The sequence below is a fragment of the Poecile atricapillus genome, chromosome 6, assembly GCF_030490865.1.
Source record: "Poecile atricapillus isolate bPoeAtr1 chromosome 6, bPoeAtr1.hap1, whole genome shotgun sequence".
In the NCBI taxonomy this organism is placed as follows: domain Eukaryota; kingdom Metazoa; phylum Chordata; class Aves; order Passeriformes; family Paridae; genus Poecile; species Poecile atricapillus.
Window position 1 is genome coordinate 8,393,428 of NC_081254.1, and position 72,089 is coordinate 8,465,516.

At 43.1% G+C, this 72,089-nt stretch overlaps 1 long non-coding RNA gene across 1 annotated transcript; it reads left to right on the top strand.

The window, feature by feature from the left end:
* Nucleotides 1-30,135: 30,135 nt before the first annotated feature.
* LOC131580599 (uncharacterized) lies at nt 30,136-35,413 on the top strand. The gene is made up of 3 exons (XR_009277900.1): nt 30,136-30,269; nt 31,602-31,922; nt 32,197-35,413. It is a non-coding gene; the product is annotated as an uncharacterized LOC131580599 (long non-coding RNA).
* The last annotated feature ends 36,676 nt before the right edge of the window (nt 35,414-72,089 follow it).

The following is a 72,089-nucleotide window of genomic DNA, read 5'->3' on the forward strand; positions in this document are numbered from 1 at the left end:
TCACTGCCTGTTGGTAGTGGAGAGAGCCAGGACAATTAGCTAAGCCTAGGCATTAACTTTAGGCTAAAGGCGATATGCTTTTCTTGCTCATAGCCAGGGAAGTACGAGTTTGAGTTCCAGTTATCAGTATTTAAGTGCAGATGAGCATAAAAAGAGCCTGGAGTGCTGCATGTCTGCAAAAGCATCTGTTGCCCACAGACAGATTGATTTGCTGCAGATGCTTGAGCATGCTGCATGTGCCCAGAACTCCTCTTTGCCATGTCTACAGTGAGCATCTTTTGGATGATGATACACAGAGAAATGTTCCCTTTTGCTGACTCTGCAGGGGCAGTTGTAACTTATGGCAGGATGTGCATAGACAACTAGGTTGGAGATCTCCTAAAACATAGTAGAAGGTGCTAGTGGAGTTCATTGACCAGAAATCTCACTCCTAATATTCTTTTGCCAGCAGTATATCTAGGTCAGTTAGAGGTTGGAGAAGAGAGAAGTGTACTGGTGTGAAGATGCTCTGCACTGAAAGTTTGTTCCCCGTCCTGTGGGATACATCAACACCTCTTAGGTCAATGTTGCTTCATTCATTCACCAAGCAAAACAGGGGCTGCCTCAGAGACCTTTTATGTTGTTAGCATGGTGCAAAAAAGCATTTGTTATAATTGCACATTGGAATAAAGTTGTATCTTCACAGTTTCTGGAAGATCTCTCTTTGAGAAAAAGAGGGCTGCTGTGAGTCCTATTTCACTGTGATCAAGTTATTTCTACTGGACAGTATGAAAAACAAATCAGGGAGTCTTAGATACTATCTCTTGAAGAGAATGAATCTTTATTCAGTGGAGCTGGATGTAGAAGGCTGAGCCTAGCAACAACTGCAGGGTGCAGTTACTATTCCAGTTGTCCTTCTTTTTATAGGTATGTAAATATGGTCTTAGGTCTTAGGTTATCTGATTTATCTAGTTCAGGCATGTTTTAGTTTTAGGGTTGGTGTTAAAATCTAAGACTTCTTCTGGAGATATTCTGAATTATTTCATAATTATGAGAAATCCTGGGGAGGTATCTCAGTGTTTACAGAGGAATATTTTGCTGTACCACACTCCAGATATATCAACACAGCCAAATCTCCTTCTAGTATGTTATACTTTATTTAGCTCCACTTCTTGAGTCATAATCTATTTCTGTGGGGCTGAAGCACACACACACACATACAAGTGAAAAGGCAAAATGCAAAATGTGAAGAGGTAATTGTGATCTTTGCCACTTGGATTTGGTACCATTTGTTAACATGACTTCTTGGAAAGCAGTTTCCAATTTGTTTGTTGAATTGGAGTTTCATGCCATGGATAACATTTCCTTTCATTGTGAAGCTGTCAGATGTAGCTGCCCTGAGAAAACCATCCTACCAGTCTGAGGTCTGGGGTATTACCCTCTCCTGCTCAAAATTGTCCTGCTTCTAAAAAGCAGCAGCACAGTTTACTCTAGCTGAGAATCTAGCCCCTAAAATCCTTCAAGGGCAAATTCTAACTGGGCAGTAAGCCAAAATGTCATCCCGGAGGACCAGATGCCATGAAAACCTTGGCAAAGTTTTCCCAGATGTGCTAGATGCATCTCAACTTCTCAGCCACAGATTTTTCTTCGCCTTCTCAAGAATATTACTTTACTATTAACTTACTCTATTTACCCCTCTGTTAGAAGGGTTGATATTTCTGATTTTTCATCTTTTTTCACTACCTCTGTCTTCCAAAAACAAAGTGTTGGAGGGATTTCAAGAGTTGGTATTTCCAGAGCTGGCCAGCCTGTGCTTTGGAGATGTCGAGTGCTTCAAAGGTGCCTCTCACATTGGAACAACATCATGTACAGAGGTGTCTGTGCTCACCATTGGATAGCTTGGTCTCCTGGCTGGGAGAAAGTGATAGATTGCTACACCAGTCTAATTTCTGGGATTCCCAATTTCTGCTTTGGAAAAATAGGGTATGATCAGCCTCTCCTCCTATCAGTTCCTCCTGGACTTCCCCCACCTCATAGCTCACTGACATCAGTGGTACTTACTATTCTCAGTAGTGTGGTTTGTTAGGCTGGCTGCTCCAGGGCAGTCTCTCTGCTGCAGTGTTATTCCTCAATCTGTTCTTACAATCCTCCACTTTGATCCCTCTGCAATTAGCATCTTCTGATGCTTCACTATCAGCTTTTTGGAAGATTTTCCTTGAGTGTCCACTTTTCTACATGTTGGTTACCACTTCTCATGCTTTTCTAATTATTTTCATTGTTGTGCTGAGTCATGGCACCATGTATGATAGCTCTCTCCTCTGTCACTGTTAACCAGTAGTCACATCTCACTCATCTTGTCCTTAGAAGCAGCAGAAGGTAATGGCATCAGGCTAATGGCAGCATTCACTTGTCCCATTTTCTTTCTGGGCAATGTGGTGATCAAGAAAGAGCAGAGGCAGTATGAAGCAGTTAAATGAGATCGAAGTCTCTCTCATAACCTGCACAGAGAGTAACCACCATTCTCCTAAAAAAGGAACAGAAAATACAAGCTCATGTCACTTTGTGATTGCAAAAAGAATGGGAAATAGTACACTTCCCTCATGTCTTTTGCAGCTTCAGGAGTAGATGAATGACAATTTTCAGACTGAGGAGTGGATGACTAATATCATTGTGACTGATGCCATCTAATTGGCTCAAAAGAATTTTCTGGTGGTTCTCATGATTAGCATCACTTCCCATCATGTGGAAACCATTGGAGAGCAAAGACCTCAATTTGAACTGTCATGGTATGAAGAAGATGTAAAAGTACCAGGTTTCTGAAGCAATTCAATGTATAGAAAGTATGTATGAATCAGTATTCTGATCTTCCTGTGCAGCAAGTCATGATGACTGATCTATTTCTATAGTTGCTAATTATATGATGTTGAAAAATACTTGGTGTTCAAGTGACTTTTATGTAAAAATTCTGTGAGATTGAAATTTAAGGGGGACTTGCCGGGAGGGCATTACTGAAATACTCTCCTTTGAGTCAGTTTAATCCATTTCAAAAGTTTGCTGAGCTAGGTTGCTGTGTGTTACTTAATAGTGAGTCTGAGCCATTTGTGTGAACTGCTGTGATATTTTTGGGACAGGAAGCATTGTATCATGATTATTTCTTACAGCCACTCCCATCTCTGCATTATCTAACCAAGGATGTGTTGCAGTCTCTCCTCTTACCTACTGTAGTGCTGGATCATGGGAAAAAACTTGGACAGAGAGGCTCACTTTAGACAGATGATACAAACTGAAGTCAAACTGGGTCAGATCAAAATATTTTGCTTTAGTTCAGCTCATTGAAATTAAGTGTTTCAATTCACTTCATTTTTAAATCAAAAGTGTGGAAACAACATATTTGGCATTTGCTAATGTCATACTTCAAAGGCAGGGATGTGAATTTCTCTTAGATGATGAAGAAATAGGGTTCTATCACAGTGCAACCTTCACCAGCCTAGTGGAAAAAGAACTTTATGATCGGTTTGAAAGAGGTCAGTGCAAAGGTTTAAAAGAGTGAATATTACAGCAGCACCTTTGGAAGGGTAAGAAGGCAACATTAGTACAAATATGGGAAAAGGACCTGACATTGTAGCAATAGAGTCAAATTAAATATTTCTCAGATATGTTAGAAATTTGCTGAGATCAGTCACAGGACTGGAGCATTCATACAGCTCATTCTGTAAAGGACAGGCTTGGAGAAATGGAGAAGCGTCATCCATGCTTGTCCTGAAGTTGTGGAATAACGAAGTCCAGACTTGTCTGAGTGAGGATAGAAAGAGAAAGAACAGAGCCTCTTTGATAGGCAGGTGTAATTTAAGCCACCTGCCTGGGACAAGTAGAAAGATGCTTTTCAGCAGCTCTTGGAAGTACTTATTAGTGGCAAGGGACACTTTATGTGAATATTGCTTGGAAAGTCAATACAGCAAAACTCCCTTAATGTATCACTGTAGTAGGATATATTGAGGCAACTCTGTTTCACAAGGCAGAAGTTCTTGGGGAGATATTTTAACTGAGTTTTACCAAGGAAGATTAACTTGTCCGCAGAATCACAGAGTTCAGACAATTCAAAAACCAGAAAGTTTGGGTTGAAAGGGACCTTTAAAGGCCATCTAGTCCAAGCTTCCTGCAGTGAGCAGGGACATCTGCAACTAAATCAGGTCACTCAGAGCCCTGTCCAGCCTGACCATGAATGTTTCCAGTGATGGAGCATCCACCACCTCTCTGGGCAACCTGTATCATTGTTCCACCATCTTCACTGTAAAAAAATTACTTACTTATATGTAGTCAAATTCTGACTTCTTTTAGTTTAAAAATATCTTGCCTTGTCCTATCCTACAGTGTCGCAGTAGAGACAAAGACACCTGTTTCTTTTTCCCACCATAGCCAAACTTTATTCTACACAGCTTATATTTATAGGGTTATCAGAAGGCATCATGTTTAATTCTAACTGGTTAGCAATGTATTGTAACTTAGTTCATTGGTTAGAGTTTGCTAGTGTTTGTGTCAGTCAAAAATTTTCTTTCTAGGTATGTTTACATTCTTGTCTCCTGGCAAGTGGATGTTTCACACAGGTAGAATCTTTCTCCTCACTGGTGCAATCAGTTCCCACAGGAACAGATTGATATGCAAGCTGATTCTCATTGTTATAATTCTTTTCTCATGGGAATTTATCAGCTAGCTGTTAGCTATACTTAGCTGAAGTAACAAGGCTAGTCAAAGTAAAAAGGCCTGAACCATGATTTTACAAGACCTTTCTTTTGTAAGATTTTACCTATATGTGACACTACAGGCTTTGCTGAAAAGTTTGTCCCTATCTTTTTCAAAAGTCCCCTTTAATATTCTAAAGAATGAAGTGTTAATGAAGTTGGGAATTCACTCAAGAAAGAGATTTGGATTCCTGGACAGATAGTGGGACAGATTTGTCAGACAGTTTGTATGGACCTAAATTGTAAAATTATTTTAAAACATAATTTCCATGAATAATTAATGTTTAACTAATGTCATTTTTTAGTTTATAGGGCAACTAGTATGCAGTAGATATCATGTAGATATTCTGATCTTGGTATATCTCTTGATCTTGGCTTTCAACATCTTTCCTTCATTATATTCTCTGACTTCGCTACCAGTCAAAATCTGGGGGATAAAACTGGGTAATTTGACCCAGTCAAAGTTGCCTGGTTGGACAAATATGAGGTGATAAATGAAGAAACACGGCTCAAGTGTTAGGAAAATGTTCTCTAATTGCACGAGTAGTAAAATCATGGCACAGTTTACTTAGGGAGAAAGTGCCATATTCTTGTCTGAATTTTTGCAAGAAAAAGTGTGATGAATGTTTTTCAGAGATGGCCTAAGCTATTTATTCTGTTTTAGAGCAAGGAAAGAGATGAGATAATCCCTCCAGATTGCTTCTAGGTATGGGTTTTTAAGATTCTCATAAGTGGGCACTTTGGGGTCTTTTAAGATCACTGCTTCTTGGATGGGGTCAGGAAAAGGATAGACATTTTACTGTGGAAATTTTCCTTAGGGCAGGTGTTCATACAAGAATAAGTTTTGGGTTTTACTGAAAAGAGTTATTCTTTATCTGCTCTGCAGAACTTCAGACAAGAATGCCCAGCTTCCCAGGTTGAAATACTGTGCATCACACCAGTATAAGTGTTCCTGGAAGCTACAGCAGATTACGTGAAAGTGTTAAAATGTTTTTGCATGAACCTAATTTTTGTTGAAGAGTTGTGGTCCAATGATGAGGAACAAAGGAAGGGGATGTGATAGAAATATGCACTGTAGACAGCTCAGATTGCTTTTAGTAATTGCATGGTTTTAATTGGGTAACAGATCATGAATTGTATTTGTAAAGATTATTCAACAGTTTAAAAAGCCACAAATATTTAAGAAAAATATGCCTTTCTGGAGGCACCTGGAAACCAGGTAAAGAACCAAAGTTCATTAATAGATGAGTCATTGCTTCTATGTCCTTGCCTCAGATACCCACATAAACTCTTGCTGATGGTCACTTGGTGTGGTCAGACTAAAGGGGAGACTCTGGTCTCTTGGCCAGGTTCTGGCCTGACTTCAGGCTTACATTGATTTGTTGGTGATTTTAAACAAACAGAGAGGAAAGAGTGCCTCAACTGGCAAGGTTCATTAGCACTCCTCTTTCTCCCCTTCCTCTTCTCATCCCATCCTTCTCATTGCTTCTTCTGCTCCTTGTAGGGCCAGGGACTTGTTCTTTTTTCCGCGTGGTGACCACATGGCCAGTCTCTCAGCAAAGCCCTAACTTGCTGGTCATAACCACATAACTTCATGGCCATTGCAGGTTTCTTCCAGACTACCCTGTCTTTGCTACGTGGATGATTGTTGCACATGAATCAGGGTCTGATTTGCAAATTAAAAACTTTCAATAATTTTCTGTATTTTATATTGAGTTACAGAAGTACTGATCTAGTTGGATCAATAACTAACTTGGATGGATTTGCAACCAGCAGCTCAGCAGCTGCTTCATGAACCATCCTTCCAGGAGGGGAACATCACAAAGATGGGTGAGTTGGATGCTGAGGAGGGGGAATTGGTCTAGTCATCCCAAGAGAAATCCTCCCCATTTATGAGTCAGAGCCTGCTGTCTCTTGCCTGAGATGAAGGGAATCTCCCAAGGGCAGCTAATCTTGCACAACCTCATCACTTGAGATCTAACATCATGATATTGGGTCATTAGATACCTCTAAAAGTGCATGCAAACCTTACTCAAATTCCCATATAGCTCTAGCCAAAACACAAGCCAAATCATGATCCAAATAACCTCCTCCTCAGCCCACCTTTATTGCCATTCTCTTTCAGTGGCAAATGCAGCATAGAAAAGATGCCTGAATGCTTAATTCAGAAATTTACTGTTTAAGGCATTACTTGTATGAACACCAGCGTAACACATAGAATACCAATGCCCTAAATTTAGTAGTTTAGTCTGAGTCATTTTCACTATGTGGGAGGGCTGTGAAGACACTCCACGGAGTGGAGAAACTTGCTGGTGGTGTCTGTCCAATGAGATTTTTTTTTAAAAAGTCAGAACACAGCAGAACTACAGATATGTTTGTGAGTAAAATGCAGCTTAGTTGAAGGCTCCAGCACAGGAGAGGGGCGGTGTTGCTCTCCACCCACTTCAAAAGCTGAAGTCAGGTTTGACTGATATGTATCTCTGACACTGAAATAGGTACAGAACTTTTCATGACAGCAATGCACAGACAGAGGTAAACAGTCTGGCTGTGTGATTTGGAGGGACATGGTGTGGTGTAATCCCCAAATTTGTCTGTGCAATTACATCTTATTTTCAGATTTCCTAGTGACAGCAGCTGAGTTGATACAATCATACATGTAAGCAACCAGCAGGCAAAAGTTATCCCTGGGTTCATTCACTGAGCGTTGAAATGTCCCTCTGAAGACCAGGTGACTTTTGCCACATAAGTCATCCAGCAGGGCTAGAGGTATACACACAGTCTTTGAAATAGATGTGGGCATGAGTCATTAGGTATGGATGTGAAGGAGGCATTTAGACCTGGTATTCTGAACCAGTAACATGTTCCTGCCAGTCTGGGTTTTATTCTTGCTCCATTAGCCTTTCTGCATGAATGTAACTGATTTGAAGTTGATATGAATTTAGCAATTCCATTTTGGACATTCTTCCTGGGATTCCCTATGGAATGAAATTGCTCCTCTCTTCAAATGAAAACCTAACTTCAGTACCTTATTTTTGTCAGAATTGATAATGTTTTTATTCTGAATAAAAGTTAGTTCCAGCTCAACCCCTGCTCTCTGTGTTGAGAGATGAAGCAAGCAGAGATGAAGGATGTTTTCATGCACTGTATCCTGTCTGATATCAGCCACGGCAGATGTATAAACATACTCAGGCTTGACCCTATACCCTGATTGTCATAAATGGTGCCACAGAGGTCTGGGCTCTGCTCACACAGACTGGAGGATTGTTTGTGATGTGTTTAATGCCATTGGGATGAACTCTGTTCTAGAGAAACTCCAGTAAAATCAAAAGCTGGTTAATAAGAAAAGCAGTTAGCTGCTATCCTAAATGAAGCAAAATGCCAAACAAAGCCCTGTTCTGCTGTTTGTTCCCATGCCGCCGTTTAGCTGCCAGGAAAGACCAGTCTTATAAACGTGAAATCATATCCATGGCAACATGCAAGCCATGTTTAACTTTACAGCATGTTAAAAGGTACATTAAAAAATGTATTTTACTGTTAAGAATAGCAATTAGGACTTTTAAGTCAGCTGTTTTAACTCAGCCTGGGAATGTTGAGTGGTGAGGGTAAGGGCCAGAGGCATAGCTTGTTCCTCAGAGCACTTGTTGCTAGACATTCCCAGAAGGTATTATTGCTTAAATACAGCTTGTGTTTTCTTTACCCAGATTCCTTTAGCAAGGAAGATATGCCAGGTTGTGATATCAGACTGCCCTGAAGTTCCACGGGTGCTATTTTGCCCTTCATGAGCGAGCAGTGCTGGGCTGTGTTGCTGGCAAGTTCATGCACTTTTTGGATAAGTACTGGATTCAAGGAGCCTGTTTTGTGGTATGGCATCCTGGGGTTATAAGCACCCTGATCAGGTGCTGTTTAGTGACTCCTGCATCATGTTGAAAAGCAGACATTGCTCAGAGTTGGAGACCAGCTGAAGTAGGGAGTAGACTGAATTAGTGTCTGGGCTTGAAAATGTATTGGGAAAAGTAACAGAAAGATCCCAACTTGAAGCAAAAGCTGAAGCTGAAAACTGCAGATGGTTTTCTTGTCTGTACGATAATGTCAAACCCAAAAAAAGGGAGTTTTCACACTGTTGTCTGTTTAGCACAAAGTGAAAATTATGTACTGGAAAATGGAGCCCTGTGTTTGGAGAAAGCAGCTCTGACTGTGCCTGTATAATATCATACAGGGCTCTGTGGAAGTTGGGCTTGACTGCTTTTGCAGAGGTCTCTGAATCCTTGAGCTCTGAACCTTCTTTGCTGTGGAGTGAAGGGAGGAAAAAGAGCAATGGGATGTGTCCTCAGTAGTTTTTATCTATTAGTAGCTGCATTACAATGCCATTCAGAGTGAATTGTGCTAGGATTCTCTTCTGAAAACCAGAAGTTTCATCTCTAAGGGCAGCAGAACAGCCTGTACTGGTTTTGGGGGCAGTGCCAGAGGTCACAATGGCTACAGCTGGATTTCACAAGGCATGGTGGAAAAGAGGAACAGGATGTTCTGGTAGCTACTGTCGTGTGTCTTGAAGCAAAAAGCCTGGTAAATGCAGTAACCTGAGTGTCTGGCTCTGAAAAGACAGCATAATCTTGGAAGAACACACATGTATTTGTCTTCTATAGCTGTTTGTTATTGCTCTGGTTTCTCTCTTTTCTTTTTTAGCTGCACAGAAGTGAGGCAAAGATGATACAAGGTGCACTTCATATAGAAATTTAACAGCATATACATTAGCATGTACCTCACTTTACAGAAAAATGGAGGTATCAGTACAACCTGTCCCCTCACTTTTTAGGAAAACCTCAGACCTGTGTCTAGCTGGACAAGGAGAACTGGACTTTGCTGTACCTTTCCACTTTTGTAAAGTGGACACAGATAGTATGTTCCAGCAGGATGAATGATTTGACACTGTACCTCAGTTACTGGAGGTGCTGTGTTCAGTCTGGGGAGAAGTGTCTGAGATGCCTTGCTACTAAGCTGTCTGCATTCTGGTGTGAGGGGAGAGAGGTGAAGCACCAGGCAGTACCTGAACCCACAGTAACTCTTTACCTGGGACTTAATGAGAGTCACCTGTTCTATAGTCTATTGAAGTACCTTATCTTCAGGTGCCTAAAATGAGAGCCTAGGAGCCTGAAGGACCTAATTTAGACAAGAAAATTACTTCTGTTTGTAGGAGATTTCCTGAAAGGACTTCGGGAGTTATTCTGCAATGAACTTGGGATTCTGCCTTGGGTGGTGGTATCCCTTGTGGGATATGTTTTGCTCAGTCTGTAAAGTTGTCAATACAAGGTATATTGCTATATCAGCCCTGTGGGTGCTTTGGCCTTTGCTCTGGATATTAGCTCTAGTCATGCAACTCTTCTTTTGCAAGGTGTTAATATCTCTAGATCTGTCTGCTGGGTTCTTCCTGCTTTCATGCTGAAGTGTGTGTGGGAGAAGGTGGCCAGGAATACAGTGTTGAAATGACCTTTTATTGATGGAGGCACAGTGGTGGTGTGTGCTGCCAACACACTTTGGCAGTGGATGCATCTATTTCAGCAAAGCTTTGCCTTCTACTGTTCTACTGCTCAACCTTGTAGGAGAGAAATGGTACTTGCAGAAGCCTGTGTTGGAGGGCAGTGGGGTGTGTGACGGCTGTGCAGATGAACACCCCAAGTGGGGGTGCCATGTGAGCCATGGATTTTACCCTTCTCATTCTAGTGTGCATAGCCATGCCTGCTAAAGTCAGTTGTGTCCATGTAGCTGGGATGTCTTCTGCTGCTGTCACTTCTTGGAGAAAGTGGACTCCTTTAACAGGTCCATGAGCACTGGCTAGAACTGTGGCAACCATTGGGGACACACAAGGACTCAGCGACCCCATTAACTTGAGGACTTTCCCCTAACCTTAGCAGACCTCAGGGAAGACCTCCAGCACTTGGATCCTGACCTCAGACTAAATGCCTCTGTCAGGTATCTTTGAGGGGAATTTGATAGAATTTTCCTCATTTCATCATTAAGTGCCCACTGGTGGTCTCTTCTTTTGAAGAGACAGCAAGACCTGCTGAAAGGCTATTTTTCCACAATGGTGATTTCAGCATACTGGTGACAGCAATGGTGGGTGTCTACTGAACCAAGAGTGTCAAAACCAACATCTAAAATGACCTTTAGGTTGTTTACTCAAAGCAGTAACAGACTCGCCCCCGTCTTCCTGATAAGGCCATCACCTATCAAGAAATAAGAAGAATGAGTGGCTAGATATGGAAATCATTGTGGGAGTGCCTAATTGAAAGCATACAGCATCATACAGAAGTAATGCTATACACCAGTAACCTTTGCCTCTTTTGTGGAATATGTAGAAACCAGGAGAATTACCAGGTACTGGAAAAAAGTTCATCACAACACAAATAGAAAATCTTTTCTTGGAGAGACATATGTTTATAATTTAACTCAAGTGTCTCCTCATGCTCCATGATTCTGTTTCCTAGGTATTCAGTAAAGTATCAAAAATCAACAACTTTCATCTCACTTAAATGAAACAATTTAGATGAGGAATCTGAATTAAACCAAGAGATTAAGTAGACATTAAAAATTCAGTAAGCTCTAAATTTAACAGCTAGATATGTAGAAAGCTAAGTACCAAACAGAAGCTAATGATTTGGTTTCCACTCTACTTTAGAAAATCAAGTTCTTTCTTACAAAAAAGTTTCTGCATAATCATAAGACAAAAATATACTTCCTTATATACATATGAAATATACATGCCTTAGAAAGTATTGGTATTCTAATGGATTTACCTCATTAAGCTATATTGGAGTATTTCACCATCTCAAAATAAGCTTTGTTTTAGCTAACGTTCACCTGATTTAGCTGTTTTTCTTTTATTAATTTTTATTATTTAATTTATATTAATTTTTATTTCAGGTCAGAATAGCAGTACCATCTAATCCCACTTTTGTATTTGCTGGAGAATATCTAGACTGGCTAGTGTGAGGGTTTTCATCCTGGAAGGTTTTAGTAAGATCCCTCTCCACTTGATATATACGTCACATAAGTACTGAAACTGAAAGCTTTAGATGTGATACAACACCTAGTAATAAACTGTTTCAACTTTTTTTTTTTTTTTAAGGGGAAAGAGATACCACATTTTGGCAGTGTTTCCTCTCAAACCTCAGACACTTGCTGATCTGCTGTGTAGATCTGTGCTGTGGTTGCAAAGTATCAAGACAGAACTAAGGATTTTTATATCTACTCTTCCCACCCAACAACTCTTCCCCCTTTCCTGTCTGTCAGGTGGTTTCTGAAGGCATTGAGGAGATAGGAAGGAAAGGGAAAAAGAACTGACCATTGGACAGATAAATGGAGAATAATGCCAACGACTGAGCCTCATTTCTTTAGAAATACAGCCTGAAAATGCCTTGGTAATTAGAATGGATTGTGAATGGATTAGAATGTTGGTTTTTTTGGAGGGGGCAGGGGAAGCAAGGTAAAAGCAACTGGTTTCCATGTCTGATTAAGGAATTTGCGAGTGCTTGGGGCAAGGGGTGCATTCTCTTCCTTAAACTCTGAGCTTTTTTAACGAGAATGATGGTTTTCTCTTTTCTTGTGCTGTTGTGATACATCATGGGAACATTTGGCAATGATGCATGTTGGACATGGAGCCCTGTTGCAGCTAATGGGCCATGAGGGATAATAACATCCAAACCAGAACTCCAGTTAAGTCACTGGGATGTTCAATTTCTTATCAAATTTTGGAGTTTTCTTTGCAATTTTCTATGCAAAGCAGGCACTTGGAGTGGAAAAGGTCATTTTGATAAAAATCCAACTTTTCACTAAAATCAGTTCTCTTCAGCACCCTGTCCCAAAATCTGTTATGTTCACAGTGTTCCAGAACAGCCTTGCCATCTGTCAGAAGCATTTTTAGGTAACAAATTATTCAACCTAACTGTGCCCTGTCTTTACCACACCAGTTGCGTTGTCTTTGAACTTCCTTGGGATAGATAAGCCTGAGGCTCACCAAAGGCAGCAGGAATCTCCAGACACTGAAGCAGAATCTCTAGAGGCAGGAAATAGGAATGTCCTGAGGACGTGGGTGTTTCTGAAACACCAGACATATCCTGACTAGGGATGTCTTTACCTACTACTGCAAAAAGCGTGTTCCAGCACAGAGGTAGTGCTGTTCCAGAAAGGAGTGTATATCTTGCTCTCCCTTTAAAATGGATCCTCTTTTGCATATTTTGTATTCTGGTAGGAGGTGGGAGGTCACACTCAGACTCTTCCTTACAAGATCCAAATTCATATTACCCACCCCCAGTTACTGCCTAAAACATATGAAAAGTTCTCAGATAAAGGATTTTTCTCTTTCAGCCATGTGTCCTGATCACTAGGCTGAGAATTCAGTGCTCTTAGGATCAAAGCCTGAATTTTTGTTTAGAGGGGAGTCCCCCTATCCAAAACCCTGTGGTTAAGGCATTTTTTGAGGAGGTGAGAGACAAGGGTTTGAACTGATGAATACATATCTCATGCTTCTTTTCAAGAGCATACTAATTACTAGACTGTGATATGAGAAGCAGACGGTGTAGCCACTATCAAATTGGTTTCTCGGCCTGGGTTTCAAAAGCAAGTGGCCTCAGCCAAGTTTGAAGTCCTGGCAGCGCTGGGTCAGTGTGCTCACAGCTGTGCTGCTTCCACAGCTCTCTGGGATTGGCTCTCAGACTGGAAATAAGTTCTGTCAGCTGTCTGAAGCTGGGGAATATCCGGGCCAGGCGGGGTGATATGGGAAGCAGTGAAAGGGCACAGATGGCTCTGGTGGGGGTAGAGGAGAAGCCTTCTCTAGCCACAATTTTAGGGAATTAACTTTCTCCGTATGCTGAGTTGTACATGCAACGTGTCACTGAGAGCTGTTGAATATTTTGTTGTGAGACCACTAATAGAACTTGATAGACACATTCACCAGTTGGTGGAACAGATTTACCCATCATTTTTGAGTTTAAGTGAACGGGACTTTAGTTGTGGTTAAAGTTTTGGGGTTTGGTTTTTTTGTTTGGTTGTTGGTTTTGGGGTTTTTTTGTTTTGTTGTTGGTTTGGGTATTTTTTGTTTGTTTTTTAAATACACTTCAGTCTCTTGCTGGACTGGAACTTTAAACAGTGTTATTTTTTCTCCTCAAGTCTCCTCCAAGATAAGGTTTCCTTGTATTCTGAAATGATGTGGCAGAAGGCAAAAAATAATCTTGTGACTCATTAGAAAATAAACAGAGGCATAATTGCTGTCTGTGTTGCAGTCCATTTAATCTTTTCTCCCTCCAGTCATGGAAAAAAGTTCATAAAAAAAAGTTGAGGTCTAGTGTTGTGATATTTTTGAGAGAAGCCAGCATAAAAAAATTACAGAAAAGAGAGGGAAAAAAAGCCCTAATACGGGCACTATACATTATCTTGGACAAAATGGATTAAATTTCTGACACTCTACTCATCAAATTCTGACCTTGATTTGACCCCATTGGCTTTCTACTGTTTGATGTTCTCAAACGATTTGGTGCCACTTTTCCTTAGTAGTGCAGTTCATTTTGAGTATTAGATAGAGATCAATAGTCATAGCTTGAAATTGGCACTTTTGGACAAAAAATATGTTGTGTGGCAGTAACATAGATTTGATAGTAGTTCAGTTAAGAAAATGGTGTACTCTTTCATTATTGTTTCCAATGACAGTATCCAGAGTGTTACTTCATTCTTCTAGCAAGCTTCTGACAGTCTTGTGTAATATCTTATCTATCAAAGAGTTTTCATTCCTCTCCTTTCATGCTTGGCTTCTGGAGTGGAACTTTATTTAAAAGGTCCCTGAAATTAGGAAGAATGACCATGGCACTTCTGTTATCAGGAAGAAATAAAGCCCCTTACTTCTGGACTTGTGCCTGGCCTCCTGCTTGCCCACATTGAAATCTCATTTATTGTGCTGGCTGTATGGTGGGAGCTTGACTGCCAGGAGGAAATAAGTGGCCTGTTGGATAAGACTTAATCTTCTAACAGGTAGGTGGGTTTTGCATACTGACTTCCCCACCTTTGTCTGTGTGAAAGCAGCCCATTGCTGCAGTGAGAGGTGGGTCTTCATTCAAGGGGTGTTTATTCCTGAAATGCAGCTTGAAGTATGCCTTTGGAGCATACAGCTGCTTTGGAGTGCTGGGCTGGGGCTCAGGCAGTCTCTAAGACACAGGCTTTGCCAGGACTGCTCCTTTCTTTGGGGTCCCACTCTGGAACATTTGTTGCTGTTTAGGTGCAATGAAGCTCTTCTTCAAGCTTCCATCTGCAGGTCCTGAACATTTTGGGGAATTTTCAGCGTGCCACTCAAATCTGGCCTCTGGTGCAGGTGTGTCCTTCCTCCAGTACAACTTTGGATATCCTGACTAGTGTAATCCAAATTTGACAGGTAGCTGAAAATATCTTTTTGACTAAATTAAATTAAATTATGTATGGGGGGGAGGGGAAAAAAACACGTATGGGCCAAGGAGAGGTTGTGAGAGAGGCACTTGGGAGAGAGATATCATCATAGTCTCAGGTGCCGGGAAATGTCAACCATGGCTTGTGCCTTCTTCATACCAAGGAAGAGTCCAACCTTTGGACACAGATGAATAAGGAACCTGGCAGCAGTGTTCTTCTGCTCCTGGAATTATTTTATTAATTTTGACATATGTCCTAAGAAAATTGTGAGTGCCTCTGTTTCAACAACTACTTGAAAAGCATTCCCATAAGTCCCCCCAAATCTTGATGAAGTAATTTGTCAGGTGCCTTCTGAAGATCTTTCTTAAGTGCCAAGCACTAACAATTTCAGATCAGCAAAGTCCTTAGTTTCTTCTAGGCCGTTTATTTGAGAACCAAGTGCCCAAGCAGTTTTACACGTATAATTTTTTATTACTTGGAAGCCAAAGATGCCCAGTTTAAAACCATCTCAACTCCTACTGGCCATTCTTGCAGTCCTGATACATGACCTGACCTTGTTGGGGAAGAGAGTGCAGAACATATATGATGCATAATATGCAGAGCAGTGGTTTGGATGCTATGCAGAATATTTAGATAGTGTAAATAATTGATAATCCAAGAAAATCAACAGGTCACTGTCCGTTTAGAGTCATTGATGATCTACTCCATGCTGCTAGCAATAACGTCTGTTTGGATCAAAAGAGCACAGCAAGACTTCCAAAAGGCTGGAATGTCTTATTTTAAGAAACCTGTGGTATGTCATTATCAGCCTTTCCTAGCCAGCATTCAGAAATCACACCGTCTGAATGCAAATACAGGTTGCAGAAAAAACGGAAGGGCAACCAAGGCCTGTTTCCAAAGGATTCCTGCATCTGGAGTAGACACCTCAATAGAGATGGCTCTGAATAGAAGCAGTTGTGGTAGGTGCACCATGATGCTTTTCATGAAGAAGTGGGGACTTCTGTCCCAAGGACAGGCAAGTGGTTATATTTTCTTTTCTGTTTTCTTTAGAATTAAGTCTCTGGAAAGTACTTGCAGATAAAATGAGGACAAAATATTTCTCCATGACTTTCTGGCTGTTTAGTAGAGGAGCAATGGCAATGATGAATAAAGACTGCTGAGAAGGGATATTGTAGATATCCATGACTCATGCGCTTTACCTGACAGCACCTCTGGGGCCTGTAGATATGAAATGGTGTTAGACCTTGTACTAAGGATCTTCACACTTTTGTTCTCTGACTCAAGTCTGGAAATGCTTTATGTACTGCCTTCCTGACATTTGTCATGTCCTGAAGACAATTGCATGTATTATACTTTTTCATAGGCCTGTGTTCTTCCACCCATAAGCCCTAGCCTGCTATCAGGAGTGCTTGGAGACATACCAAAGAAAGTACCTCCTCTTGTGTGACCTGAGTTTAATTGCAGCTGTTTGAGGAGATTTTCCCTGATGAGGGCACAGCATGTGTGCCATGATACCGACTTCTCAGTTATGTGGCTGGAATTCAAACATCATCTTGTAGACAGAAGCCTATGGGTGCACAGCTACATGAGGGTTGGAAACTTCAATTCCTTTCAAGGGTGTGTCTTTGTAACAGTCTCCATCTGTAATCAATAAGCTCATGATAAATCACAAATTCCTCTCCTGTTGACCAAGTATCAGTGATGCTGAGTACTAGCAATTCTCATTAGCTTCAATAGCCACTGCAGGTACTGGGCATCTTGGTTATATCTGCTCACCTCAGAGGGAGCCACACTGTTCAGTTGTCTTTGGGAATATATGCTATACTCATTGGCTGGCATCTGTTACTGATAGAATAAAGTTACCACACTGCTTTAAATCCCATGTAAAACCAGGAACAGAGATTTAGTGAAAACAAACCTTTAATAAATCTTTGACTACAGTTTTCACCATCTTCTGAAAGTTTTTAGGTAGGCCAGCTTCTCACATATCTTCTGTCACTCATCTGCAACCCTAAGCAGCTGCCTTCCTTCTCAGGTTCAGTTTTAAACTTAAAATAAGGCTCAGCCGTGCTTTCCAACAGCCATTGAGTGTGTTTTGAGGAGCAGTGCCACTGTAGCTGTTCCTGCTCCTCTCTTGTTTATAGTTTTCCTGACTGATAAGTTTCAGTGCCTAAGTACTTGTGAGTTTTTCTAAAGCAGCTCAAAAGCTGTGCCAGCGGATTTTTCTCATTTATAGCATCAGCTATTCAGACGGGTGTGTAACTGTCACTAGAGGACACGGAATGATTCACACAAACACGTCTCAGTGGTGTGATAGAAAAAAAGAAGAGCTTAATTTTTCTGACTTCAGTATTTATAGATTCTTGACAATGACCAGGGATTGGATAATTAAGTTACCACCTTCCCAATCACACTGGTCATGCGAAATGTCCATCAAAAGACGTTTCTTAGAAGGAATGTATAAACATCTATGTTTATAGTTACTTTCCTGGGAAAGTGTCTAAAACTATGAAAAACAAAATCAAAAAGATTTTTCAGGGTGACATCTCACCCTTTCTTCTTTAAAAAAAATTAAAAAGAAAATGAACAGAGGAAATGAACAATATTCTAAACAATCAAAAGGAAAATAACAAAGAAAATAACCAATGTTCTAAACAAAGTCAGAAGGCTTTAGTTTCAGGGTGATATGTAACAACTTGATTGAATATACTTTTAGGTGATACCATTGATTACTAAAGCAACACATGCACTTATGGGTAAGATATGCTTAAAATGTCTTGATTAGTCAGGAGTGGAGCCCTTAATCTGCTCTGCATCCTGTAGTTCACCAGGAAGGCTGGATGCTCTCTGGGAGCAGACACAAACTCCAGAACACTGGAGGTGAACTGAAGAGAATAAACACTGAAGGACTTGGCATATGAGATTTGATCACCTTGCTGAATTTTGGGGATTCTTCAGGGATAGAATCTGTGAGAAATCCCTGGCATGCTGCTAATTACATAAAATTGATATTAATAGTAAATTGTTTTTAGAACGAAAGCTGGCATATTGTAAAAATATCAAATGATAATGCTATGGTAGTTGATATACAGAATGTGCATTTGCAGCCTCGATTGTTACGTGCTTCTAGGTTTGCCAGAAATTTTAGGTACACACTTACTACAACTTTTAGTGTAGACAAAATACCCAGCAATATTTAAGTAAATTATTTAGAACAGGAATTGCAAAGTCAAAATAAATTGCTTATTTGCTTTATTATCAGGGACTACACAGGTGCTACAATTAGGTTGGTTTGTCAGAACCAGATGTAAAAATGCTGCCTTCAGATAGCTCCATCCCTTGCACACTGTCTTACTATGATATCTTCTGTGTATACCTGTGTTGGTGTGGCATGGTTGCCCTCTGCTTGACTGTACAGAAGGGAGTGCGTGAGTTTGGGGGTCTGGAAAGAAGCATTTTTGTGGGCACCCAACTGGTATGTGGGGCATGAGTAAACATAGCTATGCAGCTTTATAGATTGAGAGTGGTCTTCTTGGAGGCTCAATGGTGCCTGTGCTGTTTTGGCTCAGCTGTTTTGGTGTGTGGCTGAGTTTGTCTGAATTGTGGTTATAGCTATGTTGAACAATGGATTGCAATAACATCCTGGGGCTGATTGTAGCAATGTGATAAGATAATGGATTGTGATTTGTAAAGGAAATACTGGACTTTGGTGCTTTTAGGAGTGATACAATGTCTGCTCTGCAATATGTTTAGCAATACATACAGAAACAAATAATCTTTGGGGTTGCTTAGTGTTTTTCCAAGCTTTTATTAGGTTGTTAAATGTAAAATCTGGGCCATCTTGAATACAGTGGAAAACTGCCTTTGCCTCTTTTGGATCAGGATTCCTCCCTTGTATCCTCCTACAGTGCCTACTGTACTTGGTAAATGACCAGAACCCCATCACAGCTAACCTAGGAAAGCAGAGAGCATCTGAGCTGTACTTTTGAAATTCAATGCAGTGCCTCCAGGTAGTGCTCAAGGGCAGATGTTGTACCTGGGCACTCTCATTGCTGGTCTCCATGCTGAGGGTCTTCTGAGCAAAGAGGTAGGAAGAGGCAGCAGGAAACATAGCTGCTTGACAACAAGGCTCAGAGATGGCAAGGGACTGATGGCAAACCAGAGGCACAGCTGGGGAGAGATGCTGTTGGCCTGACTACCTCTGATCAGGTAGCAGTCTGTGTGTGCAAGGAATTTAGACAGGATCACAACTAAGTAAAGTTGCATTGCATTAAATGTATCCCAGAAGAAAGCAACTTCTGCTTCAAAATCCTGACAAACAAACTAACTAACTAACTAACCAACCAGAAAACAAACTCTCAATTGCCCAGAAGTTTTGCTTGTAATGGGTATTATCAGCATATGGATATTCTCCAAATGTAGGTGACAAATATTTGGAGTTGGAGTGTGTGAAATGGTGCCATACCTCATTTCTCAGCAATGCAAACCTGCATCAGTTTGGCCATGGACACATCTCCTCTCATGCCTTAATTCTAAGTAGACAGATGATAGTGACTATTCACACTTTAAATGCTGCTATTCCTCTTTCGACCTCAGAACACTTTAAAAAGGTGGGATATTGCTTCAGGTCAACTGCGGGCTGAGAATTTCTATACTGTATTTTAACCTAAAGAACAGTTTATAAAAAGCCCAGTTTATAAATCTCTCAGAGATCTTAGACCAGTACTGATCTCCAAATGATAGCCTCTTGGATATTATTGCTGAAACTTTCTGGAAGTAGTGCAAACCAGGAGGGAATAATTAATCCTCAGAGTAACCCCATTTACTCTAGCAGTTTGGCCTTGAGGGAGTAGGAGCACTTGATGTCTGACAGCAGCCCCAAATGTCAGTATTTCTCCACTTGTTCATTTGCCTGCTTGCTGTGGTAGATTTCATGCCGTTATAAGCTGTTTATGTACAGCCTGATCAAAGTACTTAATGACAGGGTTAATTTCTATGTATAATGAGGAAGTCAAGACAGGAGACAGGTACTGTGTAATCGAATTTTTCATTTTGGAATTTGTTTCTCTTCATGTAGAGCTTAGCTTTTATTTTTATTACCATTAATGTTTGCATTTACTGTTCTTTCTAGTTTCTCAGATGAGCTAAACCTACTGCAAAAATAGTGGAAGCACTGAATTGTTCCAACAGCTTCCATGAAAGTATGAGGATAAAATAAAAAGAGTCTATAATTTCTCTGCAACAAGACCTCAAAGTGCAGTTTGGTTTGGGGAACCAATAAAATTGCACTTCTTGAACAGTCTACTGAGACATCTAATCCTCTTTTTCTGACTCAGTAGGTATAGACACAGACATGGATGCTTAGATATCTCTGTACACAGCCAGAGAGACAAAGACTTATGTTAAAATCTGGAAATCTTACAGTTCATGAAACGTGTCTTCAGCAAGACTTTGCAGGCATAAATTAATCCCTTTGAAAGAGCTGATATTGAAAAGGAATGGTTCTCCTTTTTTGAAAGATGGAAATGGAGCATTAGATCTGCATTTGCCCTACTTATTTTGGTTTTCATTTTTAGATGCAGTGTGCGCTGTAAATATTTCTGTACATTCAGAAGTCTAGGGGTACAGAAGGGATAGAGGCCTTAAAAATCATGTCTCTCTGAGGTAGCTAGATTCAGGAATCAAGCTGGAAGTGGGAATGAATGGGCAGATCCACACTACACTGCATCCACTGTTTTTCTATTTTTCTAGCATTCTATATATTTCAGAAAAAATAGGGGTTTAAAAATTCATGCTAAATTATGTGGACTGCTGTTACACTATATATATATATATATATATATATATATATATAAGTTTCCTTATAAGGTTTCTACCTTATGGAGGTATAAATCCTTCATTGTGAGCTAAGTGTGCGCCTCTACTAGGACCACTGTGCAAGCTGTAGTTTGCAAATGCAGTGGGAGGCTTTGCTCATGTTAATTTGGGCTCAGTCATGCACCTCTTTTCCTCTTTTACATGCAAATAGCATCTGTGTCAATCTCTGGGATGCCTGCTTGTTCCTTTAATAGTGAGAATCCAGTTCATACCTTCAACCAGTGCATTGAACCAGTGCATTTGTGTGTGGGCAGAGGTATAGTGCAGTTGTACAGTTGCTCTCAAGGGAAGAGCTGTGACGGAGGTTGGAACGAGTTAGTGAAATAGAGAAGTCTTGAAAGAAGACACTGAGCTTTTCTGTATGTTTTCATTTATTTAAAAAAAAAAAAAAGTGTGGGAGTGGAAAAGAGCAGAGATCTACACAAAATGATAATCCATTATCCTGCCCCCATAAAAAGGGATCTCTTGACTGCCAGAGAGATCCATTTCTTTCTACTGACCCCAAGGGCTCTGGCAGCAGCTGTGAGGCTGGGGCACATCAGCCACCAGCCTGTGTAGCTGGGATGACTGTGGGCTGAGTTCAAGTGCTTGGATTCCTCATCGTGGTGCCCTAGTGCTGAGGGAGCTGGGCTGGTGAGCTGTTCTGGTGGGATATGCTGCAGGCATCATGCTCCAGAGGGTCCCTGGCCTTGCCAAGCCACTGGCTGTCCCGTGCTCTGCTCTCCCATGGTTTTACATGGTGGAGCACAGCTGCCCTGCTGTGAAGACAAGGAAGTTCAGGGTACTTGCTTGGACCAGCAGGCAAATTGAGTACAAAGCATATTAGTATGATGTTATTTCTTCTGTCTTCAGCTTTCTCCTCTGCTTTATGGTTACGGCTACCTGAAGCAAGCCACCACCTTCCTTTTCCTCTCCTGCTCTTGTCACAGAAGTCAATGCAAAATTATTCAGGTGAAACAATTTCTATGACATCACTTCACATGCTGTTTACTGAAGAAAGTTGGTATTAGTACCATGCAGGCCACAGAATATGTTGTACAAGGACTAGTTTAAAAGGGTATTTGATTTAAGGTGCAAGGATTTCCAGAAGTTTGGAGTACAAAGTTTTCTAAGAAGGTCAGCTCAAAAGAATATGATATCCCTGTGAAGTTCTTAGCTAAATCTCAGTAGGCAGCTTGTCACAAGGGTTTTCAGAAGATGACAACTCACCTTTTGGAATGCCCTGGCCCATGTTTGTTTTCTTCCCCAAAAAGACTGCCCTGATATCAATGCCACAGCAAGACTCAGTGTATAGCCAGGATTCAGCTTACATTCTCTTGTGTGTGTGTGTCCATGGACATCCTTGGGGGCTGCAAAATGATAACTGTGAAATATCTCTGCCTTTGATGTGCTTTATAATCTACTTGATCATATCCTGTCTGTGTGTGTGCAGGTGGCAGAGGTGGGGTCAGGGATAAAAACACATGTACATACATGCTTTAGTCACAATAATGGCATCAAAGTCATGCCACCTTTATAGATAGGGGAGGCCCTTAAACCTATCTCTAGTCTCCCACTGATCCAAGGGGAAACGAGGCTGTGACCTGTAGAGTCTCCACTGACTTCAGGTTTGACAATGCTACGCATTATGTGGGTAATATGTTGTGACACAGTAGGATAAAATTCTGGCCCTATTAATGACTGTGGATTTTGGTATTGATTTTGAAAGTATTATACAATTTCAGCTGTAGAAATTAGTGGTAAATTCCATGATGAAATAATCTAATTATTTCCTATCAAACAGGCTATTCAGCAACATGGCTATTCCAGAAAATGTTTTCAAATGGAACATGTTGAGCTCTTGACCCCACAAAGAATTACTTTCTGTCTATTTAACACTTGTGTGTAACAATGTGGGTTTGGTTATGTTGTTCTCCACCATAATGACAATTTATCCAAACCAATTTGTTGTCTGGCCTAAATTTTGCAAAAATACCTGGCCTTTAAAACCGTTTGAGAAAGGGTGATATTTGCTGCTGACATGTCTACAAGTAACTTAGATCAAGTTATTGATCAGTCCTGTATATGTTGCTTTCCAGTGGGAGGATGAGATAGAGAGGCCAATCCATTACTGCAGCCATCTACCACTGGAAAGCAATAGCATTAATGATACAGGTTTTCAATAGCTGATTTATATTATCCTGCAGTCAACAAGAACTCATGATTTTGTCACTGTACAGTTTAAAGGAGCGCTCCCAATGCTGCCAGGCCCCAAATCTGACCTTTGTAATACAGCTGCTGTGTTATGAGCTGGAGAAAACTGAACAAAACCCACTAGTCCTGCAGAGTATGGTCTGGACAAGCTCTTTGCTCACTGAGCAATGGATCTTGTGAGCCTCCAGTTCACATGAGGCTCTTTCTAGGGAGTTATGGTAGTTTGGCATTTAGGGAAAGAAGTGGGAAACACCCACAGAAGTGATTTCTCTGAGAGAGGCTGCTGGAAGTTTCTTCTCTGCTTGAGATCAAGCCAGTAGCTGGCCAGTTCTGAGAACTGACAGCATTTTGCACCACTGAAAAGTAGGTTCACCTTTGTGAATACCACCTTTTAAAAACCCAAGCTTGGGAACTTATTTTCTCTTTCTTTCTGGCCTTGAAAGGTAGCAGAACTCTGGTGGGGCTCGCCCAGCTCCCCCGTGGCCTGTGGCGGGAGGGGGTAGGCGGTGGGCTGACTCCATCAGTTCCCAGGTGGGGGATGGAGACTGTGGGAGCCCGGCCCCAGGCCGGGCCAGGCTGTGCTGTGGCGCTGACCCTTCTAGGAAGCCCTCCAGGGTTCCGGTCCATTCCGGCAGGGTGGCAGAAGCCCTTTCCCAGGGGGGCTGAGCCTTCCCGGGGAGCCCGCCGAGCCTTTTCCAGCAGTGCTGCTGCGCTAGGCCAGTCCCCGGCTCGGCTGAAATTCTGCCGCCACTGAGTTTTACCAGAAGCTGCCGGGCAGGGGGAGGGGAAGCCGTCAGCCCTCAGCATGCTGCCTCTGAATGCTAGCCTGGCTGCTGAAATGCTGGCCACCCTCCCCCAGCACAGCCACGAAAAATCATCCATCGTAAACAGCTCTGGCCACTGGCCCCAGCAGAGATCACCTGACCATCCATAAGACCTGGGCCAGGTTTAACCTTTTCACTACACAGATGAAACCTGCAGACTTTAATCTTCTCTCCAGGGAGAGAAAAAGACAGGAGCGATCAACACGTAGAGACAACATGAAACATCAAGGTCAGTAAAGAAAGAGTCTCGCCTCAGATGAAAAGAGAATGAGGAGATGCTCTAATAAGCTGAAATATTCTTTTGGTAGAACCATGGAAATGGACAATAATGTTCTGAAAAATAACTCCTTTTATTCTTGAAAGATTATTAGGGGAATGAAGTATTCAAGCTGTAGATCTGAGCAAAGGTATCCATTGATAAAGCTATGCAAATGGTGGAGTATCCCATGAGACACTTAAACAGAGAGAGGGAGAGAGAGATGGGAGCTGATAAAGACCCTTTGCCCCCAGGGAGAGAAGAAGAAAACCTCTGTTCCCAGAGATGATCACAAAAAGAGATGGAGAAAACCTTTGCCTTTGAATAACTCTTCCTTAAAATAATACCCTTCAGTTCATGGTCCATGAACACACCTTTAGAAAGGCTGTAAAAATGGGAGAAAAGCGTGATGGCAGAGTTTGTGCCCAGGCGGCTGCCAGTCGTAGAAATGAAAAGCCACGAGAAAACACTTAACTGTGAAGTGCTCTCCATGGAATGACACGATAAAACTCCTCTCCCTACAAAGGCTGATGAAAAGACTATTGTACAGTTAGTACTGCTTTAACATCCCAGGTTTTGTCTTTATGTTGTCAGTTGGGAAAAGAAAGTTTGGGTAGGGGGAGAAAAGGTTTCAGGAGGTTTTATTCTAGTTTCTTATTCTTGTAGTCCTGTTAAAGTTTCTTTATTCCTTTTAAGTTTTAAGCCTGTTTTGCTCTTCTACTAATCCATATCTCATAGCAAGAAATGAGTAAGTACCCTGGTGATTTTAGCTAGAGCTAGAACTCACCACAGGAGTGATTCGTGTTAAGATTCACTTTAGTTCCACCAGCTGCTCCCCAGCATTGTGCTACCCAGAGGGGAAGATGGAGTTCTTTCTCTGGGCAAATATTGCACTTAGAATCTCAGTGACCAACTGCTAGTTTGGTGGTGATTAATGAGAAATATGTATCAGTGGCTATAAATGAGAGGCTAGTTCCCCCTCTTCTTCGTTCTAGTGATATGAGTACTTTGGGCAGCACAGAGGAAGTGTGTGCAGAATGCAGCATGGAGTAGAGCTCCTGAGGGAGATGGCAGCACCAGTGAGGAGCTGAGTTTGCTGGAGAAAAGTTTTTGATGAGCTATGCAAGACCTGGCCTGGGCAGTCAGTGGGCACAACCCCATCCTCTCTTTGGATCATGTTTGAACATGGCAACAGTCACATGAGCTCAATGAGGCTGGGGTCTTGTTTTGGGAGTTCCTAGCAACACAGGCATGAGGGCAAGGCTGTGTGCAGAGCAGCCAGGCACTAAGGGGAGTGGAGATGTCATGTGGAGCGGAGATGTCATGTGGAGCTCTGCATGCTCAGATGGGCTGACCTGCAAGGACAACACTGTGTTTTTGGAGTTGTACACACCCTGTTTTCACACAAACATTTAATGTAGATTTGTAAAATGCAATAGCTGCCAAGCATATTTTACAGTCACAGTCTAGTGACTGAAGGATCCACTAATTAAGAAGCCTCTAATTAAGCTTTTAAATGATAAACTGTAATGGCTCTAGTGCAGCTGTTGTAAACTATAGAGTAAATTATATCCAGTTGAAAGAGGCCTTAATTACATAATTATATAATATACTCTAAAGACTTTGAAAGATAAAAGAATTTTTAGTATTTGCAATTAAAAAAAACAAGGGGGTAACAATAGAGCTCTTAAACCAATGAAAGCAAGGAAATTCAAAGTTAATCTAAAAAGCTGTGCTGGTACTTTCTTTTGTTCTTATGTTCTAATTTTTGGAGGGTTTTTGTTCTTTTCTGTTTTCATGATGGATGAGATAAAGAAGTATTGTCAAACATGAGTTTATGTCCCCTGCTTTCTTTTTTCTTGCTTTAGTAGGTCCATGTACAGTATTAATGATAGCAAACTTTCTTGGGCTTCATTTTTGCAGAAATTCCTAGCAAGAACACATTTGTCAGCCAGCTTGTCTCCTGATTTACAGAATGGTTGGTTGTTACACATGCATTTTTGAAGTCAACAGGACCTCAAAAGTTGGTGACATTTGGCCCTTTGAGACCATGTTTAGGCCACATCTACCCAGCATGTTGTTGGTGCAATGTTAGCAGCCATTCTCCATGCTGGACTTGCCAAGTTGAGAAGAGGGTTGGATATATCTAGGGCAATTCAGCTAAGTGGAGATTGCACTCTGGGCTTCTTTTTTACAAGGTTTAGTTCTGCTGCACTGAAACTGAGGAGAGTTTAGCCCTTGCCCACACTGGGCAAGCCTAGCCTTTAGACATCAGCACTCTTTCCCTCACCCCAGCTCTGCCTGATAGTGCCTCCTTGAGAACCTCATCAGCTCTGTCTCCAAACCTGCATCTGCTCTCAGCCTCCCTTGCTTACCCAGCCCCATCTGCTGCCCTTCCTTGCCATCTCCAATCACAACTGACACTGGTGTGCTGCAGTGAGCAAATCCCCCTTTATAGAGAAAAGGAAAGATGTGTCTGTTGTGAGCCTAGTGGCTCTGCTCTGCTCATCTGTTGCCAGTTCTTTTTGTTTCTTCAATTACTGCTTCTCAGGACAAGGGCTGTGGTTTTTCTGTCTGTGAGCTGCAACCACACAGAAGATACAGACAGTAGGCTGTGGAGAGAGCTTAATTCCTACAGCTGTTCTTAGGGACTGGCCTTCAGTGTTGTTAGGACCAAGCACCCCATGACAGCCAAACGAGTAGTGCTTTTTGTTGCTTATTCCAGCCACATTCAAGTATTTTTATCTGGAAATGTCATAATGAGGGAAATAAGGAATACAGATCTCACAGTAAATTTTTATGGCTGATTAATTAACCCAAAGAGTATTAAATTGTGCTAATGTAGTTTGCCTCTTCGATGCTGTCTTTAGACTTCAATAGAACTAAATACATGCTTAAAGTTAACTACATGCCTAAGTGCTGTGGTGAATCGGGGCCTAGGGCATTAATTAGAACTTGGCTCAGATTTACTTTCAACGCTTTTCCCTCTTTTTTTTTTTTTTTCCTTTTTTTTTTTACTCTTTAGCGCTCAGCAGTTTAATTGGTATGCAGATGTTCCCCTTTATTGCTGGCAGAGGCCTCTGTCACTGTTCTGAAGGTACTCAGACTTCAAGGCTGGTAGAGTGGGCAGGAAGAAGCCCCCCCTGAGTGCTTTCAAGCTTTGTGGGAAATAATGATATATGAGACAGGGATTCCTTTGGAACCTGAAGGGAACATGACAGACAGAATAATATGGGAGGAAAACATTGTCTTCACAATTAAGACTGATGGTCTCATCTTGTCTTCTTGTTATTGTTACCAGCCAAGACTGAGATGAGCTGTTATGAAGAACTTCATTTTGTGGCAGGTTCTGTATGTTGGGCACACTGCGCTCAGTGGTAGCTTTCCATCCAAAGTACAGGTATTGACAGGCTCTGAGGAACTCTTTGAGGTGGTGGTTTAGCTTAAAACCTAAAATTCCTTCCAGCATTGAGATGCATTTTGTCAGGAATGACAGTTGCAATTTGATAATCTTTTGCCACTTTGCCTGCCTATATGAAGAGTTGTTGGGCACAGGAGTGTCAGCTTTATGAATCAGATTTTCTCACACTTTATTAATTTTACTTTCCAGTGGTTAGTGCATGTTTGCAAGAGACAATTGATTTGTACAGATATGTGTAGGATGGAGCAAAGCTGGAACTAAAGCAGGAATGCAAGTTGACAGCAATGCAATAATTCTAATTGACAGACACCAAAGGCACTATTTAAAACAACATCTCCTCTGATGTTTAGGTTAAAAATGGCCCTCAATTTGTCTTCAGGTTTCCATGTCCAAAACCAAATGTTTTTATGTATACTCATTTCAAATGGATTAGCCAAAATATCAAGTGCTCATTTTCTATATTTTTGTTTTCAAGTTAGATGATTCAAACTGCTCTTGTGCAAGGTACTGGAAGATGGCTGTTTCTTAACTCCTCCAGAGTAAAAGCTGTCTTTCTGGGGATGCTTTGCACATGTGAGATTTATGTTAGTATTTTTTGGCACCCAGAGTTTGCATTCTAGCTAATGGGAGGTGGAAGGACTAATAAACATAGTGTATGTTGTGGGTGCAAAAATGCAAATAGAAATTACACCCAATGTGGAAAGGGCTAGGAAAATGTACCTTCTTGGATGTGAGCAGGGCAAGTTAGGAAACATCATCTTCCTTTTACAATTGTCTGTTACTCTTTACATTCCTGGAGAACTGGGATCTTGCTGTTAATCTTACAAAAATAGATGCTGTGGTGAAGCCTCAGGCATGAATAAAATTGGATGTTAATCTTAAAGCATATTTTTTACAGCTATGCACTCAGAGCAGTGAATCTAAATGATTTTGGAAACTCTACGGTTTTTACTTATTTAGATGAAAATGCTGTGGGGAAAAAGGTCAGTGGCACAGGTACATATTGTAACATTTGGGACTCCTGAAAGTTGAACAGATAAGCACAGCAAACATTAGACATCTCTGATTTAACACAAATAATAGGCAAAGCTGAAAAAAGCCTGCTGACAAGAGGAGTGGGTGTTGGTGGGTGACTTGCTGCAGTTTTAGATCTGTTAAGTGTAGGTTTTTTAGCATTTTCATTATTTAAAAGTGGAGTGGTAGTTTCTTCACTCCTTCTGAAAAGTTACTAATTTACTCTGAAATATAGGGTAAGCCACAGTGATTTAACAGATCTGTAATGTGCTTTAAAATAACTTTAAGTAAGTCACCTTCCTTCTCTCTCAGCTTCCCACTGTCTCAGCTCTGCCCTCACTCCTTTCTCTATGTACATCTGTACCAAAATGCAAAGCAAGGCTGCCCCATACATGACTTTCATCTATTTTCTGTGTCAGCTGGAGCACCTGGATGGATGTGACCACTGGTGCTCATGCAGGTTCACCTCATTGCCAGGGTTCAGAAAGAGTTGACAGTAACAGGCTGAGCTAGCTGTGTTTGGATATTGGGAATGGCAGCTTAGACTGTGGAGTGGTTCAAAAGCTGCTGCTCTGCAGGTTCTGCTGCAGGTGGACAGCCCTTTCTTGGCAGAGCCCTGACATACAGAGCCTGCCTTTTGCCTAATGCATGGGAAGTACCTAGTGGAGTATAGCCAAGGACTGTGATTATGGTCTCCAGGATATTCCTGGGATGCAGGCAGCATTAATTAATCTGTGGTACTCTGGGTCTGATTCAGAGAAAGCAGCTGATTTGTGTTCCTGAGGGTCTGTCCAAGGAGGCAGGCAGCCTGCAGGGATGGAAGATGCTCAGGACATTTTCTTCTGTTGTCAAGCTGAAAGGGTCTCAGCTGTGTCATGCCCACAGCTGTGCTGAGTAGCCATGCCTATGGCAGGATGCTTCAGCTGCAGGCCTTTTGTATGGATGATATTTAAATCTGATGGAGCTTCTCTGAGAAGGAGCTGGTCATGTATTTACTCTCAGAGATCTCTAGTGGTTTGTGATAAGGAATTGGGACCTGGGGCTGAAGCCACAACCTCCAGGACCAAACTACAGAATTTACACAGCTGCCAAGGCCTGCCCGTTTGCCTTCCCTGATGAACATCTGTCATCACACAACTTTCACACTTCTGTCTGCTCTAGCCATTATTGGTGGAGGGAAGAATGTGTTTTGTTCAATATAGCAACGATGTCTAGCTCAGTTTAATTTTATTAGCTGCTGCTGATTTGTTGCTATTCAGTGCATCCATGGATTTGTTTACTATCAATAATCAAGGGTAGATATACTTGACTAGAAAGCTAGGTGGAAATGCTGAGTGTCTGGAGGACTCAAGGACTTCTCTTGCTCCTCTTTGTTTCCCTGTTCTACGAGGTGTGAAGAACACTTGTCCATTTGTAATTGAAACTATTCAAGATGCATGGGCCTGAAAGGGCATTATAAGTTTCTCTTGCTCTCTGGTGTAGTAAAGATCTTGTCTTCTAGCAAACATTATGAATGAAAGATTTTCTTACAAGGAGAGATGGTAAGTTTGTGTACTAACTTCTATTTTGAAGAATATTTTGATGTGAAACCTTTCTTTTTCCAGAAAAATAATAATTTTCCATCAGGAGAGTTATTAACTATTTTCTAGTTGCATGGTCCTTTGTTGTAGCATTGAAAATATCTAGCTTCCTCCATGTGTTTTTAGATGAGATATTTACAGGAAGCCTTTTCTGTGATTATAGAAGAGCAGATTAAATCTGGAAGTCATTGAGAGAAACCAATAAAGAACTTCCTTGATGTATTTTTTTGAGTTACTTGCTGGAATTGAATTGCATGTTTTTGGGTATAAGGGCACTTGAAAGCTTAAAGAAGCTTAAATGTAGATGATAATGAACATGTTATTGGTATTTATAGGTCAGTTGATAATGTCAGCATATTCAAGTGATATGAAATATCTCCGTGTTTTCATGGACAGTGCCTTACTCTGTATAGTTTATTGTAATAACATGATCCTTGATATACACTGATGATAAATGTAGCTTTATAAATTTTTTTTTTAGTAATCCAATTGTCCTGAAATGCCATATCAAAAATATACAGTTACTGTCTGCCAGTGTTACCTCTATGAAAGCAACCTAAGCTAAGAAAGCACATTTGGAAAAAAAAGTGCCAAGCAGAGGTGGTTGTTTTGGGTTTTTTTTTCTTCTTTTAGACTTTCTGGGAACATTCATTAATAGTTGGAGATGTGGTCTTTCAACTAAATTTCTTTCACCCAGATTATATGCAAATTGCAGGATTCTTCAAGCATAAAGTCATATGCCACGAGTATGATATTAGCATTTCTTTTAATAAAAATAACTTTGGAATAGGTACCTTGTTTGGTGAATTGCCTTCCTTGTCATTCATCACTGTTTAACATCTTTGTAGATTGACAGTAACTGGAAGGAAAATACTGGACAGCGTTTCTTGGAACTGGGGTTGGCAGAGGTCTGCCTTTCTGGAAAAGAAATGCTGATTTTGGTTCTTTATTTTGTCCTGGCCTTTTTATGATGTTGTCTATTGCAAGAAAAGAATTAAAGTGAGCACTAGATGAGCTGTGAGCTCCCTTTAGACCAGAGTTTGGGAGTCTCTGCTCTGACATGTATTTTGTGGTTACTTTATCCCGAAGGACTTTCACAAAATCCCAGAATATATTCTTCCAATAAGATTTCACCTAGTGTGATAAATATTTGGATAAATTTCATACCATCTTATCGAAGCAGACAATAGTTCTTTGTTAACGATCTGAGCTTAAGTGAAATGCTCATTTATGTTAGTGAAATCATAATTAAGAGTACAGGATCCAAATCAATGCTTTGTTACTCTGTTGCAGGAGTAGACTGAATCAAGCCTCTGTCAAGAACCACTTCTGCAATACTGAATTAACATACCCAAGACCAGCACATCAGGAAGATAGCCTTCTACCAAGAATAGTGTGGAGATACACCTTGTTCACAGAAGCTCTGGAAACATCATGAGACTCAGACAGATACAGTGCATCCTCCGATTGTAGAGGTGTTGCTGCTCTCTGAGCACTGCACACTCTGTGTTCATGACTGATGGAAATAATGCCCAGTTTTGGGGGAGCTTTGTGTTATGGGAGACCGTAACAGCTGCTCTAATAGGGTGGCTTACCACTTTCTTGTGGAGACAGGTACAGCTTCTGTTCTCTTTTGCACTCTCAAATCTGGTATAACATTAATTAGATTGTTACTAGGTTTCATTAATGAAGCTTCATAAAACAAAAAAGGTTCTATAGTCATGCTAAAACTTGGTATGTCATTTATACAAAGGGGGTGAACAGAGATCAGTAGCCATGAAACACTGCTTTTCCAGAAGTCTGAAATATTTAGGTAAAATATCTAGGTGAAATCTAAGAGAAATTTGATTACTGCCTTATAAAATGTTGTCTCTTCCCTTCTAAATAGGTTCTATCATCTCATTAATGCAAGCCCTGCCCCTTCACCTAGATTCCTTCCCAGGCAGCTACAGTGGATCTGCTCACCAAGGGAATTTGTCCCACTGGATTCCATTTTTTTCTGTGCAGTTGAATGAAAAGTGTGTGTCTTTTGAAGAACAGCAACTGAAAGAAATATTGATGACTGCCAGGGTATCTACAGAAAAAGATATGAAAATCACTCTACTACAACAGTGAAGAAAAATGGGCTTTGTTAACTCTTTCTTGTAGGTTGTATATATTAATAGGAACAAGTAAAGTTTTGTATTTTTTCAGAGAAATACACAAGGCCTTGAATTGTATTGTTTTAACTGCAGCTAACTGAATGAATTAAGTGGAAAAACGCACACAGTACTTTGATTGTCTAATTCTCTGTATGTGAGGCTTTGGGAACAATTTGGTACTATAAAAGAACAGCACTAACCAGAAATCAGCCGACATTTAATTGCTAGGCAGAGGGGCAGTTTGGGGAAAGCTGATACTTATTTATAAATTATTAAATAAAAGCACATAATATGAGGATCATCTCTCACTTCCTCCACACTTCATACATTACTCATCTTCCTAAATTTCATGGTTTTGTACTCCCTTAGTACATTGCTGCTTATAACCAGTGCAGGCATCAAAACCACCCACATCCAGGAAAGGAGATGCCTGTGCATTTGTAATGCCGGCAGTTTTGGTTATGGGACTCATCAAAGATTATGAACCTTCATTTCAAGGAAAGGAATCTTGACTCAAGTTTTAAACATTGTTTTCAGTACCTAAAATACACCTGAGCACCTGGGACTGTTCAAGTGGCTGAAACTCTGGCTGGTGTTTCCACTTGACTATGTACCTTTAGAGATTTACAGCTAGCCAGTACCCTAAATAGAAGACTTAAGAGCAATTTTGGCATTACATCTGACAGAGTTCTCCAAAAAAATTGGTTATGTAATTCACATCAGTTTTGGTAAGAATTGGGTAACTTCTGGTTATCTTGAGTGGTTCTCACTGCTCACTTGTGCCTTACTACCATAGGAAACAGCCATTTGCATAGGAAACAGAGAGGAGGTAGGTGGTGATTGGACTCATCAAGAAGGTCAAGCAGTGTTTTAATTCTCAATGTTTTTGGCCATTTCAGCTCTCCTGTAGGATGGAGCTGCCATTAGTTCCTTTAGCACAAATTTGAGGGCTTTCTTCTAGGAAAACAAGATCTATTTCAGAGCACACAGTAGCAGTTCCTTGTGCCATGTAACAAGAGGTTGGGTAATGTCTGGGCTCACAAGTGAGAAGCATGTCTTACAGACCAAGAGGCCCTTCATGATCTGCAGAAGAGAGTCTGTGGATGGGAAGGTGTGCCAGCACCTGGGGAGCTGGCACTGCTGGACACATCTTTGGACTTGCTGAGCTGCTGCTATTTATAATGACATTTGTGCCATACAAACAAATCCCACCATTAGACCACTTAAACACTGTTTATGCAACTTCAAAATGGTAGAGGCTTAATTTTATGACCTCATCTGCAGGTTTGTTATATGTCCACGCTGAAGTGAAGATTAAATTGCTAATCCTAGTTACCAGTGTAGACTGTTGCACAGAAGGTGCCTGAGGTGGAACTGGGCAGAGTTCAGCTTTGCGCAGTTCTTGCCAAGAGTTATTTGGTATCCCTGTCACTGTTTTTTGATGTCAAAGAATATTTTCCCCCAAATAACCTATTTTTATGCAAAAGAACACAGCTGCATTTATGAAAGGTCTTGGATTTTACAGTAAGTCTGGTTTGTGTATATTGTCTGCATAAGTACCAATAGTCATAATGAAAAACATAGTTTTGTTACAGGGATTTTTAACAGTGGTTTTCAGTAGTTTAGAAAGCATTGGAGCTCATTCCAACAAATGAAAAAAATCAAAACAAAGCAGCTTTGAAAATGTTGATACAATTTGGCAAATAAATCTTTGGTTTTAACTCTGTTTTATTATTTCTCTGATACTAAAACCAATATAAAGCATTGTGGATTTCAACCAGCTCAACAGAAGATACAGTATGGCTTTCAGCCCACTATCCCCTGCACTGGGGGGCTAAATCTTGGCTGTGCTCTTGTGAAGCCTTTGGCTGCATGTTCTGAGACAGCCTCTATTCAGTGCTTGTGTGCAGTGTTAAAGCTGTCTTCACTGCACCTCTTTTTCCAGCACAACATGGAAGTTTCCTGGATTGAATTCTCAGTCACAAAACTCATATGGGAGCCACTTAAAATGTAAGACCTTTCAAACCCTTGTGAGTTCACAGCATTTAAAGATAAGAGCACAGTATTGCCAGGAAATGTGTCTTGTTGAGGCCCACAATTAACTTTATCAAAAGAAGGAATCTTATTTTTGCCTGCTGCAGATAGAGGTTGCATCTCAAAGCAGCCTAAAGTTAGAGATAGCATCTGGTTCAGATCACGATATGATGAAAGATTCAGGTTAATTAGTATTTATTCTTAGTTGATAGTTATTCCTTTTGGCTTGAGCTAACAAGCAGGAGTTGGAGTCCAACAAAGTTGCATCTCCTGGGATGAGAGATGAGTGAGGGAGACAGTCTCCATGGTGAAAATGTATTTAGGGATGGGGATGTCAGTAGGAAAGACTAGCCATTGCCTTGGATTTTGATGGCCTGAAGGGAGGATGCTCTGAGGGATGGCTAAGTGCCAGCAGCGGGGGTTGGATGTAGGCATGGGCTGAGGCATCCCACGGGGCCATGGACAGGGGGAGGTGCCCTGGTTCTCTGCTCAATCCAGTGCCCTCACATGCTCACACAACTCCTTTCTGCCACCAGTTGCCCTAACTGGGTGGTTTTGGCCACAGGGAGCAGTCAAGGAGAAGCTGTGAAGGTGGGTTCTCAGAGCACTTCCAAGGCTTTCAATTCCCGTATCTTGCCACTGTTTCCTGTAGCACCACACAGGCTCTACCAGCAAAAACACCACACCACAGTATAAGGGCAGTTGTTCATCTTGGGATTGTTTTTTTTCCTGAGGTCTCCTAATTGCTTATACATCCAGGAGGAGCCTACTAGGTGGAGAGCAGCTTTCCATGCTTTTTCAGTTCCCATATTTATACTTTTTTTAAAAATCACTGTTAGCATTTAGTTGGAGCTGAGACATTTCTAGCAGGATCTCCTGTGTATCTGGGCAGAGTTGCTCTTTTCCAGTAACCTCATGGACTGTTTTGTTCCCTCAGGTACTCACCAAGAAGATAATTTCTACATTGGTAGGAATTCTCTGACTTCACGGGTTCTAGTGGCCTGGGCAAGGCAGTCCCATAGTGGCAGGCACTGGGCCTCCTGCCCTACAGCCATACGGCTCCACTTTCCTGCTCTCTCACATGACAGTCTGGGTTCCCCCAGCAGGTGAGGCTGTTGGTGTAGAGGGCTATGGGGATGCCTGTCCTGAAGGGCTGAGACAATGGCAGGAAGGCTGTGGGCGCCACTGGGCTGTCATGGCTCGGAGTATGGTGTGGGTGCAGTTGGGCAGCTTTTGCCTTGTGGACATGGCTGCACAGGCTGGCCAGTGTACATTTGTGACACTCCCCTGCATTCCTTTCTGGAGATGTTTATTTTAAAGTCTCAACAAGACCTAAATTAATTCCCTTAACGTGCGTTTAACTGTCCCCTTTTCCCCAGCCCTCTGGAGGAGCTGGGGAGGTGCTGGCCCCTGCACCTGTGTCAGGAAGGTTCTGAGATGAGGCTGAACTTGCAAACACCCTCCCCATGCTTCTCTTTGCAGGGGCATTGCTGAGGAGCTGTGGGGTTGAACAGCGATAGAATAGCACAAACTAGGGTTTTGGATGGAAGAAGCGGTGCAAAAGTACTCCAAAACTTGCACATAAGTAAAAGAGGTGGTAATTCTGCCTTGGAAGCACCGTGGTAGTCTCTGGAGAGATTGCTGAGCAGCAAGGTCCCACCTTGGAGCACAGTGCTGGGCTTTGCAAATCCCTAGTGTCTCTGCTTTGCAGCCTGTGGCAGCCAAATAGGAACTGCAGTGGACAAAGCTTGTTGCTTTTAGCACAGAAAAATTCCAAACTTAAACCAAAACATGTATCATAAATGTTAAGAGCACCAACTTCAGTGCTTATTCTATCATAAAGAAACTACAAAAAGAAAGAAAACAGGAAAATAGTTTTGTTGTTCACTTAATTGTGGAAGCTTTATTATGTCCTCTTGTGCTGATAATTGTCGTGGTTTTAAAGCAGTAACTAAAAAAATTACTTATTTCTTGCTGTGAGATTAGAACAAGAGCAAAACAGGCTTAAAACTTAAAAGGAAAAAAAGAAAGTTTGTTAACAAAACTGCAAGAATAAGAACACCAGAATAAACTTACAGAAAACCATTTTATCCCCCACTACCCACCATTCCTTTGTTCACATGACAACATAGAGACAAAAAACTTTGGAACTTTGGTGTTTAAAACAGTCCCAATTCCTGCTACAGTCTTTTCATCAGCCTTTGTAGAGAAACAGAAGTCTTATTCTGCTAATCTGCAGTGTTTCTCACAAGAAAGCTACTTCTGTTATAGCTTTCTATGTTTCTGATGCCAGCTGCCCAGAAATCCTGTCATCAGTTCACTCTTCCCATTTCACATCACTCTGAGGCAATGAGTCTAGGGATATCATTTTAAGGATGAGTTATTCAAAGGCAAAAGTTCTCTTCATCTGTATCTGTGAGCTTCCCTGGAAAACAGAAGTTTTCTCTTTGCCTCAAGTGACCCCAAATCTTCAACTATTACTTCTCTCCTTCTGTTCCAGCACCTCACTGTATCATAATTACTCCACCTTTTGCTCAAAATCCAAACTTTGAACACTCCATTCCTCCCAATATACTCTGTCATGAATTAAAGGAGTTTTTTCAGGACACTATTGTCCATCTCCATAGCTTTAACAGAAAGATATTTCAGCTTATAAAGCATCTCCTTATTCTCTACCTTTTCTGAAACTTAATTCTTTTCTTTACCGTCTCTGATAGTTTATAAAGTCTCTTTACATGTTGATTACTCTCTTTTTCTCTCTCTGGATAAAAGGATTAATCTGCAAGTCTCATCTGGATAATGAAAGGGTTAAAATCTTGCCCAGGCTTTGTAGATGGTTCTGTGATCTCTGCTGGAGCAGGAGCTGGAGCTTTCAGTGAAAGATTCTTCATGGCTGCTCTGCAGAGTGTGGTCGCTGTCTCAGCACGCCGTAGGTCAAAAGCTTTTTTTCCTTTCTTTACTTGGCAGTCTCTGGTGAATTCAGTCAAGGCAAAAACTGCAGCCAAGCCAGGGACCGGCCTGGCCCGGCCAGAGCCCAGGGCAAACCCCGCAGGCCCCATCTCCCGGCCGGGAGCCGCTGGGCCCAGCCCAGCCCCTGCCCGGGCCGCATGGGCTGGGCAGGGAACGGGAGGCCAGTTAAAGCTCTGTTACTTTTCACAGACAGGAAAACAAAGAGAACAAGAGAGCTCTGGCTTTACATCTTAAGGGGGTGTTCACAAGTTGATCTCACTTTTCAATGGTCAAAACTACTGTCAATTCTTAGAAATGACCGATAATTGGTCAGGAGAAAAGACTCCCATCAGCCACCAGCAGCTTCAGCTTCCTTAGCTCCCAAAGCTATCTTAAAGGTAAAGTCACCCCATGACAATGATAAAGCCCTATTATCAAGGCTGAATCCCAGTTAGATCAGGTGTGTTCTATGTGATTATAATCTTGAACATCAGCTGTGTCAGTGCAACAAACTATTTGTTTGCATCCCAGTTCTTTGAGAGTTTGCCCATATAGAGGCATAGACTGTTAATTTGGCCACCACTTATGGTCAGCATGGCACACTTATATGGCTGTTGTGTATGTAAAGGTGTGGACAGATGGCTTGGAGATTATTAAAGTGAGTTAAAACTGGCTCTATTTTTCCTTTTCCTGTTTCCTTCCCCTGGGCATTACTTAAATGACTGGAATGTGGGTTAAATAAATACCCACAAACCACCTGTGTCTTTCTTTCGCTTCCTAGAAAGAAGAGAACACTCCTTCCTGTTACATATGTGATGAAAATGGCAAGACAGGTGTGGATCTGTAGTAAACTCCAAGCTATGTGGCAGCTACACGTAAGCTCAGAAATTAAGCTGTTACTATGAAAAGCACAAAGCTTAGAAGTAATTTATTCCTTGTGTTTGTTCCTCATGTTAACTGCTGGAAAGTAAATTCAGTTTTGTGCTGTGCTCAGATGCAGTCTTTTCCATAGACTAAGTGTTCTTCAGGTTCACTGGATGGAATAGGCTCTGTTTTGAAGGTATAAGGAAGCTGGATGAGCAGGTGTGGGAGATGAAGTCAGGAGGTTTGGCCACCCTGGAAAGCACTGGAGCTGGGTTACAGTTATGAGATGCTAGATTTGAAAGAAGTTCTCAGTGTGCCTTTTCCTTTCCCTTTCTTTCCCCTTTCCCTTCCCTTGAAGTCTAAGACCTTGGATTATTAATTCCTGCTCTTTGTTGTTCCAAAGAGATGGTGGTCCTCCTGCAGCTTTTGCAGTGTCTCACAGCTCTGAAAGAGCACAGACCAGGTCAGAACATGGATATAGTCATCGAATATTAATGTCTAATTATTATACGTGGTTTTCAGAGGGAGACTTTCTTTTAACATGAAATGTGTATTTATATGCCTTTCTAAAATGTCACAGACTTTGTGTAGATTCAGGAAGACTGTAGGAATGTTGATAAGTGCATACTAAAGAGGATGTGGTTATTTCAAAAGTCACATTTTGAAATAACTTTTCCACCATAAGGATTATTATCTACTGCCTTCCTTTTAATTGATGACTTTTATTCTTATGTATCAACTTTTGTCAGCATCTCTGGAATGTATTTGTAAATATATTTGCCAAAGTTATATATTGGATAATTTCTATGTTTCTAGCATGTCTGAAATTATACAAACAGTAATTAAAAATAAGCATGATACATGAATTGCATGTTCCTATCAGCTTTCAAACATCTTACTAGAAAATACTTTTTCAGTTTTATTATGTATTTTATTTAAATTACTTTTTAATAAATTACTAGTCAGAAGTTTGTTTAAATTGACCTGAGGAAAATAAGCATATGTACTAAAGGGAACTGGCTTAAACTATTAGTTTGTGTTAGATTATTATGAAGGATTTTCACACTAGCAGCCATTACGAAACTCAACCAATCCAATAGCATGGGGAAGCCTGTGGTTTTCAAGTAGTTGGGGTGTGTTGAAAGGAAAAGATTATAGAAAAGGCTTGGGGGAAATAAATGAGGGGGGAAAAGAGGTTGATTTTTTTGTTTGGTGTATTAACTAGTTGACAATTTAGACTATATATTTCACTGTCTTCCTGTGACTGGTCAGGATTAAATTAAAGATGTCTTGGAAAAGAATGAGATGTCTTAGATTCTCAGATATGATGGGTTTCCACCTGGTGATTATCATAGACCTTGCTCTGTAGAGTGCTAAGTCTTTAATCTAGTTTCCTCTACAGAGAAATGGAACATGACTGAAGCAGACATTTACACTGTGGCAGATTTCAGGAGGTCTGTGGGCTTTCAGCAGTGTCTCACAAACACAGTGCAAATGCCAAAGTGTTTCTTGAGATAACACTTCACCTATGTTAATTTCTGAACTCGTTAAGGTTAAATTCTGAACTTGTATAATTACTAAAAGCACTTGGAAAAAAGAACTTTTCCCATGATTTTTCTGCTGATGATTTTGGTTGACTACCTTACTATACAAGTATGTTCTTATTGCACATACTGTGTAAGTAGAACACTCCATAATAATAAAAAACAGCAGGACACAAGGGGTTATCATACTGTCCTTTCCTTCTTCCTTTTGTTTGTGCTTTCTGCCATCTTGGTAGGAGGTCTCCTTTTTATGTGTATTTCTTCATACTTAGGAACTGAATGTAACTTTTGTCTGTTTTTGCAGCATTTGGAAGATGACACTTTCCCACTGCACTGAATGCTTTACTGTTCTGCATGAATGATGTACACAGTGTTGGGGTATATATATTACTTTTCACCAGAAATACCCCTCCAGTGCTGTGAGCCCTGCTTTGTTTGGAAAGAGGTAGAAGAGAGGGAAATACAGAATCTGCCATCTCCCTGCTAGGCTTTCCTGTCTTCAAAGAACCATCAGAGGAGCCCATTACTTTCAGGTATTGCCAGTACATTGTTGCAGGCTGGGTCTTAGGGGCCTGTCCGACCCCCAGCTTCTGCTGGCAGCAAGGCCAGATAAACATCCTGGGGGACAGCCACCATCCGGGGTTTCCAGGCAGTTCTCCAGCCAGGGGTAACCCTTGGAGCACGGGCAGGGGTTTTAAGTGACCAGCTCTTTCAGCAGTGATTTCTGCTCTGTGATCAGCTCTGTTCAGCCCAGCCAGGTCCCTTCAGGGATTACCCCAGCTGACACAGACAAGAGATGGAAAGACCATATAACATTCTGCAGAGTCTTTAATGCAGGCTTCTGCAAAGGGGGCCAGTGATGGTCTAACCCTGAACTGGGTAAAAACTGGGGTTTTTATAGGGAAGGGGAGGATTGGGAAGGGGACCAATGGTCTGAGAGGGGATAAGATGACCAATAGTTAACAGGGAGATAACATGGGTTCCTGAAGCAGGAAGGGGTCCACAGCTCAGTCACAGTGACTAGGCAGTTTTATCTTATCTTAGGGGATTGATCTCCAGGGAGGATGCCTGTAGGAGGACTGGGCCTCTCCACAACTCCTCTCTCTGTATTTAGTAAAAAGCCATCCCCTACAGCTCTTTTGAATCAATGGAGAAGGCATGAGAACATAGCTAATACAACAAAAATTGCAATAAAAATCCACAAAATTCCTTTAACTAAAGATGACACCCATCCCGTTAGTCCCCATTGACTGAGCAGGTCATTGACCCAGTCCAGGGTGTTTTCCACTTTTAAGTCCTTCACTAGTTCCTTTAGTTTCTGGATGTTCACATGGATGAATTCTGAAATTGAAGAGAGGTTGAAGCAACACATCCCTTCAAAGTCCTCGCAGCCATTCGGAGTAGTAGGAAGTCGATTGCTACTTGATTCTGTAGAGATGCATGTCTTGTGGTCTCCTCATCTTCTAAGAGATCGCTCAGGGCAGCAGATGTTGCATTGGCCTGCTTGCTAAGCCAACACCCCAGGTGATTTATGTCACCAAGGGCTTTAGCTGTGGCTACCCATGGGTAAAACAGGGAAGCCACAACTCGCTTTCTTAGGTTCCAATTGTAAATTTGGCTGTCGCAATTTTCATTGAATTCTGAACAGGATCTTTTTTGACATACCAATTCGGTTTTTTGTTTCCAGTTATGTAACAATGTGATATTTGGGGTGAGGACAGAAAGCTTGCCAAAGCTACAGGGATCCCTCTGGAGATGTGAGGGAATTCCAGCCCAAACTCCGTCACCACAGATAAAAACATTCCCCGGGGCAACACTTTGGGATGGAGAGAGGACAAAGAAAGTGTGCAGCTGGTGTAATTACACCAATTCAAATTATTGTAGGCTTTGCTAATTGGTTATATATCTTTTCTGTATGTGTTTTTTGCTTGGTCAATTCCTGGCCAATGATCACTTGGTCATCTAAAATAAAATTTGACACAGTATGTTGCTTTGGAGGACCCCAGCAGGTCCAGTTCTTGGGGTTCCTCCAGAGCATTTGGCAGAATTTTTGTCCACTCATCCCAAGTGTCTACCAGATTGGGTCTCTTACCTGTGGTGTGGAGGAGCTCTGAATTAGAGAGGGGCCAGTTATCTGCTATCAAGGGAATCCCTACCAGACACATGGAAATAGGGTTGTCAACGCTGCTCATAGATAGGCACAGGTTATCTTGTTCCAGTGTCCTTGCTAGGGTCACCCAAACATTACGGTTAGGCTGTGGGCTAATCCAGCCGAAGGTGGGTGACATGGTGAAGAGCACCCAGGCAGCAATGAGAACAGCACCAACGGAGATAATTTTCATCTTTAGACAAGGATGGGGCTTCTCACAGGGAATATGAGCAAGATTTGTTATCCTTATGGTGAAGGGGGGAAGTTTAGGGTTTTCTCCCTTGTCTCTTTTCTCCATTCTTTCCCCCCCTTTTTCTATTTACTAAAAACTGAGGATGGGGGAGATAGGTATAGGGTTCAAGAAGGTTGTGGCATGGGTTGAGGAATGGGGACACGAGTGTTTTTAGGGAAAAAGGGTAACAACATATAAACCAGGCAACAATTTGTGGCCAGGCTGTGTCTGGCCTATGGCTTGGCTGATGGCAGCAGCATCTTGTTCAGTTTTCTGTTTTGTGTGCTGCCGTGTGACGGGGATGTTCTTCTCTGTGGTTTGTGGATGCTCGGCGATGCCTTCGTTTCCATGCTGAGGTGGTTTGGTTTTGTGGAGGTCTTGTATTTGACTGAGGAGGATTCTTGTTAGTGTCCGTGGGGGCAGTGTTTGCGGTGCCGGATGCCGGGTTTTGCAAGGGAACAGAGGCAGTAGCTGTTGCTATGGCAGCAGAAGCCGCGTTGGGGGGGTAGAAGCGGCAGGGGGGAAAGGTCGCGGTGGCGGGGGGAAAGCCGTGGTGGAGGAAGAAGCCGTGGCAGGGAGAAATGCAGCGGGGGGGACGGGAGCACCGGGGAGGTGGGGCACGGGAGGGACGACGGGAGGAGCGGGTGTAGCCACGGGCGCGCCGGGAGTGGGCACGGGCAGTGCGGGAGCCGTGCACACCGCGCGGGCCGGCAGTGGGGCCGTCGGGAAGGGCTGGTGCCGGGACGCACTCGCGCTGTGCCGCCGCGGAGGGGTGGCACTGCATTCAACTCACACAGTGCCGCTGCCAGGGTGGCAGGGCGGCCGTGTGGGGGGGGGGGTTGTTCTGGGATAGCGGGGGGAAGGGGAGTTTCGCGGTACACGACGGTGCGGGGTAAGGATAGGGACAGGGTGTGGTGGGGTGTTGGGAAGCAGGATACACAGCGGGAGTGCGGGGAAGGGGCGCGGTGGATATAGGAACAGGCAGGAGGGGGTGTGAAGCGGGTCCTACTCTCCCTGCCCCAGGAAGCGGGGCGGGGGAGGAGGGGGCGGCTCCCAGCGGGAGCGGGGCGGATCCCCGGCTCTCCGGTCCTGGAAGCGGGGCGGATCCCCGGCTCTCCGGTCCTGGGAGCGGGGCGGATCCCCGGCTCTCCGGTCCTGGAAGCGGGGCGGATCCCCGGCTCTCCGGTCCTGGAAGCGGGGCGGATCCCCGGCTCTCCGGTCCTGGGAGCGGGGCGGATCCCCGGCTCTCCGGTCCTGGGAGCGGGGCGGATCCCCGGCTCTCCGGTCCTGGAAGCGGGGTGGATCCCCTGCTCTCCGGTCCTGGAAGCGGGGTGGGGGCTGGCACTGAGGAGTGTGCCTGGAGGGGGAGGGGGGGTGGATCGACGTGGAAGAACCGGTTTTGCAAGGTCAGAGTCAGATACATTAGCATTTGAATACTGGGGTAGATAAGATACATTATAGTAATGGGGGTTGGAGAGAGAATTTTTAAAGTGAGCAGACTTTTTTTCTACAGTTTTAGCTATAATGTGAAGCAAGGGAATAAAACGTGTGACAGAGAAATCTGCGTTAGCTTGACATGCATAAATCCTGGCTCCACCACTATCCCAGAAAGAGTTGAGATTAATAGAATATCCGTTAAAGTCAGTAAAATTCTTAGAGAACCAGTGAGCAAATGCTTTTAGGTTAGTCTTAGAGAGATTCCCTTTAGAGAAAGAGAACTTGTTAGGAGATAGGAATTGTAGAATTTGGGAATATACGTCTCACTCAGTACGGGAATTCTGAAATTTTCCTAATTTTAACTCTAAACATAACATACAAAAGGTTAAGTCTAGATCCCAGCCCAGCAGAAAGAAGAGGGAAAAAAAACCCAAAAAGATCCAAAAGAAATAAAGTAGCACTCAGAAAAGGCTAAGTTAACTCACAACTCTCATTTTCTTCGGGTCAAAATAAAACTGCGGGGTGGGGTGTCAGCTTTTTGTTCCAGTCCTCAGGGCTTCTTCTCCTAGATGTGAGGGTGTTAGAACTGCCCCTTCAGATACTCCCTGTTAGAAAAGAGGGTGTCTTTGGAGGAGTGACGAATCCAAATAGCATTTTCTGTCCCGAGGCTGTGTGTCGCTGTTGGACATGAAATAAAGAGTGTGGATTGTATGCAACAGGCAGAGCGAGAATCATCAGAAGGTTTATTTTCCGAACTTTTCAGCTTCTTTATAGGGTGTTACGATACACGTTTAACACGAGTGGTAAAGGGAACACCACCTCTCTCGTCCCATTGGTGGAACAAGAGAAAAACACTCCGCACAGCTGTACAGAATTCTTTTGAGAAAAAATGAAGTTATTTACAAAACTGGTCCTTGAGAAAAAATGTTCTCAAGAGACTTTCCCTTGGGAACAGACCAGCCACTGACAGGCTGGGAACTCTCTCAGAAAATCAGGTCCACAGCTGTGCTCTGTGGAGACCACGCTCTGACCCCCCTGGGCTTCAGGTGGTGGTTCCAGGAGCTGTTCTGGTGCCGCATTGTTGCAGGCTGGGTCTTAGAGGCCTGTCAGGCCCCCAGCTTCTGCTGGCAACAAGGTCAGATAAACATCCTGGGGGACAGCCACCATCCGGGGTTTCCAGGCAGTTCTCCAGCCAGGGGTAACTCTTGGAGCAAGGGCAGGGGTTTTAGGTGACCAGCTCTTTCAGCAGCGATTTCTGCTCCGTGATCAGCTCTGTTCAGCCCAGCCAGCTGCTTTCTTGGTCCCCCAGCCGACACAGACAAGAGATGGAAAGACCATATAACATTCTGCAGAGTCTTTAATGCAGGCTTCTGCGAAGGGGGCCAGTGATGGTCTAACTCTGAACTGGGTAAAAGCTGGGGTTTTATAGGGAAGGGGAGGATTGGGACGGGGACCAATGGCCTGAGAGGGGATAAGATGACCAATAGTTAACAGGGAGATAACATGGGTTCCTGAAGCAGGAAGGGGTCCACAGCTTAGTCACAGTGACTAGGCAGTTTTGTCTTCTCTTAGGGGATTGATTTCCAGGGAGGATGCCTGTGGGAGGACTGGGCCTCCTCCATGGTACATCACCCTAGAGAAGGCGGGTGTCTCATTTGAAACACACTGCTTTCTCTTTTCAAAGATCTTTCTCAAAGCCTTGTGGACTGTATGCTTCTGCTCTCACCAAGGAGCTGCAGAAATATCCAACTGTGCAATCTCCTCTCTCTCTCCATCTTCCTGGGCAAGATGGGCAAGAAATTCCAATAAAGCTGCTCTTGTGCTTAGGTAATCAGGCTCTATGTGTCCAGGCGTATTTGTGAGACCGAAGCGCTAAATGAAGGCTCATGCTCCTGGGACTCAGGAATTTACCTTTCAGCCTCGTAAACTTATCCCTGGAACAGCCCTGCTTTTTCACTTGGAGATTGTGGTGTGCAGAATGAAAGCTTTTAAGTGTTAGAATAGTCATTCCACAGACTTTCACTGAATTACGAATCCCTCTCCCTAAGTCAAGATGCTTCTCCCAATTCTCTCTCCCCCAGCACAACAGAACTATTTGCTTCAGTAAATCTCTTGACTGCATTGTCTGTTCTGTGGCCCCTACTGTACCATACCTGAACTGTTCAAGATCTTCCATGAATTTTCTTTGTGCTGCTCAAAACAGTTAGAGAAAATTGATACTGAGAAAACATTAAAACAACTGAGGCTTATTGAGCACAGTGAGGGAACATTGCCAGTGCTGTCCTGGCTCCCCATGTAGGATGTCCTACCTATGGGAAGCTGCAGCTGCTATTCCATCTTACCTTAACTTTCTGAACAAGGGTGGAGAGGAAGCAAGAAGAAGGAGACATTTTGACAGCAATTGCAACATGTAGTGATAGGCAAATTCCCTCTCCCTGCCCTGTGACAAGCATGGTGTAGGTCACAAAGTGCAGCAATCTTTACTGGGGATTTTTGGGCTGTTTTTAAAAAAAATGTCATCTTTGCTGTCACGTCTTCCTCCCTCGCTGAACAGGGACTGACTAATTAGCAGTGGTTCAGCTGCAGATGCTATTGTGAAAAGGGTTTGATGGTGATCTAACTGGGAATAAAGTTGTCTTAAAGGTCCAGGCAGACATTTTCTATCTGTGTTGGCTGGTGCATGAAAACAGCCCACACAGTCATGAAGGGTGAACCCCTTCGCATGTAAATGGCTGCTCCTCTTCCAAGATGATACTTATGTCCTTCTAGTTGCATCCTGCATTAGTCCTCACTGGTATGTTAAAAGCAATGGTGGTGGTGTTGACTGATCTACCTACTCGCATTTTCTACCAGGAGAATATAATGCCAGAGCTAATGGTAGTCGTTACCTGTGTCACTCCTCCAAAGACAGTTAGCAAACAACCAACATTAGTTGTTTTCTTCGAAGTCTGAAATCACATTAAATTGCATTAGTCATGTAAAAAGCTATATTGTTTTGAAATAAATATTTATCAACATATCTTACGTGGTTTATTTTTAGTCTGCTGATATGTTTGACTGCTATCTCATATGACCGTGACATTTGTAAACAGAGCAGGGAGGGTGTGTCACTGCTCTTTAGGTTGGTATTTTTCTGTTAATTGTTATCAGATCATGATATTCACATATTGAACCCTTAAAATCTAATTTTAACAATGCAGAGAGGAGAGCTATAACTTGAGTTCTTGTGGTTATCTGCTCTTTCAGTTGTTTTTAGTTTGTTTTGCAGAGGAATGATTCAAGTGTGTAAATGAAGAGGACTAGTGCTATTTGAGATGCCTGAACTTCAGTTATTGCTGTAGAGGAGCAGTGGCCTCCCAAGTGCCCTGTGCCATTATCTCAGCCCAGTGAAGACCTTGTAGATGCCCAGAAGTGGCTAAATTGTGTTGGACATCTTGTAAGGCGATGTCCTTCACCCTAGGTTTCTGCCAGCTGTTTCCTGTGGGTGTCACCAGGGAGATACCTTCAGCACCCAGCCATCTGCTGATGCCTTGTGAGGAGATCCTCATGCCTCCCACTGAGCAGGCACAGGCTCAATCCTCTCAGCTACTCCCCAGCTACTGTATCACTCACTGCAAGCTTGGTGATTTGGGCATCCTACAGAGAATGATGTACAAAGGGATTTCATTCTCTCTGATACTATTCAGGAAAGCTTCCTCACATGTATGAGAAAATACAGTGGTCTTGCCAGCAGAAGTAGGGAAAAGACTAGAAGTGTTAGGTTAAAACTGCCATGCTTTAATGTGTATTGAATTTGGCTTTTTATACGTAACTGAAATATATCTATGTAAGTCAGATGTACCCATTGGTTGGAGGCTCCTAGAGCTATCCAGCAGAAGACCAGTGAGCAGTTTGGAGACACAGGAGCTGCAGGGATGGTGGGCTGTGGGAGGCCATTGTGACACCCAAGAAGGCAGTTTGGCCTCTTGCAATCCTCCTTGTTTCTAATGAGAAACTGTAGAGAGAGATTTACTGCAGTACTTTCTCATACTGAACTGTTTTTCTCCATAGTAACTTCTGCAGCTGTCACAGGAGTGGAATGAGTTTTGAGTCTGGGGGATGTGTTCTCTGTCTGAGGTGATGTTCAGGAGTTAGGCTGGAATTTAATACATCGAACAAGTGGCTGAGGCCACCAGTGGGGACATTTGTGCAGTCATCTCACAGCACTGGACATAGTGTGAAATTCTGTCAGGCCTCTCTGAAGGACACAGGTCTGGCAATGCAGCATGGACATCTCATTTTAGGTACTTCTCACCAGTTGTGCCCTCTCAGGAGAGAGACAAGAGCTGCCTACCTAGGACATGTCCTAGGTATGGGACTGCTGCCTTCTGCTTGTGCCTCTGTATCACAGCTGGGGGGTTGGTGGGATGCAGAGATCCTGCACCTATCCCTAGCTGCAATTCTGATTTCACGCTCTGAGCCTTTAGCAAGGCTGTTGTGAGTGAAAATCAGCTCTTTGGAGCAATGCAGAGGAAAGAGAGATGGGGCTTTGTATCTGATCTCTAGGAGGCTTTTAATCCAGCTCTTTGCCCCAAGAAATCTGCAATCAAATGCCAAGGGGCTTACAGAAAAGCTGACCTTTTATGCCCTTTTAGATCAGTGTGGTTCCAAGGAGATTACCAATGAGAAACATAAACTTAACATGAAACGGGAAACCTGCTGGGGACAGGTGTCTCATAACAGCTCTCTCCCCTCCACAGAGGGATGGGTCTACCGTGGGCTGGCTCACTGTCCTCCACACCACTGCTGACAGGTGCTATTCCTGACACATCCTTTCAGGCTGCAGAGTGGTGCAAAACAGTGGGCTGTTCCATGTATGGCCAGGCTTCCCAGGAAACAAATTTAACTGACCAACAAATTTAATTTGGTGGTGTTTCCAAAATAAATCAAGGGATCTGTCCTCACTCATCTCTATTTTCATCCTGCCACAGATTGCCACACACCTTCTCAGCTCTTGTGAGCATCCACATGTGTCATCCAGACTGTGCTGTATCAGAGCAAGTGCTTAATGTGCCTTTTCTAGCCTGGCTGATTTTGGTAAAAATCTGCCCTTATGCTGTTGCAGGAAGGTTTAAGTTCCTAAATCCCTTTGTCTGCTTCAAAAAATCACAAGCTGCAGAAGTAGAGAACTTAGTAGATGCAACTGCTAGTTATGGAGAATGAATGAAAAAACCCCAAAGAAATGTCAATGATTGAGACAGTTTGTTGCCTAGGAGAGGAGGATTTTTGGGATGCCAGAGTTCCTGCTGCATTAAAGATATGCAATGGCAGACCAGCAAGGCAAGAAGGAGACAGAGGGCCTTGTCACTGTTTCATATTGATGACTTGGTTCTGACCTCAGCTGGGGTGAGTGGGTGGTGTCTGTCACCTTCGCTTGACAAACTCCTGGTCACCAAACAACAAGTTTAAACCCTTCAGAGTTATTTTATATGGCATGCATTTGCCCATGTTTATTGTAATTTTTTTAAACAGAAGTGCTTAGGTAGTCTCTTATTTCAGGAAGGAATCCCTCCAGTGTTCCAGCCTGTATGAGATCCGGGAACTCCTTAGAGGCACCTGTGCCAGTAGGGAGATGGGTGCTTGGCACACAGCCCAAATTCTCTTGGCTTATAGGGCATCCTGACTGGCCTTCCTGCAGTTCCAGCCAAGCTGAGAATGGTAGGAAGAGCCACACTCTATTCCCTGAGAAATGGAGACTTTAAAATTCATGTCAGTGCCATCATTCAGCTCTGTGTAGCTAAAGATAAATGCTAATTGTCAAGGCCTTTCTCAGTATGAATTGGTATACAGCAACTCCTGAAAAATGCACTTGCTGATTTAGTTAAAAAATAAACAAATCAATTCTTGGGCTTTTGAGCATTTAAGATTCCTCAAGTAAGCAATAGATTTTTTAGAAGAAAAAACTTATTACGAGGCAATCCAGTGAGTCCCATTAGGAATAGTAGAAGCACTAGGAGACCCAGACTCAAATCTTAGTTTTGCCATAATTTCCCAATATATTCCTAGAAAAAAACAACAAAATAATTTGTTAGACCAGAATTATCTTTCAGTGTATTCACAGTATACCTTTCCAATAAACCCAAAATGATGACAGGTTTGTTAAAGCAGGAATAAAATTCACCTTGCTGATGGGGTAATGTGATAATTAACTAGACAAAATGCTTTTGTAATGGTTTTGCACCAGTGGAAAGGAATGTGCTGCTAGTTCACTGGTTCGCTGAAATCACAGAGGAGAATAGTATGTCTTGAAAAAAGCAGTTGCTGAAATAACCCTGTAGTGCACCTACATTGATTGAGTGAAAGGATGATACTATCCTCATAATACTTTTTTATCTGTCAGCAGTGAAATGAGAGGGCTGATGGAGAGGCACTGCCTGATAAGCACTCCTGCTGTACAGTGAGATTTTGGTTGCTGGAGGTGGAGTCCCACTCTACAAGATTTAAATGGATACTGGAAGAAAAGAATAGGGAAGGTCCCAAACAGAGGCACAACTTTTTCAAATAATCAAACAAAACACCAAAGTGTTGTAGTGCATTAAGAAATATGGTATAATCCTGAGATATACCCCCTGAGCTGCAGAGTGCTAGTTCCTTCTCCTGACTCCTCCTTCCTAGTTTTTCCCTGTTGGTTATAACATGTAACTCTTCCCCCTCTCCCTCACTTCAAAAGGCAGCATGGGATCAGACTCTTCCTCCTTTCTGCACTGGATTTCCCCAAATAAAGCTGGGACACCATCCCAGGAAGAAGAAGGCCTCGTTTTCATTCCTCTAGTTCTCGTTGTTAGTATCTTCCCCTCTCTCTCTGGGCAGCGTCTGGGTGGACTGCAGTCACAGGGAGGCTGGGGAACATATAGTAATAGCAGTTGGTGCCCCGGTGTGAAGAGTCCTTTTGGAGCTCCCTACGAATGACTGGAAATTCACAAGTAGGATTCGTAAGTCTTATCGAGGTTAATCAATTACCTTGCGAGACACACACTGTTTCTATACAGCTGTAAGTTCACAAGGGAGGAGTCGATAGCCCTTTGAATCATCAGAGGGCCGGCTCCAGAATGGAGGGGACCTTCTTTGCACCGCCAGGAACACCAGGAGACACAAGGAATGGTGAGCAGTCGCATGCAAGCGGGCGAGCGACCACGCTGCCAGCGAGTGGCACCGCAGGCGAGCACGCACACAGCCAGAAGTGATGCGGTGCAGCGGCCCCCACTCAGCGGTGGAGTGGCTCTGAGCGCGGTCCACAGAGGTGGTGCATGCAGCGGCAGGGGGTCCCCGGGTGGCGTGAACAGCGGGTGGTGCCGAGACGTGGCTGCAGCACGAGGATTCCCAGCGTGGTGCGTGGGCGCCACATGGGACATCCACTTGGCAGAGGCGCATGGGCGCTGCGTGGGCGCCACATGGGACATCCACTTGGCAGAGGCGCGTGGGCGCTGCGTGGCAGCTTGGCACAGGGAAGGGGTGGCAGCACTTCACCCCTTCATAGCCTAGGCCATGTGTTTTTTAGCAGCTCAGCAGAAGCAGCTGTGGCTGGGTTTAGCAGTTTGTGTCTTACTCCGGTGCGTGAGGAGGGAGCCTAACTGAATGAAGCCTGCCACTGCTGGCTTTGTTGCTTTCGCAGTGAAAGAAGATAAAAATGAGTTGTGCTAACAGCTTTTTAACAGCAGAAATGGGATCACAGCTGTCTGCACCCCAAAAGAATTTTGAATCCAAATTACAAGATTTTTTAAGTACCAGATGTTAAGATTTCTAGAAATAAGTTGAAACATTTTATCTCATGGCTGTCTCATAACTTCCCACAGCTTGACATGCTAGATGTAGATTCTGTCCCTGCATGAGATAGATCGGAAACTTGTTAACCCTTAAAGTAGAGGAGGGAAACTGATCTGCTTCAAAATCTCTCCCAATTTTTCTTTTAATTTGGAAAGAACTGGTTAACAGAGAAAGAGAAGTGAAAAGGCAGCCACCGCAGTTTCTATTGGTTTCCCCTAACCCTTCTTCCAAACTCTCTGCTCCTGAGCTGAAAAAGACACATGGAACAGACTAAGAAACACAGGAAATGCACCTTGACAATGCCATTCCTGGTTCCATGTGTCTCCTTCAGCCCCCTGTCCCTGATAGTGCTATGCAGACTATCAGGGGTCTTTCCCTGTACCCTCCTATCCCAACTGTTAAAGGCAATGAACCCCCCTATCCCCACGTGGCTGGAATCCAAGATGGTGCTGGCCATGTGCCAGCAGGCCACATGGGGGGACTTCCATCGTACTTCCCCTTCCCATAACCCCTTCTGCCCACCTGTCCCCATCCACAACTCCTTCCTTCCCTTGGACATTCCTCCCCCCTCCACCATGCTCCCACCCTGCATGACGTCCCCCTGCGACCCTGCCTCCAGATGTTGCAATCCCGGTTCCCATGCCCCCTCCCCCTGTCCCCGCAGGGGGGTGGGGGTGGGAGAGACGGCTCTGCCCCCTGCTCCTGCAGGGGCCATGAGGGAGGGATGTCCCGTCCCTGCCCCCCCAGGGGAGGGGGAAATGGGTCCTCCTCCAGCTCCCGTGGGAGTGGAGCTGGGCCCCTCCCCTGACCTGGTGGTGGGGCGGGGCCCCCTGGCCCCCGCGGGGGTGGGGGTAGGCAGGGAAACCCAGGAGATATGGGCCCTGGCAAAGATGAAGACATGCTTTCAGCTGCTCCTGTAATATACACTGGTAAAAGAAGAATTAAAGTACATTACCAACCCTTCTCTTACCAAAATATAAACAAGATTTGCAAGGCACAAAGGGAATTTGGTAGAGATAGTGAAGTACTGAAAGGGATGATAAGGGCTACATTAAAATCTCAGGATTTAGTTCCTGCTCATCTCAAAGACCTCTTCTGGTGTCTCTTAACTCCCTCCAAGTTTGATTGTTGGGAAAGCTTATGGAAAAAGTCCTTTAAAAAACTGCCTAGGGGAGCTTAAGCAAAGCACTCAGGATGCACAAGATGCAGAGAATAATGAAATCACTTTAGAATATCTATGCGGGGAGGGAGTGTGGGATAAACCTGAAGACCAAGTGCAGGTACTAACAAAAACTATTGCAGATAAGATCTGTGATGTAGCAGAAAAGATTTTTAGCCAATTGCCAACAGCTGAAACTCAAGTCAGCTATGTTACTGTTAAACAGCTTCCATCAGAAAGTTTTTTGCAGTTTGTCAACCAGCTTCAAGTGCAAATACAAAGGCAGGTGGAAGGACCAGTGGCCCAGACGGAACTAATTAAGGAGATGGCTCAGAGGAATACCAACAAGGCCTGCTGCAGAGTGATCCTGGCACTTTCCATTAATCCTCCACCCACTATAACAGAGATGATAGGAGCATGTGCCAAGAAAGCAGATCTGTACAGTGCACACGACAAGAAGCCAGGATCGACAAACCCAAGGGCTGTGGCAGCAGCAGCACCAGGAATGAACAAGCCACAGATGCCATCACAACAGCTCCAGCATATCATCTTCTTCCAGTGCAAGAGGCCAGGACATTTCGCCAGACTGCCCTCAAAGCCAGCACCAAAAGGAACACCAAAAAGAAGCTGTAGCCAATAAACAAAAAATCCAGAAATTAAGAGCTTTCCCTTCCAGTGCAAAGACACAAATGAAGCGGGCCAAAAAATAAAAAAAGCCTCTATTTTAATTGAAAAGGCGGAGAAAGGGAAGCAGGGTGTGGGACTGCAGAAAAATTATTGTGGGGAACGCATACCTAACAAGATCTGGCAGTCTCAAAAGCAATCCAGACTTGTAACTGCTGAAGCTTTTCTTTTCAGGTCTACTCATTGGACAGTCATTGGAGTGGACCTGCAGGACAATTCACAAGACATGGCAGGACTGGATAGTAGGTATTTTGTTGTTGGGGACACAGCACACACACCCATGGAGATTAAGGGAGATCTAACATACCTCACTCTCTTGGAGTGTTGCCCTCAGCCACCCTTCAATTTGATCAAGGGCCAAGTCATAGCCTAGGTGATCCCTATTCCAGCAGAGGTCCCAGTAGATGACAAAGCACCAGGAGTCTACTGGGCAGAAGTGGTTGGCAAGGATAAACCCATCATGGGATGCAACCTAACCCATGGATCAGATCATCTCTATGTGGAAGGGTTGATGGACAAGGGGGCAGATTTTTCTATCATACCCGAAAGGGTGTGGCCTTCACACTGGGACTTGCAACCCCTGGCGGGCAAACTACAAGGTGTTGGAGGGGTAAAATTGGAAAAAATCTCTAGGAACATTGTTCAAATCAAGGGCCCGGACAGAAGATTGGCTAGTGTCTGTCCATTTGTCACTGACTACAAGTGTCCCCTGTGGGGGAGAGACATGATGTCCCAGTGGGGAGTCAAACTAACAATTCCTGAGACTCCCCAGGGTTTTCAGAGGGGGCCACTGTTGAGTGCCCCACCCAAAAGTTAATGTGGCTGGATGATAATCCAGTCTGGGTAGATCACTGGCCACCCAGTGCTGCCTTCTGCGAGGCAGATGGCCTGCTTCAGGAACGGCACGGTGACCAATCCCAGGTCACTCGGTCCATCTGCACACAACACCAGTGTGGGTGGTAGACGGCAAAATGGAGTTTATTGGTGAAGAGTTTGACACTTTATAACCTGGGTTCACAGTGTCACTCCCATCTGCTTTCATCACAGCTTGGTGCTATTGGCTAATTACGGGGGTAATTACCATAAACTATTGAGGAGGGGGGTGACTCTATCTTTCTGTACATCACGATATCTTCCAACCGCCGGACCCTAGTTGTCCACATTTCCCCCCCTCCTTATGCTTAACTAAATTTGCTAGAATATAAGGTGTATTAGTCTTGAAAGTTCTAATGTTATTTTATCTATATCTGTCTTTAAACATTTTATCTAACTTATCTATATTATGAAAAGTTTTAAAAGTAGATAAAATAGACTTGAGTGAAAATATAAAGTGCGCTATACTTAACTAAAAAGGCTAAAAACTTATAAAATAGAGACTGCAGTTTTTCATTAACAAACATAAGGCACACTGAGCAGGTGGTGACTAAGTGCATTCTTAGCTGAGACAGTCCCTGTTGTTGGGTCACGAGGGCAGAGGCACCTGTGGCAGCACCAGTTGCTCCCAGGCCAAGCAGCATCGCTATGGTCACACCTGTCACCAGTTCTCTTTTCTGAAGTCGGGTGAGTCCCTCTGCCTTCAGGTTTAACTCCGCATCTGAGTGGTACAGGGCCCTGGGAACAATCACAACTTGCACAAAAATCGCTAGAAACACTGAAGTCACAAACAGATAGTCATGGGGTAATCATCGTCGGGTCTATGCCTGTCAGCCGCTGCAGGCTGGAGCCTTGCAATTTAGGGTTTATTGGTGAATGGATCCTCTGTCCCCTATCTGTCACCCGGACTGGGAACGCTAGCACAGCTGAAGGGACGCAGCTGGCACATTCAGCTTTTATTTCTCCCCAGTCCGTGAGAGGAGTATCTCCTCTTAGTTCTTTTTTAATGTGGAGGGGGATATTCTTGTTTATCTTTGCTGTTTCCTCCTCTAAGGAATTAGTCTCGGACCACTCATCCCCGCTAGTGTCTCAGTCGGAGTCGGAACTTGACTGGCTGGCTACTTCCAGGTGCTCGTGCCTCTTTCGTGCAGGGTTCCGACCCTGCCTCTGTCCCTTGTGGGTGGGCTGTTCCCTCCCTCCTGGTTCTCTCCACCCTCTGTTCCTCCCTCTGCTCTGCCCTCCACTCCTTTCCCCCTCTCGGCTCCCCCCCCACCTCTCTCCTTCACATTCCCCTCCTGTCCTCTTTGTGCACCACCCCCGCATCTTATCTCCTTCGCTTCACATTCTCTTTCTTTCTTTCTCACATACTTTATCTTTCTCGTCCTCATTCCTTTCCCAACCATGTATGCTTGTCAATGCCAGTGTTTGTTTCCTGCTCCTACCAAGGACATTTTCACTTCGCTCTTTGTCTTTTTGCTCGGCGCCATCTTGGGGCACATAGGGCAGTGGTCCCTCCTGGGCTTTCCCCACGGCACCCCTGGCTTCTTCTGTTATCTCCCTCCAGAAAGTTTCTGCTTTTTGCTGTTTCTCTATGAGCAAATCAGGATTTGGGAATTGAGGGGATGTATTGCCCTCTTGTGGCCCCTTCGGCTCAGCAGAGCCACTCTCGTCTGGGACCCGTAACATCTGTGTAGCCGCCCCCGACCCCCAGTTTCGGGGTGGCCACCAAACAATTTTTTGCTGCCCTCCAGGTTTCCTCGGCAAGGGCCTTAGTACATCTGTCCCACACCTCAGGGTGAAGAATATCTACTGGCTGGTCTATGACCCCAGTATGCAAAAGCCTCGCAACTGCAAGAGTAAAGTCCTTAGGTTTACAAGCGATACCCCACTGCTTATGTAATTGCGATACAACCTTCCCAAGAGCTTCCATCTCCTTGTGGGTCCGGGAGCGTCCTCCCCGCTGGGCTGGTCCAGCTGCCCTGTCCAGGCGATCTCCACTTTCCGGATTTGGTTCCTGGGTTTTGGAAGCAGTTGCTGCCTTCTGCGAGGCAGATGGCCTGGTTCAAGAATGGCACGGTGACCAATCCCAGGTCACTCGGTCCATCTGCACACAACACCAATGCGGTAGACGGCAAAATGACGTTTATTGGTGAAGAGTTTGACACTTTATAACCTGGGTTTACAGTGTCACTCCCATCTGCTTTCATCACAGCTAGGTGCCATTGGGTAATTACCATAAACTATTGAGGAGGGGGATGACTCTATCTTTCTGTACATCACAATATCTTTCGACCACTGGACCCTAGCTGCCCACAGCTCAGTAAGCAAAAGCTCAGGGTGCTCAAAGAGCTTGTGGAGGAACAATTAGCCAAAGGCCACATAGAAGAAATACCAGCCCTTGGAATTCCCCAGTCTTTGTAATAAAGAAGCCAGGGAAGGATAAGTGGCACCTCCTTCAGGATTTGAGGGAGATAAACAAGAAAATTGAAGACATGGGGTCACTCCAACCTGGGATACCCTCTCCGACAATGCTCCCACAAAATTGGCAATTGGTAGTTCTAGACATTAAAGACTGTTTCTTCCAAATTCCCCTACACCCGGCAGATGCACCACGGTTTGCCTTCTCAGTCCCCACAGTTAACCAGGAGGCCCCAATGAAACAATACTACTGGAGAGTATTACCTCAGGGGATGAAGGCTAGTCCCTTTAACTGCCAGTGGTATGTAGTGTCGTTATTATCCCGTTTGTGCTGAAAAAGGAGAAGCTATCATCTTACACTACATGGACGATGTGCTTGTGTGCTGCCCCAATGACACTATACCCCAAAACATACTTGACCTAGTGGTTAAAGTTCTAACCTCTGCTGGATTCCAACTGCAAGAAGACAAAGTTCAAAGGATGCCACCTTGGAAATACCTGGGCCTGGAGATTACCGCCCGGACTGTGGTTCTGCAGAAATTGGAAATTGTTAGCGATCCCAAAACCCTAGGAGATCTTTCCATGTGCGGGTCCTTGAACTGGGTCAGACCTTGGCTAGGTCTCACTAATGAAGACCTGAGTCCCCTGCTCAATTTATTGAAGGGGGAGATAGAGCTGCTTTCTCCCAGGGAACTGACTCCAGAAGCAAAAACCGCTATTGAAAATGCACAAAGGGCCTTAAGAGAAAGACAGTCACATCGCTTCAAGCCTGAGCTGCCTTTCAAATTTATTGTCCTGGGGAAACTACCACACTTACATGGGTTGATATTCCAGTGTGCTGAGGGGCAGAGAGATTCACTCTTAATCATAGAATGGGTCTTCCTCTCCCACCAATGATCCAAAACCATCACCAAGCCACGAGAGCTGATGGCTCAGCTGATCCAAAAGGCCAGGGTGAGGCTGTGGCAACTGTGTGGTTGTGACTTTGTGTGTATTCACCTCCTGGTCAGACTTTCTGAGAAGGGAAAGCTCTCTCCTGAGAAACTGACCAAGGAGATGTTTGAGTACCTGCTGCAGAGCAATGCTAACCTCCAGTTAGCTCTGGACAGCTACAATGGGCAAATATCAGTCCATGCATCGTCGCAGAAATTGTTTCATGAGGAATTCCACCTCATTCCTCGTGAGAAAAGGAGCCGTAGGCTGCTCAAAGCTCTTACGGTGTTCACTGATGTGTCTGGGGTGTCCCACAAGTTGGTGATGACTTGGAGAGATTCCCAGACTCAGCATTGGGAAGCTGATGTTGAGTTTGTGGAGGAGTCACCCCAGGTAGCCGAACTGGCTGCGGCCATGAGAGCCTTTGGGAAGATTTTGGAGCCAATCAGTTTGGTTACTGACTCGGCCTACGTAGCAGTGGTGGTGTCCAGAGCAGAGCAGGCAGTTCTCAATGACATCAAGAACAAGCATTTCTTTAGGTTACTCTCAAAACTAATTTATTTAGTTTCAACTCGAGAGCATCTTTTCTATGTGATGCATGTGAGGTCACATACTGATTTGCCAGGCGAAATAGCAGAAGGTAACTGCTAAGCTGATTCCCTTGCTGCCCCAGCCGAAAATCTATGTCTTCCACATGTATTCCAGCAGGCTAAGCTGAGCCACCAGCAATACCATCAAAATGTGCCAGGACTGATCCATCAGTTCCAGCTGACACAGGGTCAGGCTCGAGCCATTGTGGCCACCTGTCCCAGTTGCCAGCTCCAGGCTGTGCCATCACTGGGTGTTGGGGATAACCCCTGAGGCCTTGGGAGCTGCAAAGTGTGGCAGACAGACATCACACACATTCCCAGTTTTGGTTGCCTTAAGTATGTACATGTGAGCATTGACACATACTCAGGAGCAGTGTATGCCTCTGCTTATGCAGGAGAAAAAGCTATACATGCCAAACAGCACTTGGTACAAGCTGTTTCATTGCTGGGGATCCCTAGGGAAATTAAAACTGATAATTTCCCAGTGTATAAATCCAAGGAGTTCCTAGAATTTGTCCAGCAGTGGGGGGTGGAACACAAAACCAGCATCCACCACTCCCGCACAGGTCAAGCTGTGATTGAACGTACCCACCAGACGCTCAAACAAGTCCTAGCCAGGCAGAGCAGTGCAACAGTGTGGATGTCACCACAACAAATGCTCTGCAAAGCCATGTTTACTATCAATTTCCTGAACTGTTCATCTGAAAACATGAATCCCTCAGTGGCTTGGCATTTTAACAGTAGTGATCAATTTAAGTTGTCAGTGTCTGCTGATCTTAATCAGGGACCCAGAAACCTGGAAGACCACGGGCCTCTATGAACTTGTTACCTGGGGGCGTGGCTACACAGGTGTGTCCACCCATACAGGCCCCTGATGGATACCTCAGAAGTGGGTAAAGCCTTTTGTTCCCAAAAACCCAGCCCCAGCAGAAGGAGATGGGAAACAAATGACAGTTTCTTCCAAAAGAAGATGCCACTGGAAAGAGCAAGAAGAAACTTTTCTAGCCTCTGACCTGAACACCCTGACTGTGAACATGCTCCCACTCAAACCCATGATAAGCCCTACCCCAGCTGTCAACCTGCTCACGCTGAGCAGTCTGGCAGCTGCCTGGATCGTTCCTCAGCCATGACAGAACATCTGGGTGACCCTGGCACAAACACTTCAGCAAGAAAATATTTGCTTATCCACTGCAGCAGCAAAAGACCCTATGTCCACCTGCCTGGTAGGAATCCCACTACAGGCTGGAGACTTTGCAGCCTGCTTTGACACTCCCAGGCCTAACACAGTTCCCAAAACACACAGCCCCCTGCCACGTGAAAGCCGTAGGTTGTAGTACAGAACCCTGTGGATGAGTGGCTACCAAAACTGCCCAAGGCAGATAAGGAACCCCAAGAATTAGAGCTATTGAGTTCTTCCTCTGCACCCTATTGTGTCCACTTCACTTACAACTCGCTGTCTGATACTAAACTATATCACCACATAATCCAGTACTGAGAAGAATTCAAAGCTAAAAAATGGTGTAGTATGCTAAGTCACATCACGGCAGACAATCCTCTCTGCTCACATCCAAAAAAACCTCCCTAAAGGTTTATTTCTCATTTGTGGGGATAGAGCATGGGCAGGGTTCCCATCAAGGAGGGCCGTGTACTTTCAGACCGCTGTCCCTGTTAGCACCCAACCAAACCCAAGTCACTAAATGGATTCAGAAAGAAAATTTGACCCACAAAGTCCACAAAAGAAACACTAATATTTTGGACCCAAACTGTGATTCTGAAATTTTCCATTGGGCAAAGTCAAAAAGAATTGCTGCACCCGTATTTCTTCCATGGGTTGCAGCTGCCAAAGAACTAGGTGAATTAGGACATTAGGAGTGCTGAGTGGTCAAACAGGCAAATTTAACATCCACCACCCTCAGCTCCCACCTAGAAGATGAGAAGATCACCAGGCAGTCCACGCTCCAGAACCAAGCAACCATAGATTTCCTTCTGCTGCTGCATGGACACGAATGCCAGGAATTTGAAGGACTTTGCTGCCTAAACCTGACCTTGAAAGCTCCCAATATCCATGTAGTCCTCTGAGATTTGAAAAACCTGATTGGACAAGTGAAACAAGAATACGAAGACTGGTTTAGTGAACTGTTCAAAGGCTAGGGACTCACAGGGTGGTGGACTTCCATATTTAAAGCAATCCTGTTGGTTTTTGTTGTTTTGTGCCTGATCTTTCTAGCATTCAGGATTATTCATTTCTTGCTTTTAAAAGTCCTCAGCATTTTAATGTCCCCTACCTCAGAAGTCAACCACATAGAACTAGCGAACCAGAAGCAGCCTAACTGGCCCGCGAATCACAAGTGGTGGACAAGCTCGTGTTCTGTGTAAAAATAAGCCCAAAGCCCTGCTTTTAATTTTATATAATAAAAAAGGGTGAGGTGTTTTAGTGCATTAAGAAATATGGTATAATCCTGAGATATACCCCCTGAGCTGCAGAGTGCTAGTTCCTTCTCCTGACTCCTCCTTCCTAGTTTTTCCCTGTTGGTTGTAACATGTAACTCTTCCCCCTCTTCCTCACTTCAAATGGCAGCGTGGGATCAGGCTCTTCCTCTTTTCTGCGCTGGATTTCCCCAAATAAAGCTGGGACACCATCCCAGGAAGAAGAGGGCCTCGTTTTTATTCCTCTAGTTCTCGTTGTTAGTATCTTCCCCTCTCTCTCTGGGTAGACTGCAGTCACAGGGAGGCTGGGGAACATATAGTAATAGCACCAAAGTTTTTTGGTCAGTTTGAGGCAGCCGTAGCATTTGTTTTATGGAAACCTTTGCAGTTGATCAAGATAGGGGGTGAGTAAAATTGTGCTCTGTTCATGAAAGCACCTTCCTCCAGAGACCACTGCCAGCTCCTGATCTGCTGCTAATTAGTCTCCACCCTGTGGTGCTGAGTCATTATATTCTTTGCCCTTTTCTATGTCTGCTTTTGGTGTGGAAACTGAGACAAATATTCCCCTGCTGAAAATCATTATCATGTTATCAAGTTTATCAGTACCTGTAAGCCCAAACAAAAATGGAATAGATTTTCTTTTTAGCCAGTGATCTCTGACAGGAATGTTATGAAGTTCAGACATGTTGTGGTGATGCACCATAGATAGAATCTGGCTAGTTTCTGTAATGTCACAAATTCTTTTATTTGTTAAAACATCAAAGCTATTAATCAGACTTTAAAGCTACTCTCAGGAAAAGGTGGAGGGATTCCACACTCAAGGCCCTTCTCTCAGCAGCAGGTGTCCTGTGTTTGTGCTTTCCTGTAGCCTACCATAAGGTGTATTGCCTCCAGCCATGACTTCCTAATTCATAAGAAGATTGTGCAGAACGTTGCTCTGCAACTTTCATGCATCCTCTTGTTCCATGTATCACTGGCCTGAATGCCTCCATCCTCATAAGGTAAAGTTCTGTTTTGGTCTGTTTTCTTGGTGGAGGAAGAATGGGACAAGTTTCCAGGGTGACTGGTATCTTTCCCTGATATGACTGACTTCCTTGATTTGGTAGGCGTTGCTACCACAGCTCTATTCTTGACAACATATCTTTCTTTCTGCTGAGCTGTACTTGACTGGATCTGGTTCAGGCTTAGTACAGTGACTCAAATGGACTGGAGAGACACTTTCAGGACTTATGGAAGCAATTATCTTTAGATGACTGAGTTGGAAACTTGCTTGGTAGATTTCATGGTAGGTTTCTGTAGCAGATGCACAAGTATCCTATAATGCCTTAACCTCTGAAATGGGACAAGAGCTCCTGCCTGTGTTCACTGTGATGGGTGCCTGCAAAGCTGTGGTGGATTTGCCTAGGCAACAGAGCAAAACTTGCTCATCAAAAATTTCAATTAACAAGTAACACAGATAAGTTTCCCAGGAATCCATGTCCCGTATTGTATTTCTCCTTCCCCAATTATCTCTGAATCCAGTGTTTGCTGTTTTTCTTTCTTCAGTGCTTCGGGGCTAGGTAGCATCTTACCTTTCCAAATGGGCTTGTCAATTGAAAAATGTAATTTGCCTGGATGGCATGCATATGCCTTTGTTTTTCCAGCTGGGAATCCCATGATGCACTACCTGTTGAACTCTTAGTAGGAATCAAAAACACCTAAACATGTCTGGGCAGTGGAAGGAGTGTAAGGGTGCTTTCCTAGAGGGCTGGGAGGAGTCTGCTGAGCCCTCTGCACAACAGCAAGTTCCAGCTTTTTTTCTTTGTTGTATTTCTGTGGGAATTAGGACGACTGTGCCATTCTGGTAGAAGCAATTCCACACAGGAGATGTACTGTGCTGATGTAGACCATGTCTAAAAATGCCATATAAATGTTGACAACTGTCAGTGACTTATTTGAAGAAAAGAAGATCATAGTAAAATAATTTCTCTGTGGCACAGCAATTATGAGATTTGGAGTAGACTAAGGATCCAGTAGCATGCTGAAGACTGGTGGCATTTCCTACTTTCTCCACATCCTTTTCTTAATATGCATCTGTTGCAATGAAATCAAAGATGCAGGAAGAGAGAAAGAGAAGAAATGTCTTCATTTGTGTGAAATGATAAAATAAAGGCAGCTTTTTTCAAACATGCTTTGTGAAATGGCTCTATGGTAACACCAAGAGTTATGAAAGGGGCAAATCTTCACCACTAAATATTTGTTCCTTTTACAGTGTACCTTGACAAAACTCAAATTGTCACTGATCTTACAGAACTTAGTTTACAGTATCAGGAGTTTCCTGCCATGACTCAGTGGCTGGAATAGTAATATCTGGCTGTCATTTTTTTTCCTCTCTATTCTCTTTTGAAGCTTCTTAGAGTGGGTGGGGAAAGACGGGTGACAGATATAGTCCTAGTTTTTGCCCTTCCTCTTGTACCCTCACCCTTTTTTCTCTCCTTCTTCCCCTTCTCCCCTTCTCTCTTTCTCCCCTTCTCCCCTGTCATCTTCTGTTCCTTTCAGTCCTCTTAGTCAGGTTTCCCTTTCATACATGTTCTGGACCAAATCTTACTTTCCTTTTCATTCCTACTGGTAGCATCTATGCCTGGGAAATACTGAGATCATTCCCCTGCTCGTTTTTTCCCCTCAGTGGTACTTTTCTACTCAGATCAAACCTCTTAACATCCTCCCTTCCTCTGCAGTTTTCTTGCTGAGCCTGCTCTTCTATAAGAAATTCTGCTACCGGCAGAGATTGATTGAGTTTTGTATAGTCTGGGCTGTATATGGTCTATTATTAAGGTTGGAATACAAGTTGGCTGGGAGATTGGGAGCAACCTGGCCTTTGTCTTTGGGTCCTCCATAGCTGGGATAATGAGTGATAACGGAGTAAGATAATGACAAGCCCCACTTTGGTGGAAATGGTCTGAATTCTGCCCACTGGCCTTACTATCACAAGGTTCTCCTGCCTCAAAGGCTAAGAAGCAGTAGTTGATGTTTACTCCTGACAATTGTCAGCAAACCCTGAGATCTTCCCTGGAGCTTAGAGTGATATGCTCCTGCTGCTGCAACCTCCAGTCTAGAGGCTGGCCCAGCAGGAAGAACTGGCTCAGGGTTGGGGCAGCTAGGAACAGAGAGAGTGTTTCATCACACCAAAGGGACGGTCCTTGACACCCCATACTGAAGGAGTAAAACCTACATGTAGTCCTGACTGTGCCTTCTGACCCTATATAGCCATTTGGTCTGGACAACAGAGCAAAATGACCTACTTGTCAAAGTTAAGAAAAAGATTCGGGAGTCCTGATGTACTAATATCTATTTAACTCCCAGATTTTCCAGTACTGCGTACTACTGACTCTCCTATCTTCAATATCTTCTCTTCTGGAGAGCTCTAATCCTACACCTCTGAACAGCACCCTGGGAACTTCCACATATAAAAAGTCCTTCAAATTTGCAAGTGATGGTCCTGAGCCAACCTACATTGGCAAAATTATTTAGTAGTTTGAGTTGTGTTGTTTCTTTTCTGCTGAACTCTTGTGCAGGATATGAATTAGGAGCCCATCTTTACTGGAAAATTTAGCTTGCTTCTGAAGCCTTGGAGTAATAATCATGTCTCTGCTGCATGTATTCAGGAGTTGTGAATCTGGGAGACTAACAACAGATAGAGACCAAAAATAAGTTAGAAGTGTTTTAGTCTAGTCAAGGTTACCTTCAGCTTTGTATGATCCTTTCAATTTCTGTCTAAGCACAGCAGCTCTATGGTGCTCAGTAGAAGCTTCTGGTATGTGGAATAGGCTGTTACTTCTCTGAGGGGACCTCTTCAGGACATATTAAGCTCAGGAATTATTTCAGATGTGCAGCTTGTCTGTTACTTGCTGTAGAGATCCTGAATACTACCCTGGTAGATGAGGTGTACAGCTGAGGCCAAACTGGAGCTCAGGATGTTTGAATCAATTGATAGCTGTCAAGCTGACCACACTCTTGCAGCCTCTTTCTGAAATTCCTCATGCTCATGTAGAAAATGAATTAGAAATGTGTGTCAGACCAAAAAATGGGAGGGGACAATCCACTGACACAGTCTTCCACTTTTCCAGTGGGACATATAAAATTTAGTGAAGTTCATGGTTCTCCTAAACAAAACTCTTGCACTATGCCTAATCTGGAATCAGCCTAGGTCTTTTATGTCTTTGTCTGGAGAATCAGAAGATGAGTGAGACTGCAGGTGCTGAGGTTCACCTTGGCAATATTCAACGCCAGTCCATAATTTTTGTCCTACATGTTCTGTTTTGGGGAGGGAAGCTATAATTAACCTTGATTTTTTTGAAATGGAATTGTAAAACTGACTCAGCTCTGGACATCACATCAGCAATATATTTCAGGCCAAAATTACTTAGAAGTCATCACAATATTTTGTTTAGGCTGTGATCTGAGGATGTTTGTGGGGAAAAAAAATGTAGAAATAATTATTACAGGGTCCTGAAATTTGCCCTCAGATCAGCTGTGCAATATTTGCCAATATGAGGTGTATTTGTGCCTTTATGACCTACATTCAGGAGAACACCTAATGGCAAAATAGCGAGCAGAGTAGAACAAACTACTTTTCATGTGGAAATACTATGAACAAGAGATATCTGTGCACAGGGACCAGACTTCTCTTTAGCTTTCAGAACTCCATTCAATTGTTTTTTAGCTGTGCTCAAGGGAAGTCTAGAGTAATTACTTGGATGAGGAATGAGGAATGAGGAATGAAGAATGCTTTTCAGTGCTATGAAGCATAAACTAGTTGAATTTGCTTTATTTGAAACTTAAGAGGCCAACCCAACAGAAAAGGTGAATCTTTCATAAAATCTGCAATGGGGCTTGGACATCTCTTCTTTTGTGGAGTCTTCCTTGTCTCCATATGGATGTTCACATTGCTGTTTGGGATGTGATGTCCCTGAGATGTGGTGACTGTTGGCTCTGCCTTCTCTGATTCCTCGTTGCTGAAGGGAGAGGCTGTGGGCAGGCAGAGCTGGCCAGCAGCTCTCCTCCAGAGCGAGAGTATGTTAGGCAAAAGTATTATTTGAAGCTTTCAGTGTCTCTAGACTAGATATTATGGTGTCATGGATAAGGAAGCATAGTCATGGTGAATGTGCGTTGAAAATGGCTTTTTTGTTTTCTTGTCATACACATCTTCAATGTTTTGGGATTTTTTCCTCTTTTACAATATCCTATGCAATTTCCTATGAGAATTCAGCCATTCAAAGGCCTGAAAGATGCTCTTGTATATACTCCTGTCAATGTAGGTCTTTCCTTTTAATAAGGAAACAATTTATCAAGACCCTGAAGCATCTCAAATCTATATACAGCAAGAATGATCAAGAGAGTCTTAGAGAGTTCTCGGGAGACATCAGATATTGAAAGTGAGCATATCAGATCTGGCTGAAAAATAACAATTTAGTGACCTAAATTCTCTACTGCAAAGCACTCTTTTACCTAGCTTGAAATTTTGGGTTTGCTAAGTTTTTAAGTTGTGAGGTTAGTAGTACCATGCTGATTTCAGAAATTTTTTTCCTTGTATTACCGTCTCCAAATTTAATTTTCATGTTGAATACTACGATTTGCATGTGAAATATTTTATATTCCTGGAGGTTATGAGAAAGTGAAATGAGTCCTGTCATTTCAGAACAGTATTTTGTGATCAGGAAAGTGACAGGTCTGCTTTCTCAAGCACTGTGTGGAGAAAATTAGGCGTAAGCATTGTGGAATTATAAAGCAGAAGTCAGATGTCCCCTTCAGATCTTATCATAAACGTGTCTGTGTTTCTGTATCATCTATCCAATGTCTTTCCATGACTTTTGGTCGTTTGGAATCACAGTTGCTTGGCATGGCCCCATAAGCTGCTCTGAGGATGACTCTCTCACAATGTGCTGGGTGCTTGCACTCAACATTGCATTTGCTGTACTACAAAAACATTGATTCTGTGAATAGACCTTTTGCATGGCAGCACACAAAGGTTGTTGCTTTATTAGGAACAGTGAGAAGAACGACACAGACTCTCTTGTGAATTGAACAGGAGAGCTCTTTCAAGGTTTATTACCTCAGATCTTCTTTTATAGACCAATACATGAAATCAAAATTTTTTTTACAGAAAAGTAAAACTCTTATTGGTTAGTAAACTAACACATCACCATTATTGGTCAGTGGGGTACACCACCCCTTGACCTTCTCCGGCAAGAAAACAAGAAACTGACAAACAGCACCTGCAAGGCTGTCTTCTATCTCTGAGGATTGTTTTAATTCCTCCTTATGATTTCCCAGGCCACTTTCTCAAGTGTTATGTGGCCTGCTATTCCACAAGCACTGTGCTCCCTGCCTTTGCTTGTAGTTAGCATCCATAAAAAGTAACTTGTGCACAAGGCACAAAAGGCTTGTAAGTGGGTGCTACATCAAGCAATAGTTGATATTTTGTACTTTGTACATAAAAAACATGTGGTTTTTATTATAGCTGAAATGAACAGTCAACTCAAATCTACCCCTTTGCTCATTTCTTGTCTTTAATACAGTACATATATTTGTACATATATGGTATCATTTTTCTTGTTGCTACAGATCCTGCCTTCATTCTGCTATTCCCATACTATTAAGGAACCATGAAACTGGTTCTTGGTCCTTTGCAACAAGAAAGATGTTGAGGAGCTGAGTGTGTCCAGAGAAGAGCAATGAAGCTGGGAAAGGGTCTGGAGCACACATGTGATAAGGAGTGACTGAGGGGGCTGGGACTGTTTAGTGAATAAAAGGAGGCTCAGGGAGGACCTTATGGTTTTCTACAAGTGCCCAGATGGAGATTGTAGCCAGGGTGTGTGTGTGTGGTGGCGGGGTGTATGTGTCTCCTCTTCCAAACAACAAGCAAGAGGATAAGAGGAAAAGGCTTCAAGTTTTACCAGGAGGGGTTTATATTGGATATTACGAAAAGTTTCTACCAAAAAACTGGAACAGGCTACCCAGGGAAGTTGCAATCCCTGGAAGTATTTAAAAGATTTCTAGATGTGGTGCTTAGGGACGTGTTTTAGTGGTGGGCTTGGCAGTCAAGCAGTGATGGCTGGACTCAGTAGTATTTTCCCACATGAATGATTCTATTATTATATCTTAGCAGTTTTCATGTTTCTTCACTTCCTACAGAAAATATAATCCTTGATCTTCTGGCCTCCTTGAATCCTTGACCTTCTGGTCTCCAGGAGATTTCTCTAGGCATGTGTATTCTGGGGCCCCTATGTCTCAGTCATCGAAAAAAACCAGAGGGTGGAGCTGGTGAAAGTGGATTTTTTTGTGCAGTTTGCTGCATACACTGATATATCAAAGTATTTATTATAGTTTGTCAGGACTTGATGTGTCACCTAGTAACAGACTTTGCAATTAGATATCTCTGTTGTCCCTGCACCTTGAAAAATCCTGCCAACCTCAGGAGGACTCTGCTGCTGTTGAAAGGTCTGTTCTGGCTGATGGGCACTGAGGATTTTGCATTAATTCCAGTGTTCCAAAGCCATGGAAATCTGTGACATGTTCTTCCTCAAATGCCTACCTTTGGTATCTTTTCCTCCAGCATGGTCTGCATGCTTTCCGCTGAATACCTTTGGTATGTTGATATGCAGTGGGATATTCCTTCCCAGTTGCTTTCTGGTACAAGCTCCCTTTGGTGGTAGCTTTTCCAAGCTCTAAAGCATAGAGAAATTTTGCTTCAGAAAGTCTTGTCACTTTGGTTTGAGGGTGACTTAACACCTGGAAGAGTAACATAAATATTTATGTGTTTACATACAGTGAGTCGCCTTGGTAAGTCATCCTAGTTAATGAATTTTCTATATGGCTTTAGGTAGCTGTTGTTCATAAACAAATGGCTTTGCTGTGCATATTTCTCCTTAAGGGATGGTTTGAGCCAAGTGCTGCTGACAGTTGTGAGCAAGTAGTGGTGCCATTTCAGACATTTCTTGTTCCTTTGATATCACCTGCTTTGGTGGTGGTGGCAATGCAGCACAGTGGTTGTTAATGAGAAAGCGGGGTGCACTGTGTCCTGTCATTCCCACACAAGAGCTTCTGGTGCTCACATGTGTCTTTGATTCTGTGTATGAGAACCCTGCTGAATCAGTGGACAGCTTCAGCGCGACGCTTTCAAGTGATTTGTTTTATACAGCAGCGAACAAGCAGCCTGGCTCAGAACAGCTTCAAAGAATGACATTTTTAATATTTTGATTGACTCAATCCAAAAAGGGATGAGACTCCAATAGCTTGGGAAGATGCAGTCACTGTGGTAGGTGTTACCCAGTGATTAATGTCTCTTATTTAAATACAAACCTCTCTGCTCCTTTCATATATTTTTGCTAGCAACAGCAGATTCTGTGCCAGTCTCCTTGATCTGAATTTCTCTAGGTTCAAACACTATTGCCAAATTTGGTTTCTTGGCAATTTTGGGCTTAGGAGTTCGACTCTGACTACACTTTCAGATACCCAAGTATCCTGCCTGGACGTTGTTGATTCTTTGAGCTGATTTATAGAATGTGTTATCCTGCTTTTCTGAGGCGTTTTTACTGTATGGAAAACATTTTGTACTTATTATCACTTGCCACATGCATTTAATCTATTTTTGGTAATTCTTCAGGGCCCATCACCATGGTATCCTAGCACCAGTAAACATAATGCTGATATCCATTCGACATGAACCAGTGATGCACTACTCCTTCTCATATTAACACAGCTTTATTATGTTAGTACTTTTTCTTTTTTTCAAATACAAAGCATTTATACTTTTTTAGAAAAGGGTTAAGGATAAGACCACACATACTGCAGACAGAACCATTTCTAAAGAATCAAATGGAATTATCAACAGCAGTGGACCAGGCATGCCCATTGCTGCTGGCTATACCTCCTTGCTGTCTTGGTGACGCTCTTGAGATTTTTTTTTGGTTGGGTGTTTGTTGTTTGTTTTTTTTGTTGTTGTTGTTGTTGTTGTTGTTGTTTAAAGTAAAAGTCTGTATTTCTATAGTGACACAAAGTGGTCAAGTGCCATGGATATCCATGTCTTGTGGTACTCTGCAAATAACTTCTTCCTACATGTAGAATACTCTAGTCTGTAGAGGGTGTAACAGGTTGCCCATGTAAGGAGAGACAGTAACACATAGGGGCAGATGGTTACTAGTGCTGATGCACAGCAGTGGATCCAGGTGTGCTGACTGTTGCAAATCATCAGTGTCACTCTCTGTCCCACTTTCAGCCCATACGAGTGCAGAATAATAATTCAAAAATTTCTAGCTTTCTTGGAGCTCATACTGTTAGGAAAATGTTTAGGGAACTGAGTAGAGGATAAGAGGTTATGATTCCGCTCTTTTTTGTTCAACACAACACAGAATTTTACTAAGGTAAATTCCTTTGTGCAAGACAATAATACATGTGTTTAGTGTGTCCAGTATTTCTCTTGTTGCTGACATTTACTACTTGCTAAATCGTCATGCAAATGATTCTGAACTAAGTGCTTCAGAACTAAAATATGAATGAAAACAAGGCCATGTTTATTTTTCTGCCAAGTACAAGCTCAGGTTATATTTAAGAGACATCAAAGTGGACTGTGTGGGAAAGGTAAACACCTTTAGATCAAAACCAAAGTGGGAACTTTGCATTGCTGCAAAAGTCTGTGTTGGGAATGCTGGTCTCTTGTAAATGCTGGGCAGGTGTGCAAAGAAAAGGCTGTTCTGAGAGCCAAGATATCTCCTGGGCTAGTGCTGATGTTGACTCTCAGCTGGGTTCTGTTCCTACTGTACATATTCTACCAAAACGGGAAGGCAGGCTTGGTATTTTAAGGCCAAGATCCAAATTATTTTCATACAAGTAAAAAAAAAAACAAAATGGACTCTCCTTTTCCTTCTTAAACAGCAGCAGGTCTCCCACTTTTTGTGGGTTTGTGGGGAATTTTGTCAGTATAAGGAAAGTGGCACTTTATTTACATGTCTAGTTGTGATATGGCAACTTTTTAAAAGCAATACATATATTTTTGTTATGCCTAGAAAATATTTTAAGAAGGATACTTTTAAAAGTTTCTCTCTAGCCATAGGTGTCCAGTCCAGTTAATTGTGTGTCTTCATGGGGAGAGAGTGAGCATAGCCCTCCTCTGTCTCAGGGCTCAACAAGTCATGGTCTGTGTTTCCAGCTACTGCATGTCACTCCATGATTACTCCATTCTTGTAGGAAATAAGCTCTTGTGACTGCTAAACAAGCAACTCCAATTTACAGTAAAGAATGGAATTAGATAATAACTTGCTGTAAAAATTTGTAGGCTAACCATGCAGGCAAATGCTACTTTTGCCAGTAAAGGTATTATTTCCTTTCCTTGAGTTTAAATTATGCCCTTGTTCTATATATTATTCTTCTCATAAAACAAAGTTTGATGTTCCCAATATGTGCTGTAACTCTTTGCAGTGTTCCAGTTGACTCCCTGCTTCTGTAAGTATAATATGCCACTCTGGGCATGGCTTACCAGAGGCCAGGAAAGACCATTCCTGTGTTGTTGTGGTGCTAGGCAGACCTGAAAAAGCTCTTGGCCAAAGGCATGATCAGCACTACCTCTCATTGCTGAAGGATGTTTTTCCTGGATGCTAGAAACTTTACATTTTCCCGGTGTAAGTTCTAGCTTTTCTTCTTCCCCTTCACCTTTCAGAGAATTTATCTCATGCCTGAACCACATCTTCTCAGCTGTGCAACAAACTCATCACTTCCTACACTCTTCTGAGTATTATGGACATTAGAAAGTAGATTATTTCTTTCCTCCAAGCTACAGACTTTACATATCCATAACTGTTTTCATGAGTTCCCCAGTTTTTGTTTCTTTACATGAAATAATCTAATAATCTTCCTTATTTTCCTTGATTGAAAGGCCAGAAAACAGTCCCAACATTTTTATTGTTCCCTGTATTCTTTCCAGTCATTCCAGTCATTCTCATATTTTGTCAGGTGCGGTGCCTAACCCTGGCATGAGGAAGATGGAACTTGGTAGCAGGGCTGTGTGCACTGGATGCGTGACTTCATGAGCAGTGGAGGCTTCTAGTTCAGTCTATTCATGCCAATGCTGTGTTTGACTCTGAAACACCGTGGTGCAACTGACTCCTGGTTTCCCTGGTGACCCATCCACCTCCAGGTCCTTTTCTGCAATAGCTGCTGCCTAGACAAGTTGTTTTCCTCCCTTAGCTGCAAATCTGACTCTTCCTGCCTGACAGAAGCATCTTTCAATTTTCTGTGTTGAATTTCCTGTCATCCCCCCCCCCCCCCCCCCCCTTCCCAGAGCATTTCTGCAAGCAGTCAAAAAAGTTTTAAAGTCCAAACCTGTTGTTCAAGATACTGACAGTCTCATCTGTCTTGCCTCCTGGCTTGTTGCCTCCTGAAAGGCCATGGTCTCTTTTCTTCTACCTGTTTGTATTTTTCTATCCTCAATGCAAAGTCCAAACAGCAAACTACAGCCTTAACATAGCTTATGAGTGTCAAACCAAGAAATATTGATCTTGCTGCCATTTA